This window comes from Pinus tabuliformis, chromosome 3_1 (genome assembly GCF_031772625.1).
Source record: "Pinus tabuliformis cultivar Carrire ecotype Pingquan chromosome 3_1, CPIR1, whole genome shotgun sequence".
Classification (NCBI taxonomy): Eukaryota; Viridiplantae; Streptophyta; class Pinopsida; order Pinales; family Pinaceae; genus Pinus; species Pinus tabuliformis.
Window position 1 is genome coordinate 969,039,625 of NC_142301.1, and position 72,089 is coordinate 969,111,713.

General features: G+C 38.8%; 1 protein-coding gene across 1 annotated transcript; it reads left to right on the top strand.

The window, feature by feature from the left end:
• Positions 1-28,983: 28,983 nt before the first annotated feature.
• On the top strand, positions 28,984-50,735 carry LOC149191057 (uncharacterized). The gene is made up of 12 exons (XM_089412328.1): positions 28,984-29,470; positions 30,708-31,546; positions 31,716-31,990; positions 32,637-32,774; positions 32,882-32,971; positions 44,322-44,405; positions 44,645-44,707; positions 46,894-46,929; positions 47,225-47,299; positions 47,403-47,480; positions 49,786-49,845; positions 49,941-50,735. The coding sequence occupies exons 2-12, from the start codon at positions 30,727-30,729 to the stop codon at positions 50,475-50,477; spliced, it is 2,256 nt and encodes a 751-aa protein (XP_089268454.1). The 5' UTR covers positions 28,984-29,470; positions 30,708-30,726; the 3' UTR covers positions 50,478-50,735.
• The last annotated feature ends 21,354 nt before the right edge of the window (positions 50,736-72,089 follow it).

A 72,089-nucleotide genomic window follows, 5' to 3' on the forward strand; every position in this document is an offset into this window, starting at 1 on the left:
ATCAATGAAGGTTCAAATAGTCTCAAATTTTCTGCATTAACTGCCGAATAGATGTGCATGTAAGATGGCAAATCAAGGCGAAAAGCATTCGCACCAATTTTCTTAAGTATCTTGAAAGGTCCATACCTTATTGGCTTCAACTTCTTATCTTCACCTTGCATTCTGTCTTTGCTGATATACAGCAAAACTTGATCACCAACTTGGAAACAATGCTCAATCTGATGCTTATCATGCCTCGTCTTGTACTTGTCTTAGCTCTTTTCCAGTTGTTCCTGTACTGCCTGGTGAATCTCTTGGATTTGTTCAATGAACTTGGCTGCCTTTTCCACATCATTGTGTCCATCAACCGCTATGTCTTTATGAAAGACAAAATCCAAGGGAGACCTTGGTGTGAAACCAAAATAGGTCTCAAAAGGAGATCTCTGTGTAGAAGAATGTTTAGCACGGTTGTAAGCATGTTGCACATAACATAAATGTTCATCCCAAAGCTTGGGATGCTTGCTACAATATCCTCTAAGCAACTGGATAACTGTCCTGTTGACCACTTCTGTTTGGCCATTTGTTTGTGGATGAAAGGCTATGCTCTTCTTCAGTCTGGTGTCCATCAATTCCCACAGACTCGACCAAAATTTCCCAACAAATCGGGAATCTTGATCAGATACAATGGAAGTGGGTAATCCAAAATGAACCCATACATGTTGAAAGAACAATTTTGTTGTTTGTTCAGCTATAATTTGTTTGTTACAGGGTAATAAAATACACATTTTGTTGAACCTATCCACAATAACATATAAATAGTCACGACCTTTTCTAGATTTAGGCAGTCCCCCAACAAAGTACATGGAAACACTTTCCCAAGGATGAGAAGGAACTGGTAATGGAGTGTACAAGCCTAGTTTTCTATTGCTGGGCTTGCTTTTAGCACACATGGTACACCCTCTTACATATCTAGAAACTGTTTCATTAATTTTTGGCCAATAACAAAATCTTTGCAACTGTGCAACTGTTTTACTTACACCAAAGTGACCTGATATTAGAGAAGTGTGTGCTTCTCGAATTATCTTTACTCTTTCAGTTTGAGGAATGCATAACTTTCCAAAATGATACAAGAGTTGGTCTTTAACATGATAATCCAATTCTTCTACTTGTTTGCCACGACTTAAAGTTGCATATACATCTTTAAAATCTATATCTTGAGCATATTGTTCAATGTAGCTTTCATGCAATACTGAGTTATGCTTAAGTATAGTAGATGCATTTATGATTGGTCTGGACAACATATCTGCAACTTTATTGTGTATGCCCTTTTATAGCTGGTGACAAGATGAATCTGTTGTAGAAAACCCATCCACCTATAGTGTCTTGATTACTACAACTTAGTTTGTGAGTGTAAATATTGAAGTGGTTGATGATCAATATGTATAACTATCTCTTTGCCCATTAAATAATGTTTCCACTTTTTCGCACTCTGTACTAATGCATACAATTCTTTATCATATGTGGGAGAATTAATTACTGCAGAATTAAATGTCTCAGAATGATAACATATGGGTCTACCGTGCTGCATCAACACTACTCCCATGGCATAGTCACTGGCATCTGTTTCAATCTCAAAGGGTCTTTGAAGATCGGGCAGTGCTAGTACTAGTGTTGTACTAATCTTTTCTTTTAAGGTGTCGAAGGCTTTCTGCTGTTTGCCTCCCCACTGAAACACCTTGTTCAATCATGTTAAAGCATGTAAGGGAGCTGCAATCAAGGAAAAGTTAGCAATAAACTTTCTCCAATACTGTGTTTCTCCTAAGAAGCTTCTAACTTCTGTAGCAGATTTGGGTTTAGGCCAGTTTACAATGACTGCAACCTTAGAGGGATCTATCTTCAATTCACAACCCCCTACAATATGACCCAAATAATTCAAAAATGTTTTGCCAAATTTACATTTTGAGAGCTTAACATAGAGATTTTTTCTTTTCAAAACATCTAGAGTCTGCTTTACATGCTTTAAATGTTCTTCCCATGTTTTACTAAATATAAGAATATCATCTAGATATACAATGACAAAATCATCAATAAAAGGCTTGAGTACATCATTCAGTACCTCATGAAAGTAGTAGGAGCATTAGTTAAGGCAAAAGGCATGACTAACCACTCATACAATCCCTGCTTTGTTTTGAAAGAAGTCTTCCATGCATCTTGTTCTGCAACTCTGACCTGATGGTAGCCACTATGCAAGTCCAACTTGGAAAAGTAAACAACTTCTTTCAACTGATCTAATAGATCATCTATGCGAGGAAGGGGATAACAATTTTCTATCGTTATATTATTCAGTGCTCGGTAATCAATGCACATTCTCCATGAGCCATCTTTCTTTCTCACCAAGAAAATTGGAGACCCACATGGTGATGTGCTAGGTCTTATGAACCCTTTCTCAAGTAGCTCCTGTACCTGCTTCTTGATTTCTACATTCTCTAAAGCGGACAACCTTTTATACCTGTGGCTGTGATTATTGTTTCATCTCCTGAGTCTGGCCCCAAATCTTTCTGAATAGCTGCAACAGTCTTCTTCTTTTTGCCATCAAACTTCTTGGGTCTTAGCTTCGGATGCAGAATCCAACAATGTTCATCCCCATCCTTCTTGCAGTGAGTGCATGAAGGTTTGGTCTTTTGTACAACATTTGTCTTCCTCTCTTTCCATTTCTGCTTTCTCTTTTCCTTGTTCTTGCTTGCAGTGGGTTTTGATGATCCCCCAACTTTTGGGTTCACATTCTTGCCTCTAGCTTCTAGATGTGTAGCCTGAACAGATACCTCATTTATGCTAGTGGGATTAAACATGAGAATGGTGTGCTTTAAATAGCTGTGTATACCACCTATATACTTCTGCAGAGTTTCAGGTGAGTCTAACGAAATTCCTAGAATCAAAGCTCTTTTTCTACATTCTTGGGTGTAACCTTGTACACTTTTCCCTTTTAATTGGCAAAGAGTTTGCCAACTCATCATAGCTTGCTACATATAAGCTAGTGGATAGAACTGTTTTTTAATTGCAGAAACAAATTCACTCCAGACAGAAAGTATTTTACCATGCTTCTTCATGTCAGCTTGTGTCCTGCCTTCCCACCATACCAAGGCATTGCCTCCAAGGCGTAGGCTAGCCAGCTGAATCATACTTTTGTCTAAATCAATGCTCTGCACCCTGCAATATACATCAATCTGTTTAATCCAGTTATCCAACTTCTCTGCATTCAAATCTCCATCATATACCGACAAGTCAAATTTAACATCTAATTTAATCAAAGATGTTTTCTTTTTATTTTCAAGGCTATTAGGAGGTGTGGGAAGCTTTTCTTCTTTCCCTTTGCCTTTAGAATGGTCATGGAGGAGAGATTCTTCTACTCCTTTATATTGTTTGGAGTTTGATGAATCTTCATCTCTACCTTTCTTAAATTCCCTATACATTTCTTCTACCATGGCTCTCATGGTCATGGAACTATCCATGAACTGGGAGTGTGATTCCAAGGGACTTTCTTCTACCATTTTCCTCTTAGGATAGACTCTTCCAATTTCTGGGTTAGCTTCAACCAATTCTCCTTCTCCTAATTTGAGCTTTGTCCTAGTTAGCATTCAACAACAAAATCCAGCACAAGCTTGTCTAACCTTAGCAACCTAGAGCTCTGATACCACTTGATCTGAAATTGATCTAAGACAATTAATAAGGTATTACAGACTCATGTGCATGGATGTTTCTATGTTATTTTATGCAACGGATCGATAAGATTGTGAAATACACAGACACTGAAGTAGTTAAAGAAAACACAACAGACAAACATAGAACACAACAAGTTTAATAAGGAGTTCACCCAATACTCCTGGGCTACGTCTCCTGGTCCAGCCTTCAGTGGTGGCCTCTCTATTATGTTTTCAAAGCAGAGTTTTTACAACAGTGAGCTCAATTTGAGTCTCACTCAACAGATACAATTCAACAAGACTGTACTTGGATCCCCCAAGTCTCTGGAGTACACAGACTCTCCTTACTGACTCTTGACCTCTACTGGTCACAATAGTATGAGTCCAATCTGAGACTCAATACATGACAGGCATATACAGAGGAGTTCGCTTGAATCTCTCAAGCCTTCTTTGGAGTACACAAACTCTCTGACTCTCTTTGTCTCTGTCTTGACTCTGGCTCGATGTTGCCTTTGCTTCTACAGGTCAGCTCAACTTCTTCTCTTTGTTCTCTGCTCTTAGCTTTCTGCTCTAACTTACTGCTTGCTTCTCTCTCTGTCAATTCGTGGCTTTAAAGCCAATCTGCTTCTTGACTGTTCGTTTCTGCTTCCCGGCTTTCTGGTTCCCCTACCTCTGTCTGTTTGAATCCCTCTATCATGCGTCATCAGTCACTGTAAAACGCCTCATATGGAGGTGGCCACCTATTCCGTAACGGATGAGTGTCAGTTCTCTTGGACATACTCGAAACATCTGTTTTTACCGTTAACTCCAAGAATGCCCATGAAACATGATCTTCTGCGAACTCATCGTCCATATCAGACTTCAAATCTTATACAACTCTGTTTGTTAACCTCGTCAAACCCGGTCATCTATTGGAACGCATCTTCGTCATTGATCTGGGGGCCCCAGATCCTACGGTCATCGTTCATATCGGGCGACTAAGCCGCATGACATTTACCTATTCGATGTGAGCAGTTTTCTCTCTCTCTCGCTGGACGCGTGGCAACCATTGTGTGGCATCGGGCGGGACTTGGTTGAAACCACTTACTACTCAAAGCCCTTCTAATATCCTACTGGTTTTTGTGGGACCCCGCTTCTGACGGAATCAGAATGATATCCATTACATTTTATGATTTTTCGAGTCTGGGTGCTTGCAGCCTTTCCTTCTTTGAGGGGTTTGCCCTGTGATATGCAATTAGTGACTTGTTGCTAATCGCATATCAAAAACTACCCCCGTTTCTCGAAATGGCTTCTACATTTTCTAATTTGCGGTAACGCGCGTTACCATGGGCCGACGGTCTGCGCACTTGACCGATGGTCCTCGTTGCTCCGCGCTGTCCACAAATTGAAACTGTTACAAGGATATTTCTGATAAGCTTGATCTTTATAAGACTTTGAAACTTTGGCATGATTTTTAAAGAGTTCATGAAAACTTAGAGAGTGTTCTAGGATCCAATTTGGATCAGCTAAGCTCTTCTTTGAACGAGTGTCAGTATACTTTGGGATCCCACAGTCCATTATCTCATATCGGGACAACAGGTTCCTAAGTACATTTTGGTCAACTCTCTGGTCGATGTTGATACCAAGCTCACTAAGTCCACGACTTTCCACCCCCAAATTGATGGCTAAACAAAGGTCATCAACAGGATGATCATACACATTCTAAGCATGTATAAATCGAAGCATACACACACATGGGATGAAATCCTCCCTTATGTCTAGCACAACTACAACAGAGCTCTCCATAGCTCAATTGGACACATCCCCTTTCAGGTGGGGTTGGGATTCCAACCATTATGTCCCATTGATGTGTCCATACCATGCAACTACTCAAGCAGATTCAACTCATGTCCAATCTGAAGCTGATAGGGCTAACAAATTCATTAAGCGCATTCAACACATCCGCTATAAGGTCCATGACATATTGGATAGAGCCAATGCTAAGTACAAGCAATGACATGATCAACATCGGGTGCCACACAAGTTCTAGGTGGGTGACAAAGTTTGGCTACATTTGCATAAGGAGCGCCTTGCTGGGCCCCACCGCAAGCTTTGCCCACTTTGATATGGGTCGTACACCATCATCAAGGATGTAGGGGAGAATTCCTTAGGGCCCAACATTCCACCGTTCCTTGGCCTACACCTAGTGTTCAATGTGGACCACCTTCGGCAATACTTTCCACCATTACTTGACACATTCGACATTGTAGAACAACTCACACCAATAGAGTTAAATCCAGACTGCATTGAATAAGCCACAACTAATGGATCATGGAAACATAGATCAAGAACACTCACCAACAGAGGATATATCTATATCGAGTTGTCAAAGCAGGCCAAATCCTTCAGGGCAAATGGTTCACCAAGGACCAGGTTCAACAAAAAATTCCTCCCCTCATGGAGGATATGCACGCGCACAATGGGGACCATTGCTTCCTAAGGATGGAGGATTGATCCAAGTGGATATTGGTGACCATCCACCTATTCCACCTAGATATCCAGTTAGTTTAATCAATTTACTTGTTTATAGCAACATTTACTATTTTTAGCAGTGTTTGGGGTCCTGAACTTCAGGAGAAGTTTTGACCCCTAAACGACATTTTTTTAAGGTTCACAACGAGCCCATAACGATAGGAAAGGGCTTGCAGTAAATCCTGTAGTACCTAGAGAGATATTTCCAACGAGGTATCATACGCGCCAAACAGAGATAATATGACCAAGTTACGACCTCGGGAAGTTGGCTGCCTAACTAACCCCAACGAGGCCCACAAACTCTTGGTGGTCCATCTCTTGGGGTTAAGGTTTTGGTTGTTTATAGTTTTCCCTCATTGTTCAATAATAAAAAGGCCCTTGAGCCTCATTGTAACACAATTCAGAGGCATATATCCACCACATCTCTTCTCAAGGATAAGCTACCATTGCCCAAGCTAGTTTATTTCCATTCTGTATGTAAGCATATTTCAGTTCTTTGATATCAACGAAATGAAGTGTTATTTTTGTTGCATCTTTGCATTTATGGTTATATCTGTATTGTGTTGCATTCCTATTTAAGTTCGGATCAATTTGTTGGTTACTTCTGGAAGGTTGAAGATTCTGTTGGATCGAAGTTTCTGTTGGGTCGAAGTTTTGTTGGGCTAACTGCTAGGTCAAAAATTTTGTTGGGCTACTGCTGGGTCAAAGTTTTGTTGTTGCATCTAGGTCAAAGTTGTTGTTGGAAGGTTATCATCTGCAGAAGAAGGGAAGGGTTGACTTGGTTGTTGGAGAAGTTTGAGTCTAGGTCAAGGAGTCTTGGATCATCTTGTGAGATTATTAATGAAGACTTATTGACTGGGTTTTTCCCTAGATAGGAGTTTTCCATGGCTGTCCACCTACATCTGGTGTCTGTGATTTTTGTGTTATGTTTTGGTAATTTCTTGATGAACTAAAGATAAAAGAAGAACATAAGAATATCACAAGTAATTATCAATATAAAGAAAATCTTTTTGCCTTTTTGATTTTCTAACAAGAGTCTTGGTGCGACATAAATTTTGGGCAACAACAATTCTCATTACAGGACAAATGAACCACGAAAGGTTGACCATCGAAATGAATGATGACTAATCTCACATACACTTGTATAGTTATAAATTGGTGCGATTGTTGTTTTGGAATAAAATTACTTGCAATGTGAAAGAATGCCAACAAAGTATTCCACAATCTGGGATTGAAGATTTGGGAGTGTTTTCCATCTAAGAATTTTAGGGAATTTTTGATGGGGATCACAATGCTTATAAGAAGATCTAGGGAAAATCGACAAATGTGAACTCTGAGTCTTTCCTCCTATTTGCAACACTTTTAGAATCTTTTGTCATTTGTCATTAACCCTTTGTAAATTACCAAATATCCCTTATATACAACCTATTGTTGAGTGCCATTTACCCTATCCACATGTCCTCTATGCTATCATTCACCTCAACCCCTATACTCTAATCCCATCCACCCATTCATCCTCCTCCAATGCCATTGTACATGTCAATACAATTACAACGAAGGCATGGGTTATGTTAGAGCCTAGTTAATGTTATTCTCATAAAAAGTGCAAAAACATTTCCCCATAAAACACTGAAATTTCCCCAAATATACATTAAATCTCGACAATTAAAAACCATTACAAATTTAAAGTAGTGGACTAGATAAACAATTAGAAAACCAATATTATAACTTTGTTACTTCATTCTTTCGGGTATTAATTAAACAATGTTAATGATATGGATGCATATACTATCCCAAACATGCACATTGATAGTTGTAGTAGCTTTAAACTCACAATTAGTCTTAATCCTGTCCAAGTGTCAAATAGTTGTAAATCAAATATTATATAGCACAATGGTGCTTCCTCATCATACTTCTTGCAAAATCATTGGATCATTTGGAACACTTGATCTATTCTCAATTGTGTTAAGGACACGAGCTTCTTAACACTAAAGAGCTTTGTGTTAGGTACACGCTTGATGATACACTAGTGAGATCTATACTAACCCCAAATGAATGAGAGCTTGTAATGGTAAATACACATACCTACTTGTATTATTGTCTCCCTATAGGGAGGTGCTCATAGGTCTTGAAAATTTCCTTTTTCCATGGTAATAGAGGAGAACACCACTATGTTTTTCATTTAGATGGAGAGAGACATGAGAGGGTTGTACTTGGTAGCATGTTGGAAGAGAGGTTCATTGGACTTGCTATCCAACTACGAAATATTTCCTATAATTGCTCATCCTATAGATCCATGAGGATGTTTTCAATATGTATTCCTCCATGAATCCTTGACAACTAATATCAATATGGAAGTGATCCCTATCACATAATACCATAATACACATCTAATATCCTTTGAAACTTTTTGCCAATGAGGCCAATGGGTAAATTTTCTGAATATAGAGAAATGCGAGATAAATTTCCAACTAAATGCTCCATAGAACCTAGATTTCAAGTTCTAGAATGCAACTCTCAACTTGAAATTCAACATTTATAACTGACAATGAAAAGAATTTTACCTTGGGAATGAGAGAAAAAATATGCCTAGTGACTTGCATCCTAAAATTAGATTTAGAATGTCACATGCTAGCAATATGATAATGTAATTTGTGCTAGAAGAAGGTGGCAGGTTCATGTTTCTTAGAGTGCCTCCACTAACTCCACCTCCTTTTACATGTGTTTCTTACATAGGGTAGGCCAATGGAAGGTAACGTGCACAAAGCCTAGAATCCCCTCGAGCCTCCTTCACTTACCCTATACATAATCCACCAATCGGTACTTTATGTGATCTAATCAACACGACCATTCCATGAGGTCAACCAAGTGATGTTTATAGGGCTTGACGCGTGTCCACATGTGGCATTTGACATTTCATTCCAAACCCCATGAAGGTTGTATAATTTATAATAACACACTCTCTCTTTATATATATATATATATGAATGAGAATATTAAACTATTTAATAGCATACAAAATATATATTACACATTATAAATAATTATGATAAATTCCTATTATCCATTTTTTATTGGGGCTTATCATTTAACAAAGTCTTGTAATTGTGAAAGAAAACTAGACGCATGGTAAGGTTTCATACTCCTAATTTATCAAAGTCAAGTTCTAGAAAAATATAGATTTTCATATTTAGAGACTTCCAAATTATAAATAAGCAGACTCCTCAATTTCCCACCCTTTGTTGGAAATTAGGTATATCCAATCTCATGCTTCCTCACTTTGACCAGCTAAACATTGTTTATTTGATATGATAAATCGATTATCGACATTTCATTACATTGCATTGGTTACTCATGAAGATGTCTCGAGACATCAAAATGATTCTTAATTTCTTACTATTCCAATGGTCCTTGAGAGATTCTCTTCACATGTCATTGCTTGCGAGTCCTTGCCACATCTTTTGTTTTTAGGATTTTTATTAGAATCTTGTACAACCTCAATTAGAAACCATGATTATCGTTGACTTGAGATTGAATTGGTGATGATTTTGTATCTCATACCCTTTTCCATCAAATTTTCCTACCATATCATTATCTTGCCCAAAACTCTTATTGACTATGGCGAAACGCATGACTACTAAGAGACATTAACTCCATTAGCTAATTATGTATAGTTAAAAAATTGTTCATCTTATCATTCACAATAATAATAACTGTTGGGCGTGTGATCCCCCCCAAGGCAAGTTTTGGGGCTTAAAGCCCAAGTTTTAACTAAGTCCATTGTAAAGACTCCGCGATTTGTGGACGCGGAGCGCGAAGATGGTAAATGAGTCAGAGGGTTGTCCACCCTCATTTTTGTAATGTAATGTCGGTTTGACAGAGTATAAATAGAGCGAGGCTATTATAAAACCAGCTCACAAAAGATAGAAAAGATAGATCAACGCCTTAGAATTCAGCCTCTTTGAGGGGGTAACCTCCTTTACATTACATAAATGAACAATTCTTGGATGATTCAAATGACAAAACCTCCTTTCTATATATAGGAGTCTAAGGAGTCACAATATAACCCAGCCGACCTAACAATAATAATATAAAGCCAAAAAAATAACAATAGAGGGATTCTATGGGGCACAATAATAACAATATGGGGACAATAGGGGCACAACAATATTAATAAGGGATACAACTACAATAGTAATGGGGTAATCACTAGTATTATAGGGACCTAACAGAGGCTCTAAGTGTTCTAAGGAATGGAAGGAAATCAATCCATGAAGTATTGAGATGAAGTGTAGAGTCTTGCCTTTGGGTCGTAGAGTAGGAAAAGGCTCTGTAGCTAAGTGCGCAGAGGCCTAGTAGTCCACAGTTGAGTGCACAGAGGCCTAGTAGTCCGCAGCTGAGTGCGTAGACCCCTGCAGTTGAGTGCACAGGATAGGTCGAGTCTGTAACCATTAGAAGCATTAATAAAGAGAAGTTTTACCATATTTCTGTGTATCTTTTCCTGTTTTATGCATTGAAATATATTGGGTATGAATTGTAAGTTTACTGTTTATTTACTGTGCGAACTTATATGAATGTGTTGAATAAGTAAATCTAATAGAAGGTATCTGTTTACGCGAAGATAACTAATTGTTATAAGAAGATAAGTAAGATCCATGGTGTGACTTGGGGAAATAGTGTAGATCACTACCCTAGCAGCGCAAAAGCCCCACAACCCTTGGTTAGGGTTGCGCGAAGGCGAATATAATAGGGTGCGAAGGCCTCATAGGTCAGGGAAGTGTGCGAAGTAACCTGCACAAGGGTATTCATAGTTAGACTAAACCAACCCCTCATGCATCTCAAGGGTGTGGAAACCTGGTTCCAGCATCCCCCCATACTGCTTCGGGTTAGACCTCAGTCCGCTCTCTGTGGACTGCTGCCAAAAGGGCCAGTAGTACAGGGATTTGTTTGGCTAATCAACTCTGAACCTGGGTCAGGCCCCAACAAGCCAACAAATGGTTCCGTTGTTGGGACCAGAATCTGCATAGAGATGTCTGATGTCATATCATTGGAATCCAGCTAAGAAAAAAATTGAAGATTGGTTGGATAGGAAAATTTATGAGTTCGCGGTGCAGGAGAACAGGAATCCGCGACTATCAAAGGAAAAGTGGTTAGACTGCTACCTGTACACGAAAATCCATGAAATTTTCTTCGCATCTTTCCCTACTGAGCTATACGAGTGGATCACGAAGCTAGCAGATAGCCAAGGGAGGTGAAAACTCGATAATTCTATTGTGTGGACTCTAGAGTTGGTGCACAGAGTGGAAGCATCGAAGGATAAGATCATGCACGCTGTTGATCACTGAATCAATCGGATTATAGGAGGATTCATTACTGAGTTCGCAGTAGACACTTCAGTCAGCTATAGCGAGGCAAAACGATTTTTTCTCAAAGGACCGTGAGGTAAGTACGTTAAGTCTATGAACACTTGGATTAAAATGCTATTGTGTGAAAAGCGGATTATGTGAATACATTGATGTTCATGGTTACATGAAGTGGGAGAATTTACAAAAACGAAGGTAGTACAAAACTAGAAACTAGCCCCTTAATTTCACCTCCGCGAGGGGATGAGGAAGAGCTCGCGAAGGTCTCACCAAGAAGTGTGATCAATTTGATAAGGCAGAGGATTCTGCACATACCACCCCCACCCACACCACCATCAATTTCACCACCTTCACCCCCATCTTTGCTCGTACGACCTCCACCACCACCGTGAGTCAATATGGCAAGCGCGATAAAGTTGTCGGTTTTCAAGGGAGTAGGAAATGAAGATTCAGACCGGTTTTGGTTCGTGATAAAAGCCCTATGGGAAGTGCAAGGAGTTACAGATGATAACATAAAGAAAGCAACGTTGGTCAGTGCTCTGCAAGATCACGCGTTGACCTGGTATATTAAGCATTCTAATGATAATCCAAATGCAGGGATCACATATATCCAAATTTTGTTGAACAAAGAATTTAGCACACCGAAGTCAGAGGCACAGTCGATCATTGGGTTCAAGGAGATCACAATGCTGCCAGGCAAGACTCCTTGGGAGTTGGATCAGAGACTGAAGTGCACAATTCGTGAAGCCAATATGACTTTGACGGATGGACAACACCGCGAATGGTTTGTAGCATCGCTAACGCCACATTTGAGGAACGCGCTGTCACAATAGAGGTTAACGACTCAGGCAGAGGCCTTGGAGATCGCGATGAGACTGCATGAGACCCCGATATAGGATCCTAACCTGGGAGTTCAACAGATCCACGCGCAGTTGAAAAACTTATGCCTTGAGATGCAGAGTCTGAAACAGGACAGGACAGCTCGCCCGGAAGTGTGTGAAGAAGTATGGTGCGTAAAGTGCAAGGGTCAAGGACATGACAAGGACCACTGCCTGGTGTTTGCGAATTACCTTGCGGGAGGAGGGTCGATGTCATTAAGACCAGAGACACAAGCAGGACCTAGCGCGGTGCCTGCTTTGTGGTGCACAATTTGTCAAATAGGAGGAAAGCATATTGCAGACAATTGTCATCTGTTGCAGAAGTACACGTAGAATTCGCATTAGCTGTTCTGTAATTTCTGTAGATCAGTGGGACATGATGAGCGTACCTGATCCGGATTTAAACCGAAATGCAACAAATTACACAGATAACCATAAACACAGAGATGCAGTGGAAATAATACTTCATTTCATTAATGTAAAATACTGAAATATGCTTACAAACAGGAATGGAAATAAACCAGCTAGGGCGATGGTAGCTTATCTCTGAGAAGAGATGTGGTGGCTACATGTCACTGAACTGCCTTACAATGAGGCTCAAGGGAATTTTTATTATTGAACAATAAGAGAAAACCCTAAACAACCAAAACCCTAACCCGAGGAGATGTAACATCAAGAATTTATGGGCCCCGTTAGGGTGAGTTGGATAGCCAACTTCCTGGGGTCGCGACTTGGTCATATTATCTCCGTTTGATGCGCATGATAGCCCGTTGGAAAGATATCTCCAAGGACTATGACGTAAAAGATGATTTTAGGGCCTCATAATGGCTCTGGAAGTTTAGGACATGAAAAACTGCTAAAAATAGTAAATTGTGCTACAATTAAGGAAACTGAAAAAGTGAAAGAAGCAATGGTGGGAGTCCAAGTGGAATTGGCAGGTGGACATCAACATCCACCTGGATCATTCCTCCCCCCTTAGGAAGCAATGGTCCCCATTGCGTTGAGTTCCTCCATGAGATGAGGGAACTTTTGCTGAACTTGGTCCCTAGTGAGCCACTTGCGCTGGTGAAGGAGTTGGCCTACTTTGACAACTCGATACAATTTGATATTATGCTGGTGAGTGTGATTGATCTCTGTGTCCATGATCCGATCAGTTGCAACTTGTTCCATGCAATCTGGATTTAACTCTGTGGATGTGAGCTGTTTTGCAATGTTAGATGTATCTAGTAATGGTGGAAAGTATGGCCGAAGGCGGTCCACATTGAACACTGGGTGCAGGACAAGGAATGGGGGAATGTTGATCTCAAATGAATTCTCCCATAGCCTTGGTAATGGTGTAACGACCATATCGGAGTGGTCTGAGTTTCTAATAGGCTCCGGTAAGGTGTTCCTTTTGCAAATGAAACCAGACTTTGTCACCCACATGAAACTTGTGTGGCACCTGATGTTGATCATGTCGCTGCTTGTACTTGGCATTTGATTTCTCCAGAATGTCATGGACTTGCTAGCGAATATGTTGGATGTGCTCAATGAATATGTTTTCCTTATCTGTTTCGGACTAGACATGAGCCGAATCTGCATGAGTAGCTACAAATGGCATGGCCACATCAATGGGACATAGTGGTTGGAATCCCAAGCCCACCTAAAAAGGGTTGTGGCCAGTCGAGATGTGAAGAGCCCAGTTGTAGCTGTGCTGAACATAGGGGAGGCTCTCGTCCCATGTGCGTGGATTCTTTGAGTTGTACATGCGCAGAATGTGTACGATCATCCTGTTGACAACCTCTATCTGGCCATCAGTTTAAGGATGGAAGGCTGTGGACTTAGTGAGTTTGGTGTCCAGTATCAACCAGAGACTGGACCAAAATGTACTGAGGAACCTGCTGTCCCGATTTGAGATGATAGACTGTGGGATCCCAAAGTGTACCCACACTCGTTCAAAGAAGAGTTTAATAGTGGCTTCTGTTGTGATATTCTTCTTGCAGGCTGCCATAGTGGCCATCTTCGAGAACTTGTCGACGACCACAAAAACACAGTCATTTCCATGTTTAGTGGAAGGAAGGCTTGACATGTAATCCATGGAGATGGATTCCCAAGGTCGACTAGGGGTAGGCAACGGGGTATAGAGGCCTTGCTTCTTGATGGTCAGTTTGGTAATGGCACGGGTAGTGCATGATCTGATGTACTTCCCGACATCTTGTCGAAGATTCGGCCAATAGAAATACTTTTGTAGTACTGCTACCATTTTCTCGACCACAAAATGCGTAGCAGCCCAACTGTAGTGGCTTCCCAAATCATCTTGGCACGCTCGCTTGAAGGAACACAAAGGTGACCCAGGTGGCATAACAGAGCATCCTGGAGGTGAAAATCTGGAACATGTTGACCCTCCAAGAGTGTCTGGTATATGTGGCCGAATTCTGGGTCACTTTTGTAGAGAAGTGGCCAATCAAAAGTCTCATGCCCACAAGAGTTGAGCACTATGGTTAACGCCATGATCGGTGGTCGACTGAGGCAATCTGCAACATTATTGGTGCTGCCCTTCTTATAGTTGATATTCAAATGGAACTGTTGCAGGTATGTGGACCACTTCTGATGGCGATCATTCTGCAATTTCCCTTGGGTCTGTATGAACTGTAGGGGTCGGTGGTTTGTGTGGATGACCGTTTCCTTCCCCAAAATCTAATGCTTCCATTGTCGGCAGACCTGCACAATGGAATACATGTCTTTGTCATAAGTGGAATACTTCCGGACTATGTCTGAAAGTGTCTCACTGTGATATGCCACTGGATGCCCATGTTGAGTAAGGACTGCCCCAATAGCATAATCAAAGGCATCTGTCTCGACCTCAAATGGTTGTTGCAAGTCTGGTAATGCGAGCACTGGTGCCGAGCAGAGGCGATCTTTCAACTCTATGAATGACTTCTATTGAGATTCAAACCAAAAGAATTTTGCTTTCGCTCCTCCCTTGGTGACTTGACTCAAGGGCCAAGTGATATGAGAAAATCCCAACACGAACCTGTGGTAGAAGTTGGCAAGACCTAGAAAGCTGCGAAGCTCTGTCAGAGTGGTTGGAGATGGCCAATCCCGAATGACTTGGATCTTGGCTGGATCCACATGCACCCCCTGTTCATCAATAATGTATCCCAGATATTGAACCTGGGTCATGCCAAAAGTGCATTTCTCCAAATTGGCACATAACTTGTGTTGCCGCAGTGTTTGGAGAACTTGTCGGATGTGGTGGAGGTGCTCTTCCCAACTCTAGCTGAAGATCAGGATGTCATCCAAGTATACCACTACAAATGAGTTGGTGAATGGCCGCAAGATGTCATCCATTAGCCTCATGAAGGTTGCAGGAGCATTCGTCAATCTGAAAGGCATAACCAACCATTCGAAAAGGCCCTCCTTGGCTTTGAAGGCAGTCTTCCACACATCGGAGGGTTCAATTGGTACCTGGTGATATCCTGACTTCAAATCGATCTTGCTGAAATATTTTTCCCCCTTCAGTTGGTCCAGGAGGTCATCAATCCGTGGGATCGGGTACCTATTACGAACAGTGATCTTTTTTAGCTCCTGATAGTCAATACAAAGTCTCCAAGTCCCATCCTTCTTCTGTACCAACACGATCGGGCTCCCACAGGGTGATGAACTCGGATGGATGTGACCTTTTTGCAGCAGCTCCTGAATCTGCCTCTTGATTTCATCGTTCTCCAGAACGGAGCACCGATAGATTGGTCTGTTGGGTAGCGGCGCACCTGGGGTCAGATCGATGGAGTGCTTGACCTGACAGTGTAGAGGAACCCCTGGGGGGGAAGTGGAGATGTCCTCGTACTCCTCCATGACCTTGTCCATCTGTAGTTGTTGTGCAGAGGGGCCTTGTATGGAGGTCGTGGCCACCGTCTTCTTCTTTCCTTGAGGGCGTATCATTAGGAAAACAAATTTCCTGGTTTTGGAAATGAGCTTACTGCATTGTTTTGCAGTAACCAAAGAGATGGCGGTAGGCGGTGCTACCTCTGGTATCCTGTACAACTTATTTCCCAAAGTAACAATAACAACACGGGGCCTTGTTTCATACATAGCAGGTCGCTTCCACAAGTATGGTTGTCCTAATAATACATCACAAACTTCAAGGGGAGCAATGTCACACAATACCTCATCCATGAAGGGCTTGATGTTGTATGGAAGGCGACACTGCTAGCTCATGCGAAGATCCCGTCCTTGGTGAAGCCACCAATGGTGTACTGTTGTGGATGTGTTGTGGTTGGTAAGCCTAGCTGCTTCACGACCTCTGTTGAAATGAGGTTCTTTAAGCTCTCGCTGTCGACAATGAACTGTAGCAGGGAGCCCTTTACCTACATTTGGGAGTGGAAGAGACGTTCCTCCTCCTCTGGATCTTCGAGTTCCTCCTTCTGGATCTTCGTGGTGGCAACAGTGGCATTGGGCTCCGCATCAATAATTTGCTTCCCTTTGTCATTCCCCTTGTCGGGTTCTGACTCAGAGTCAGAACATGCATGTGATTCTGAAACCTTTAGCTTGGCCACCAGTGACAGCTTGGCCCGACACTCACTTGTGTTGTGAGTGGAGCTCTTATGGAACTCACACCACTTTCCCGTGTCCTTTTTCGGCTTTGCGACACTATTCTTTGCTTGCAGCTTTGGCGGGTTGTCTTGGACCGCTCCGCCTTGGCTTTGTCCTTTGTTTTGCGGTTTGGGGGCACCTTTCCCTTGCTTCGGATTCGCAGATTCAAAGTATCGCTTCTTCTATTTAAACTTTTGCTCAACCTTGATGGCATATCGGTATGCCGTGTCGAGCAAGGAGATGTTCAGGAATTCTATTTCTTCCAGGATGTACTTGTGCAGGCAGCTGCGGTATTTGAGTACCAAATGATGCTCAATATCCTTGATACCCAACTTTGTGCGAAGAGTATGGAAAATATTGGTAAACTTTGGCACATCTTAGTCTCTTCCCTGCTACAGCGTGGTCCACTTTATGTATGGATCCTCATAGCTTCTGACAGGGTAGTACTGCTCCTTGATGGCATCCCGGAATGAATTCCAAGTGGGTGCGGCTGAAAAAGTGAGCCTATACTTTCATCCTTCTGCTCTCAGTAGGTTTCCCACCAATCCTTGACATGGGGGGATGCTTTGAGAAGAGAGAAAATAATCTTTTCTCGACTAGAAAAATTAGGAACAGAAAAATAACCCTCTAGCAGATTGAACCATTTATCGACGACATCTGTGTCTATTTGACCCTCGAATATGGGGATTTCAAAATTAACTTGTACCTTAAACAGTGTGGCGTTTCCAGAGTAGCTGTTGGAAGCCGATGCGTCGCCCCTGGGTAGTCGCTAAAGGATATGGGCAAAGTTGTCCATCATCGCGTTCCTTTGTCGCTCGAGGGCTACTTCGAGCAAGATTTTGATAGGATCTCCTGCCCCCTCGTCTTTCTTTTCATCCGCCATGGGAGGTCATCGGGATTTGCGAGGCTAGTCTTGCAAAGGTTCGACCAGTTCAAGCCCTAACTCCTTATATCCTGACCTCATTGGGGACATGCAAAGAAAAACAGAGAAAAAAAAACAGACCGCTCTGATACCACTGATCCGGATTTAAACAGAAACGCAACAAATTACACAGAGATGTAGTGGAAATAATACTTCATTCATTAATGTAAAATATTGAAATATGCTTACAAACATGAATGGAAGTAAACCAGCTAGGGTGATGGTAGCTTATCTCTGAGAAGAGATGTCACGACTACATGCCTTTGAACTGCCTTACAATGAGGCTCAAGGGCCTTTTTATTATTGAACAATAAGAGCAAACCCTAAACAACCAAAACCCTAACCCAAGGAGATGTAACACCAAGAGTTTATGGGCCCCGTTGGGGTGAGTTGGACAACCAACTTCCCGAGGTCGCGACTTGGTCATATTATCTCCGTTTGACGCGCATGAAAACCTGTTGGAAAGATATCTTCGAGGACTATGATGGAAAAGATGATTTTAGGGCCTCAAAATGACTCCGGAAGTTTAGGACCCGAAAAAATGCTAAAAATTGCAAACTGTGCTATAATTAAGGAAACTGAAAAACTGAAAGAAGCAATGGTGGGAGTCCAAGTGGAATTGGTGGGTGGCCACCAATATCCACCTGGATCAGTACCTGTAGAAGCTATGAGATAATGATGTATAGGACTCCCACCTACAGAGTTCAGATCGAAACACAACCCCTTGACCAGAATGCACAAATGGCGCGGATCGGATTTCAGGGGCACGAACGAGGTCGAGGTGGAGGAGGACCTGGAAGAGGTCGCAGACAGCTGATTTGTTACAATTGCGAGTGGCCAGGACATTGTGCCTGTGATTGTATGAATCTAACACGTCCATCATGTCTGTATTGTACGTTATTTGATCATGAGACAAAGGATTATCCCACATTGATAGCTAGGCTGCGCGACAAGGGAGCGCTCCAACCTCCCCCGACTCAGAACCTATAGATGATGAGGTATGAGTCGTGTGAGGAAGACCCCAACATGAACATCGTGCTCCGAAGTGGAATTACGACATGAGATGATAAAGGCAAGCAACCTGAAGATAGTTCTTGGGTTCGCAAGGCTCCGATAAAGGAACCAAAGTTTGATTTGGAGCGCGCTAAGGAAACCTTCATGGAAGCTAGGAAGAGCTTCGCTGATGTCTCCACTTCAGGAAGCAAAGACAAACCAGAGCCAGAAGTGAACCCATCAATTTTCACGACGTTCCTAGAAACATGCATGAAGCTACTGCGTGACAGTAAGGCTGTAAAGGGGTTGCAAGAACTCATTAATAGATGTGTTGGGACCGCGCCAGGAGAATTGCGCGTAGTCCAGAAGATTGGAAAGCATGTGACGAGGACAGGAAGAGAAATGAGGTTGACCGCACAGTTTGGAGAATATGAGATGGACCAAGTGATTCTGGACCTAGGATCAAACACAAACGTTTTGCCGAAGCAGACATGGGAGCGCATGGGAAGGCCTACGCTGCAATGGTCTCCTATCTAGCTGCGAATGGCGAACCAACAAAAGATCATACCCATGGGAAGATTGCAGGGAATCACTGTGGATATTGAAGGGGAAAGTGCGCTAGCAGACTTTGAAGTGATAGAGATTGTTGATGATAGCAATCCCTACCCCACGCTCTTAGGAATCGATTGGGCCACTGACATGAACGGGGTGATAAACCTGAAGAAGCGCAAAATGATTTTTGAGAAAAAGTCTCTGTGTGTAGTCGTACCTTTGGACCCTGCTGAGGGATCGCGCTACACGGAGCCGGTGCGCGACTATGAAAGCGACGATGACTTGGACTGCATCTACAAGATAATCGTGCGAGAGCAAGACTAGGTAAATCCCACTGCGGATGGACGAATCTCATGGGAGTGTGAAAGCTCTTGTACATTGGATTCGGATGAGGAAATAGAGCGATGGAAGAACCGGTTACATGAGGTAACCATGTTGAACTGTAACATGATGACGAGCTCATTGCGCTGCGTATCAACAGAGGTAAGTGATCTGCCTACTTATGATGGGTTACTGAGGTAGATTCTTTCTTGAATAGATTTGAAAGAGAGGTGCCAGAACAACAAAGTTTTGAGGCTTTAAAATGGGTACTGCGTGCTATGCCCGCGAGGTGGTGGGGCACGCACCAAGGAAGCTTTGAGGACTAGAATGAATGCATGAGAATGATGCGCATGCGTTTTGGAAGCCTTAGATGCGATTAACAGACATGAATGCTGGACGGAACGATCCACACGCGCACCTGTCCAGGTGGGTACAGGCACATGTTAAACAACCTGCGTGGAAGCACACGGACTTCGTGTTAGGGGACAAGTTCAATAAGCAGGTGTGGGCGAGGCAATTACGTGAACGACCCCTCCAGTTGGGACAATGGACTATGGAAAGAATGAGTGTGCAGAAGGTTATCCATGCAGAAGCCTTTAATGAAGTGTGCGAAGCACTAAACAAGGTATATGATGCTGGCGGAGTGATTGGGACCTGCACGTACCAGCAGTTCTATGGGCTTATGGGACAACGTGCAAGAGACTGACGAGGCAGACACCTTTGAGGCTGGCCTATGGAGCAAATGTTGTAGTCCCAATAGAGTATAATATGCCTAGTCCGCACATAGCAGCGCCAGTGGATATGATGGCTCGTAGAGTTTTGGAAGAAGGAATAACACAATTGAACGAAGGAGAACGCTTGGACTTGAAGAAGAAATCCGATAGGGTGATCTTAGGCTCCAAAAACTCATGAAAGAAAGAGTGCGATTATGGGAGAAAAGCGCTCTGGTAGAAACATAATTCAAGAAGCTTGAGGAAGAAATAAATAAGGATTTTCTTGATAAGAAAATCAGGGTGATAAAACAGGGTGCGCACGACTACGGTGACTATTGCTGAGAGTTGATAAGCTTGATGCCTTGGATTGGAACATATATTACTAAAGGGATCACCCATGATGGCGCGATGCAGATGGTGAAGAGCATGACACAGACAGTAAAACCAAAAGATGGATTTGTTCCAGGAAAAGTGATGGATGACCAGTTGGAACCTTATACAACTGGCATGGCCACCTGACTAGTTGTGGGAAGTATAGTCTTAGCGCTCCAGGCAGTTGAAAGGAGGCGCGGGACTATAAACTACTATGCTCGGGAGTTGCGAGGTGTCAGGGCTGCGCGCAGGAGCAAAGTGTCACAAGGTCTGCGACTGCACAAGGGGGGCTGCGCTGCTGCGTGGGTTGGCTAGAAAGTGACCGTTGTAGTCACTATTCATGATGTGATGCTTGACTTGAGACCAAATGGAGTGGCGACATGCATTTAAGACGAGCTTTATGGGCAAGATTTGGGAAAATCTACCGCCAAGGAAGCACTAATGGACCGGATTTGGGGGGAACGGTTGGATTCAAATTCAAAAGGCGTTATAAATTACAAAGGGCTGCCCAACAAACAACACTTGGTCATTTTCGAATTGAGATGTCGAGCGCCCTGAGTATTCCGAATCGAGACCTGTTTGTCCTGTGGAGAGCGTTGGTTGAGCACCTGAGTGAACGGTTGAGAGCTTTCTGGATGAACAAGATGGCAGTGTCTGAAGAAGCTAGGGAAATTGCCGAGATGACCACCAAAGAAGCCACGCAGGCCATGACCATAGAAGATGCCCTTGAGGGCATTGGGATTGTTGCGGAAATCCCTAAATCACCGTGTACACCGAGACCAAAGAAAGATAAACAATCAATGATTCTGGTGCATGTGTCCGCTCGAAATCGGCTACGAACCAAATTAACAATGGAGGAAAAAGGGAAAGCAGTTAACCTGGAAACCGATAAGGAGGAAGAAGACCTTGAGGATCTCATAATTGAAGAGACGAGGACGAGGGCATGGAGGAAGAAATCGAGGCTGCGCACCCTCCAACAAAGCTGCCTGCGTATGTCCCCCCATGGAAGGGGAAGGCAAAGGTGCCCAAGGACCTCGATGAGAGCAAGAGCTCTCTACAGACTCCGCTCCTCCCAGACGATATCATTTTTGAAGGAACGCACCTGGGACGGGTGCTAAATTGAAGTTCGAAGATTGGGATCTCGCCAACCCTGAGAAATTCCCTTACTTGGCGATCGCAGAGCTCATGAAGTCGAAGCAAAACATCACGACAGGAGTTATGGAATTGGAGCCGCGCAAGTGGTTACGCGAAGTCGAAAAGGAAGGGTTGTTGAACCTGCTTTGGGTACCGCATTACCATCGTGCCCTAGTGACTATCTTCGTCATGAGGCAACTTCTCTACCTAGTGCATGGTGGGTGTTTATGGCTGGAGGAACCCATCCCCATCACAGACCACCTAATCCATCGAATTACCCGGCTCCCGTGTAAACGAGAGGACCCCGCAGACATTTATGAGGGCAAGAGCAGTGATATGGCCATCGCGGAGGCCATGAAAAATAAATACAAGCTGGAGAAGAAAAAGAGGGGCTACACAATCTCCAATATCAACAACAAAGCAGTCAGAGTTGCGACTCAGATACTGGCAGGTAAGCTCATGCAAAAGTGCCACGCAGATGAGGTGCCTGCGCCGGTGGTTGCACTTGCTGAACAGTGCGTAGAAGGGGTCCAGTTTAACTAGTCTGAATTTTTGTGCAAGGAGTTCCTGGAAAATTGCCACGAGGCACAGGAACAAGGAAAAACCTTCCACTATGCATGGCTTCTACTATCCATAGTGCTGGTGGCTGGGGAATTGCCTGAAGACAACCAGTTCCCCACAATTGCAAGGGATCTCCTAGAGGCCACGAAGTACGCTTCGTTGTGGGCCACTAAAGACGCGAACCGGATCCACGACAGTAAAATATTCTAGGTGTTCATGGAGATGAACATCAGAATGGGGATTAACCGCAAGCTGCGGTTATCACCCACTGTCTACAACAGCCTACAAAGTTTCGCAGAGTTTAAAGCGGACTTTCATCACATCTACCTCAGGGCGTGCAAGGACCCTGCAAAGAAGTGGAACGAGCTACCATATATGGCCACAGATGATGTGATCTTCGACGTACTGGAGATGTGGCCGCCGGAGTGGCGCGCTCCAGACATCTCTGCGCTGGAAAAATCTGCTGCGCAGAAGAAGAAGGAGGAGGCCAAACTGCATGTGGCACAGTTGGCGGAAAAGAGAAGGAAAGAAGCAGCAGCAGCAAAGGCGCAAGACGCACGGGACGTCGCGCAGACAGAAGCAAAACAACAAAAGGCCGCAGTAGCAACACAGAAGGCAACAAAGAAGGTGCGTGAGGGCCAGAAGTCACCTTCACCGGAGCAGGAGCAAGAGATGAAAACATAGGTAGAGGAATGCGGTGTGGACCCACAGACAGTGTCGACACTATTAAAGCACTAGCGCCCGAGCAAGCAGATGGGGTCACGCAAGAAGGTAAAAACATCAAAGCTATCTATTGACCCATCACCTTTACTGAGGGGGATCTGCACGATATAGGAGAGACGGTGCGCGACGTCACCACAGAGGCCCTCCAGAACTTTGTGGAGGAGAATCAGATTGTATTGGGGGTAGTCCGAGCGCAAATTCAGGAGTTGCAGGTGTGCACTCCTCAAGCAGGCTGGTACTCTCTCGACTAGCCTCACAGTAGGGACAACCGCAGTCGAGGAAATGTTACGCGCTCGTATGAACAACATAATAGTGTTGCCAAAAGGGGCACTGGTTACAACAAATGATGCCGATAGGCCTACGGTCAGTACATTGAAAGGTATAGGGATCAACATGGCTGTGCACCCGCGGGAGACGCTTTATGTTCTGTGAGATGGGATTGCTGCAGAACTGCGGGCTAGGGAGAGCTGTGCGTTGTAGGTGCTAAGTGAGTAGAAGATCAACATGAAGTAGTTGAGCTTGCAGCGCGACGAGGTCGTGTCTCAAAACAGGCAGATGGTGCAGGTACTTAAAGAAGCCTGCAAGATGGTCCCTGAGTTGGGCATCCTAATAGAAGCACCAGTAGAGGCATGCATCCAGATATTAGCAGCAAGGGTGCGCGAGGCGTGAGAAGAAATGGCCAAGGTTCAGCTGGAGTTGAACCTTCAGATAGTAGAGCTGCGGTTGAAGGCGTACCCTTCAACTCCTCCAGAGGTAAGGGAACAACGCGTTAGTGCCATTACATCGGGGATGGGGGAGATCAACTGTGCAATGAGGGACTGCACCAGAATGCTGGAAGAATCATTCAATGTCCTCACCAATCTGTAGGAGGACCCGAACATACAACGCTTGGAAACAGAGGTGCGTGAGCTACAACAACAGTATGACAACGTCAAAGGGACTGCACATACTGTGGTCCTCACACAGAGGCTCGCGCGAATGCAATAGACAAAAGCGCTTAAGGAGCAAGGAGACGCAACGCGACATAGAGAAGCAGTTTTGAAGGCACGCGTTCAACCTTGGATTGACGAGGCCTTCGTAACCATCGCAACAATTGAAGGCAAGCTCGTGCATATGCAGGGGATGCATGAACAAATACAGGGGAGCAGTTCTGACACCGCGGTCTCGGAACAACGCATACAAGAGATACATCAGGAAGCCGCTGAGTGCGTTGCCGACCTTGCATCCGTTCGAGTAGAGTTGGGAGGTCTTCACGCGAAGATCTCCGCACCGATAGAGTGACTCAAGGGCGAGTCACAATGTTTGTGTTGGGGGCCTGTTGGGCGTGGGATCCCCCCCAAGGCTAGTTTTGGGGCTTAAAGCCCAAGTTTAAACTAAGTCCATTGTAAAGACTCCGCGATTTGTGGGTGCGGAGCGCAAAGATGGTAAATGAGTCAGAGGGTTGTTCGCCCTCATTTTTGTAATGTAATGTCGGTTTGAGAGATATACCTATGGTCCGCGGACCATGGGATTGTATAAATAAAGTGAGTCTCTAAGTGTAAAGAGACATCTAAGGAATGGAAGGAAATCAATCCATGAAGTATTGAGTTGAAGTGTAGAGTCGTGTCTTTGGGTCGTAGAGTAGGAGAAGGCTCTACAGCTAAGTGCGCAGAGGCCTAGTAGTCCGCAGTTGAGTGCGCAGAGGCCTAGTAGTCCGCAGCTGAGTGCGCGGACCCCTGCAGCTGAGTGCGCAAGGTAGGTCGAGTCTGTAACCATTGGAAGCATTAATAAAGAGAAGTTTTACCATATTTCTGTGTATCTTTTCCTGTTTTATGCATTGAAATATATTGGGTATGAATTGTAAGTTTACTGTTTATTTACTGCGCGAACTTATATGAATGTGCTGAATAAGTAAATCTAATAGAAGGTATCTGTTTACGTGAAGATAACTAATTGTTATAAGAATATAAGTAAGATCCACGGTGTGACTTGGGGAAATAGTGTAGATCACTACCCTAGCAGTGCGAAAGCCCCACAACCCCTGGTTAGGGTTGCGCAAAGGCGAATATAACAGGGTGCGAAGGCCTCACAGGTCAGGGAAGTGTGCGAAGTAACCTGCGCAAGGGTATTCATAGTTGGACTAAATCAACCCCTCAGACATCTCAAGGGTGCGGAAACCTGGTTCCAGCATCCCCCCATACTGCTTCGGGTGAGACCTCAGTCCGCGCTCCACGGATTGTTGCCGAAAGGGCCAATAGTACAGGGATTTGTTTGGCTAATCAACTCTGAACCTAGTTCAAGCCCCAACAAGTCAACAATAACTAGCACAACCATATGCATTAAATGAATGGTAAATTTCGATAGACATCAATCCATGATAAGTATGAAAACACTTACTACATATTACATCTCACATTGCTAAAATTAAAAAATCATAAAAATTAACTAAATTATAACTTTATCTTAAATTATTATAATTAATAATTATAAAAAATATTAATATATAAGTTAAACATATATATATTTAAAAAAACATGTAACAAGATATTTAACATTGGAAATGCACCCCCACTTTACCTTGGGGATTCTCAAACAATAAATAAATTTTGTTACAATACCATGGGCCAATGCTATAATTCATCAATACCACATGCCCAAAAAACTCATGTGACATTTTTTCAATTAATGAATTAAAAGGGAAAAAAAAACATAACTACTTTGAAGATAAATTTCAACTGTACTACTAAGAATATACTAGAATATTTCATGGAGGTTATATCCATACCATCCACTCCCCTCCACAAGATGATTTGATTGCAAAAATCTATGAAGGTGTGTAGCTAAAGTTTATAAAGATATGCATACTAAAATTTATAGAGGTATAAGCCCCCAAGGGTGCGGCTTGTTGGCCAGTGAACGTACTGGAAAGGCGTTCATGCCATTGTGTAGGTAACAGGTTCAAACCTCGTCTTACTCGTTGACTGTGCTTGGGGGTGGTGCAATTGCACCTGGAGGTTATAGTGATAGCCATCGGGGATTGACCTTGTGTCACCCGAGTAAGAGAGCTGACGCGTTACCAATTCCACTAGTCACAAATAAAGAAAAAGAAGAAAAAGAAGAAAAAGAAAAGAAAAGAAAAGAAAAAGAAAAAATAAAAGAAAAGAAATAGAAGAAGATGTTTATAGAGGTGTACATCCTTTACCCCTCTCTAGATTTGAACTTGTGACATGAGGAAATGTATGTTCTTAATCACCAAACTCACTCAAACTATGCCATTTTATTATCCCCACTTCAAAATTAATTAGATAATAAAAAATGAATAATCAAAAATATTTTTTATGGAGTTGTCTAAACATGGTATGTTTTGGAGTTTTGGCTGGAACTATTTTTTTGGGTCAAATCTTAATTTTTGTTGTTTAAAATGATTTTTTCACTGCATACAAGGATTCAACACCTTGAAAACCCCGAGACACTCATATTGTGGAGAGTTTACAACTAAACTTGTGATTCCAAGAAATCTTTACCAGATTCTAAACAATTTAAACTAGAAAACTTTCCAAAAGATAAAATAAATAAACTATTACATTTTATTATTATTATTTTTTTGTAGAAATTTTGAATAATATAACACTTATTCATAGAGATTATCCTGATTATACACTATTTGCGGAATGCATGCATAATACATAACCTCCTCTACGTTGATCATCAATTTGCGGAATAAAAAACAATCGCATGCGCTCATTGAAACATCAATAACACATATCAACACAATATGTACTGGGGAAAGCATACAGCTGAAAACCCCCAACTATCTGTATATTATAATGATAGAGAACATGTAACAATACATAGTACAATACTCCTCACAAGTACTCAGTACTATCTCCACCTGTTACACACAAACTAGCTCAGATCCGAACAAGTCACTGGTTCAAATCTCCTCCGCTGTTTGCCTGCCTCTACTGCGCAATCCAAAGTGAGAATGATTACTTTCCAAGCTCGTTTTCCCTTGGCTTGTACTGCGCAATCCTCATTGGCAATCTCAATCATTGATTGTGCAAATCTCATGCACAGCTATAGTCACAACTGATAGTAGTCTCCACCTCTAACACCTATCTCCACTGAACTGTCCATGCACTGAGTCAACTGATGTATTCTTTAGTTGCTTTATGAGTTAATAATTAGTGAATTAATTAATAATTAATTCACATCACTCATCACTAGTGTATTCTGCAGTTAGACTAAATACAACTAGTTCAACTAAGTCAAACTGAACACAACTCCATCAACTCCTCAATCAACTCCACCAAACTCAACCACTTGAGTTCTAACTGAAGTCCATCATGCAATAGCTCAACCGACCCATAAGAAAAGTGTATTTCCTTCTGGCAGTTGCATGTGCCACATCCGTAGCTTGAACTGAAGTGCTCCAAGAGGATAAGATAATGTTTATAGTCCAAATATTATTAAGAGCTAATAATATTCGACTGTTCTATTTTTAGACTGGCAGTCTAAAAATAGACTCCGCCCATATGTCTAAAAATAGAAGTCTATCTTTTTTTACCAACATGACCAATCATTCATAAACAACATCCTGCAACTCATAGACCATGATCCATATGTCTAAAAATAGTTGGCTTGCAGGCCCACTTAGTAAAGGCGACTTATTTTCACTAAGCTCCATCATCTTGTTGCATTTTCAACATTTTTTACTAACAAATAAAAATAAATAAGTTATTGATTCATATATAAATATTTGTTATAATTAATATAAATAAAAAACTCATAACACCAAAATTCCACAAATTAGTTATTGACTTCTTCCTCCAAATGAACCATTTATGACACTTTCCCCCAAAATTGACCACCAATACTTATTATGCATTTCAAATATTCTATAAACATTTTGACTAAATCAAAATAAAATAAAATAAATAATTAATAATTATAATTATTAGTAAAATATTTCGATTAAATCAAATTATATAAAAATAAAAAAATTAATAATTATAATTAATTACAATTAATAATTAAATGATTCTAGATTATTTTAATACATGATCTGTACCCAAAAAATAAAAATAAAAATCCATCACAATAAATCTAGTTTTATTTAGGTTTTATAGTGAATTAAAACAATCAACCAAAATCCTTAGGTAATAAACACATATTTTAAATCTTTTTCCATAAAAATGATCACGATGAACTTTTAAATTAAAAAATAATGGTTTATAATGATCCTTTAAAATACTTTTAATAAAATTTGTGGATATCTAATTTTAATTTTATATTTATATATGAAACTAAATATTAAGTTTATTATAATTTAATATCTTACTCATAATATTCGGATATTAAAAAAATAAACTTCTTACTCGTGATATAAAAAATATTTTTCCATGAAGTGATAACATGCATACAGCCGGCCTAAAATACCGTATCTTAATTGTGAAAAGATTCCTTTATTTAATCACAACTTTTTTTTTAATGAATTAGAACACCATGCCGATGGTGGTTCTAACGTTAACTAGAGATTAGAGGAAGATAACATAAGCTAAATGGGAAAAAATTTATTCCTTTCTTTAGTATTTTACTTTTTTAATGAAAAAGAACACCATGCGGATGGTGGTTCTAAATTTGACACAGGGATCACCAAGGGGCGCAGTTAGATGCTAACCAGGGTTAGAATGTTATTAAGCTGCAATGCGTTGCCTTACAAGATTGAAAGCTTACCAGAGATGCAGAAACAGAAAATTCAAATCCCCTCTTGAGCACACTACCTCACGATTTCCCTCATATCGATCGATGGGAATACTCTTGCACTGATCGAGCCCCGCCCTTAAATATGGTGGAGGCACCCAATATGGTTCCGCGAGCGCACAATCTGCTGAAAATTGGGACTAGTCCATTGCAGAAATCTTTGCTTCTTGGCATCCTCATGGCTTCATGAATTGGACGGAATAAGGGAACGAAGATATATATCCATCTTCGAAACGAAGTCACCTGAACTTCTTGAGTTCGATTTCGAGTGACTTCGTTTTATTACTCATATGCCCGTATTTAAGAGTCCACTATTTCTTGAGCCGAAGGATTGTTTTCTGACAGTTGTTTTCACTGTTCTGTCCGGTTCCAAGCGGAATTAGAGCAAATTACAGAAGAAATCTTAAGTTAGGGCTCATTATTACAGGAATTTCAGGTATATGCCCTCAGTTTTCATGCATTTGATATGTGTACTTAATTAAGCTCTTCTTCAACGAAATTGATCTCAATAAATAGGTTGGCTTACTGGTTTAGAAATCTAATTTTGCTGGGAAGATTTGAAAAGGCGACTCAAGAGTCTTCTTCAGGGTTCTTTTATGTAAAATTTAGCTATATTCTATCGGGGGATTATCAGTTTGAGCAACCATGCTCTGTTAAAGAAAGTAATTTTGCTTTGAACTTCAGTGCATGTTTAGGTGATTTTAATTTTCGAATTTTGGACATGCAGTCCTTCATAACATTCCTGCGTGGTGCAGGGTTTGGAATCTATGTTTTTTTGAAGAAATTGGCACCTATATTACTGGAAGGGGGAAGCAAATAACTTCCCTTTAGTTTCCTATCATCGTTTGGACTTTGGACCATAAGTGAATTTAATGGGAAGACTTGAATTCATATTGCTTCTTGGTGCATTCTGTGGTGAAGCCAGTTTAGGCATTTTTAGTGGATTCTCTAAGGTTTGATTCGCTGTTGTTCAATCGGGTTGGAATCATTCCTATTTGGGGTTTTGTTCGAGCTGTATATCGCATTTCCAAGGGATTTGAGGTTGCAGTGGTGATATTCATATTGCTTCTTTTGTGCATTCTGTGGCGAAACCATTTTGGTCATTTTATCAGTTTGCATCCGATTATCCAAAGCAAGTTCTGCAGTTGTTCAATAGGGTTGGAATAACTATTGTTTGAGGTTTTGTCGACTTGTATATCGCACTTTTGAGGGATGTGAGCTCAGAGTAGTGATATTTATATTCCTACTTTAAGATGACAGTAGTGTTACCTCGATCTGTTTTTTTGTGTGGTTTTTTTTGTTTTTTGTTTTTTGCTTTTTATATTTTATTTTGGGTTGAAGATATTTATGCAGCCTTGAAAGGACATCTCTATTTTTTTCTTGAAATTTTAAGAGCCTTTTGTTAACTGTTTGGAATATTTCATAGGTATCAGTTAGATTTAATGTTGTTGGACACCCTTTTGCGATGGAAGAATTCAAGAGGACACTTTGTTTTCCCAAATTAAGTGCAGCTCTTTTACTGCAATGCATTCTAGTTGCCTGAAATGAGTGCAAAGGACTGGGGATTTCATTGTTCCCATGCCCGATTTTGTCAAAAGAAGCATTGGTTCTAATTTTCATTCTTAGTTCTTATTTTCTTTTAGATTTTAAAAGCCACTTTGAATGACTTGCAGGCCTTTTTCATTCGACAAAATGTCTATTTCTGTATGTTCGTCATCTTCAGACTATGCCTCCAATTCTGCCGATGGCAAAATTGTTATTTTGGATTCCTCAGATGATGAAGGACCTTCAGAAGTAATGAGTGTTCGAAGGAGGAATGTACAAGCAGAAAGTTCTTCCATGGGACGGTTTAATAATTCCCAAAAGGATAAGGGAATATGGGCTCTGAATGGAGCAGGTGAGTTTCATAAAACAAGTGGTGGAAATGTTGTGACTCCTAAGAATTTAGAAGCAGAAAGCTCTCAGATGGCAGGGATCAACAATCTCCAATTCACGATGAGTCGTCGAGAATTGACTGAAGCACAAGGACCTGAAATGGATGAGATGATAGCGAAACTTCTGGTTGTGTTTCCATGGCTTTCTCCTGAACAAGCACAGTCCCAACTTTTGAAGACCTGGGGACAACTGCCAGGGGAAATGGTATTGCAGTCTGCCATTGACCATTTTTTGCAACATGGAAGCTCTGAACTTGTAAAGGATGAAGGGCAGGCTGAAGTTGGTGTGGAAGGAACAGACCTTTTAGTTCAAGTGCAAATGGACAATACAAAGATTAACTTGAGTGAAGCTGGTCCATCTTTTAATTTAGAAGAAGACAATGATCCTGCACTCTCACGGTCATATCTTTATCAAGAATGGTGCATGTATAGATTGTCAGAAGAGTTTCCTCTTGTGAAGATGTCAGTCTTAAGACATGCTTTTAACGCTCACAATAAAAACTTCACTTGTACATATAAAGCTGTTCAACAGGCTTGTAAAGACATGCAAGATTCATTAAAGCGTCCTGCCAAGGAAGGTCAGTAATCTTGCTTTGGTGTTTTAACCTTCTGCCTCACTGCCCTCTTAAATCTTCAATAATTTTCAATGGTTTCTATGTCGTCTGGTATATCATGTAAGTGTATGGATTCATTTATTTTAGTGTTTGGTTCTCATGGATATTTGCACTATGTTCATGAATTTGGCAGTGGTAGGTTCAAGCGCTGTTTTCCAGAATGTGAATTGGATTCCTGTAGGTGGGTTGAAATTCATGAAAACCCCAAGGCCCATGAGAAATAAACCAGACATCATTTGCTCCAGATTTGAAAAGGAATGGGCTGCATTGCAGAAAGATTTCTCGAAACATTTAAAAGGCTCTGATGAAGTAGCAACAGAAGGTACAAACCAGGAAGGCCAACCCATAGTAAGGGATATCGAATGTGGGTGTTGCTATTGTGAATTTTCATTTGAAGAGATGGTACAGGTATGTGTTTTAATATATTAGTATTTATGACACTTGCATGAATGTTTGTTTGGTAGTCTTGTTATTAAATTGCTTTTCCATTGTTTCAAGCACTTTGCTTCTTTTTATCAAAATAGATGGCACTTTGAGTTTATGTAACATTGGTAGGTCATTTAATATCTTATACAATTTTGAATTTTTTTATTTATTTTTTAATATGGTTTATGTTATGCAATAAATCTAGTTGTTAGTTGTCACATGGAAAGTGGTCTCCTGAATTTGATAACACCAGAAATTAAAAATGATGCCATATTAATCCAGCTTGATGCCTTGATTGCCTAGTTGAGAATGGGCTAGTTAGTCATAAACTATAATTTTTTTGAATCATTCTTTTATGTGCTGCAGCTAGTAGAGGTGGTTAGATAGATCTCCATTACAAGTGTTAGAAATTTAAACGACCATTATATGGTTGTTGCTTTTGTTACCTCTCGCAAACTAGAAGTTTTTCAATTAAAATAAGTCACTTGCTTATGGAAAATAGCTCATGGTTGAATAGGCTATTGTTCTTTCGTGCCCTTTTCTCTTTCCTTTGTTGTAATATTTGCCTTCTAGGTGGCATTTTATGTTTACTCCTAATATAAAAATTTATAAATTCAATCTTCTACAGTGTGCAGATGGGCATCTATTTTGTTCTCGTTGTTTACAGAAGCATGTAGAAGAAATCACATTCGGAGGCTTCAAATCACATGCCTTTATACCTTGCATGGATACTGGTGGCTGCAATGAGTCAATTCCTTTGTCAGAGGTTTGCATTTATGAAGAAATACACTGATTTGTTGTTGATGATACATGGGGAAAATGAGAGATAGAGAATGGAGTAATTGAACAAGATATTTTTTTTTCATTTTGTAGGTTCGGAGAGCTCTTCCGAGTGATATCATTGAGAGATATGAACAGCGCCAAGCTCAAGAAGCTATAGTACAAGCCAAACTTGAAGACTTGGTGAGTGCCAGTGATTTTGCCAAATTGTGGCCTTGTGCAAGAGTCTGTACTCTTTGTCAGCTTCGTTTGCTTTATTAGTGTTTTAGATGTCTCTTTTACATGTTTATTTTATATCTTATATTATCAAAATTTTGAAGGTTTTTAGAAGGTTTCTTTGAGCTTTAATAGGCATGCTTATATAAAGGAAATATAGAATTAAAGGATTTTTGTATGAGCACATAATGGAAGAGTTGGAGATAGAGATGTATTGCTGTGTGTGTATATGTGTGTCTTACCAGAAACATCCCCTGAGGGGATGCACCACATATCATGGATCTCCTTTGGTTTAGATGCCATGACTGAGGGCTATCTATTCCACCAAATTCATTGAGTACTTGCACTCAGTCTTCTCCCCTTTTAACGTGCTATTTGGGTGGAGCAGAACACAATGAGAGTGGAACCTTGGTGGACAGCTCAATATTTTGTTAGCTTCACCAGTGAATCAAGGCTATAATACATATTTCTAATATATATGTTTCAACTTGCAAAATTGTGGATAAAGGTAAGCCCAATACAAAAGGTAAAGCCTTGAATATATAGCTTGTCCTCAACTCCTAAAGTAAACGTAATGTCCTAATATAATATTTTTAACACAGGGATGCTAAAAGTAATTTGTCTAAAAATGTACAATTATTTATAAAAGTAATGGCCAAAAATAGACTGGACCTATGTCTCATCAAGCTTACCCTAAACAGCTAATGCAGATGTTGATCTAAAGCTAAATGGCTAATAGGAAAAATATGCAGCCTCTCGTTAATAAGGTATCGAATTGCATCAAAGGAATTAGTCATATGCCATCATCCTAAAGTACCTATGAGGGTAATGTGGGGTACCTAGGGAGATACCTAAGGGGAATAATAGTAGAGCCAATGTAAGTGCTGATGTTGATTCCCCTTTGAAGATACCCAAACTCAATAGTTGGCTGAAAATGGTGCTCCAAATGCCTATCCTGATCACGTGGATCCAAATATATAGATCCGTTCATATTTGAGAACTTGTTCACATAACAGATTACAATGGGGGAATAAGCAAGCTGAAAACATGCAGCCATGACCAACTGTTGTTGTCCATCTATTTGGATAGCTGTCATTCCCAAAAATGACAGCTATCCAAATATCAATCATTACAAGCATCCTTGAGATCACGCCAAGAATATCTTTCTTGATTATATTCTTCCTTGATGTAAGGGTATGTGAACCCTATAATAGTTATCTCTTGACATTTAGTGATTGACTTTTCATATCTTTGATTGCCTCAGATCCTTGACGATAATGCCATTTTCCACTTCATGAGGGTTAGGGGGTGAAACTTGCAATGGTTGTAATGTACTCATTACTCATATATCAAATTGAATGGATGAAATATCCTTTGCAGTGGTGCTAGTCTGATGGTAACAGAGGTCTCTGTCAAAAGATATGAGCTCTGCAGTCTGTGCGGCCATCATGAAAAAACCTTGAAATTGCTGATTTAAAATTAGTGATATCTTGACCTCCTGAACTTCAATTGAGATGTGTTTTTTTTTTTTTTTTTAAATCTGGGTATTTATTGTGAGGATTTCAGATCTGCAATCTACTGCAAATTCAGTCCATAAAGCTACAGAAATTCATTTAAATGTCATGGCCCTGGTTTTTTTTTCTCCCATAAAAAAATCCATGAAAAAGAAAAAAACTCCTACTTTGGCTTAGGAAAGGGCTCTAATATGAAATGTTAAATACCAAAAATCTGAATATAAAATAATATGCAAAATATTAAGAACACTTAACGCTTAATGATACGAAAACTTGAGGTAGGGCAACACCTTACAAATGATCCTTTTACAAAAGGAATCGACTCCTTACATCCCGTAAGGAGTTCTCTAATTTGTAATTATCAAGAGAACTCTAGAAAAATCTAATCACAACAAGCTCCTAACCTGTAAGGATTATGGTGTTGGATATGAATTGCCACGAGGAGAGTCCAAGGGGCCTTGGAATATGAATCCAATGTTCACAAGAAATTGTATTTATATGTTGATCTTTTTAATGAAATGCATTCATGCTTATTCTTTCATCTTTGTTCTACAACCCAACAATGGTATTAGAAGTTGCAGAAATGTGCCTTTCCACTTAGAAAAGAGAGTTAGGAGCTAGTGGATGTGCGTGTGTGTGTTCGCCAAATATAATGCTTTATAGTTGCCATAATGGTTGTTCCCTCATGCCCTTGCTCTCATGCTCTTGAGTTGCTGCAGAGCTCGTGCCCTCGTGCCATTGCATTCTCATCTTGGTTTCTCCTCTTGTTCACAGCTACTCGATGTCGAGCCAACTTGACCTTGGCTACTTCCCTCCCCCCAACTTGTCATTTTTTGAGGGATAACCTCCTAGTGAGCTAATGCTCCAATTACAATAATCTTCCACACACATCCCATAAGGAATTCCTCAATTATTAATTTGTAATTATGAAGAGAACTCTAGAAAAATCTAATCACAACAAACTCCTTGTTAGACACATAATTTGTAAGGAATATGGCGTGGAATATGAATAGTCATGAGGAGAGTCCAAGTGGCCTTGGAATATGAATCCAATGGTCACAAGGAATTCTATTTATATGTAGATCTCTTTAATGAAACGCATTCATGCTTGTTCTTTCATCTTTAGTTTAGAAGTGTAGAACCCAACAATGGTATCAGAGCCAGTGGAAATGCGTCTTTCCACTCAGATCAAAGCATAAACCACAAGTAGATCCACTTGAAAAGAGAGTTAGGAGCTAGTGGATGTGTGTGTGCGCCAAATATAATGATCTATGGTTGTCATAATAGTCATGCCCTCATGCCCTTGCTCTCGTGCTCTTGAGCTATTGCAGAGCTTGTGCCTTTGTGCCCTTGCATTCTTGTGTTTTCACTGTCGAATTTTTGTCGAACTTCAAGGTCGTCAAATTCGAATTCAAATTGGAACTAGGTGACATAGTGTTGGACCACCCTTTTCTTTAATAAGGGTGATCTTCACATCTTTGCTTCCCTTATTCGATAGAGGCTCCCACTTGAATCCTCCTTCTCACGCCTTGATTTGGTCAATGCCAACTATACTTATCTTTCTTTTGCCTTTTGGGAAGTTGCTTTTCAATATCATCCCCATCACCCCAAATCCTCCCTGCGCCCCTTAAAAGCTAGATCTTGTCCTATGAACAAATGTTATGACAACAATTGTAAAGTACTCCATGGCCAACTTTGTCATGTCTTTTCCCATACCCACCCGTCCTATCCTCATCTCAAAGCTTCCTATTGTTGTTTGCTTTGACATGAAAAACACCTCTTCATCTTCTAACAAAGGCGTGAATTGAGGGCTTTTGTTATTGGCTCCCCAAAATTTTTTGGTGTACCTTCTTCCCTCCCCACTCTCCTCTCCCTCCTGATCCTCAATCCATGTTTAACCATACTTCCTCCTTGTATGTTCTTAGATAGCTCATCATCCAAGTTCCTCAAGTCAACAAAGGATATGGTTCCCTTGCTCTTCTTGAGAGACTATTTCCAGAACTACTTCCAGGACATATCGTCCAAGATGCCACTCTTAAGTACTCTAGTTTGGCCTACTGTCCTATATGGCTCTAAGGTGTGGGGTCATATATGACTAGAGTTAGATTGGTCTTCAATAGAGAGTACATATCACCCTTCTTCATCGCATCATCAAGTGCAAGTAGTTAGCCCCCCCACCCATCATTTTTGCAGAGTTTGGAGCTTATCCCTTTCGACTCAAGACAATGTTTGGCCTTGTCTCACTCTTGCACCACATTGGAGCTTAGCCAATATTGCAAAGGGACGAGACTGGTAACCATACTTGGCCTATTGCTCCTTGGAATCCATTGCATCCATTAGTTTGCAAGCTTGTTCTCCATGTTGCTATGCTAGTGTCTTAGATCTTCTAGCATCCATTGGTATTATGATGGATCACCTCCTCCCTTTTAGATACTCCTTCGATGCACATGGTCACCTTCTATCTACACGACAAGAGCTGAACATGATCATCAAAGAGGACATTTATAGGCAGTTTATGAGGGTAACTTCGATCAACCGAAGGGGGTTATGCCCAAAGATGGCCTTCTTGGTTGAACACTACATGGTCATGAGAGATGGACTTACTATCCGAGCTCCTTGTACATCCAGCCATTGGATGCATGCTCTTTGGATATCCTTGGGCTAGTTTAGAGTTGGGTCTTATGGATTACGGATTGAGACTAACATCTCGATTAGCTGTGTAGACAAGATTTGCTAGTTGTGCCATCTCCAAGAGGTAGAGACTAAGGAGCACTTCATCTTTCATTGTCCAATTTATTACGAGATCCGAGGGTGGCTCCACTATCTTTTTTTGTGAGATAAAGACATTGGATCAATTCTTTAGATACTCCGATTAGAGATGTTTGGCCTTATATATGTAGGAGTTTCTTTGTTTCTGTGCTTGCATCCTTCATCCACATCCACTCCAGGAGTCTAGAGATCATCTTCTACTCGATAGGTTGCCTCCTCCCAATGTAGGGCATCAAGTGGTGGATGGAGATGGGTGATTCTAGATTAGTGATGACATGGGGTTTTATTCTTGTGTCTGTGAGATCTGAGAGGCTCCCCTAGACTAACCTTATTCCATCAGTTAGTTTAGTCGCACGTTGAGATTCTCTAGACCTTAGCAATTGGACCCTCCATTTGGCCTTATATATGTAGGAGTTTCTTTGTTTTTGTGCTTGCATCCTTCATCCACATCCACTCCAGGAGTTTAGAGATCATCTTCTACTTGATAGATTGCCTCCTCCCAATGTAGGGCACCAAGTGGTGGATGGAGATGGGTGATTCTAGATTAGTGAAGACATGGGGTTTAATTCTTGTGTCTGTGAGATCTGAGAGGCTCCCATAGACCAACCTTATTCCAACAGTTAGTTTAGTCACACGTTGAGATTCTCTAGACCTCAGCAATTGGACCCTCCTTGCAAATAGTCGCACAATATTCGCTTAAGCCCCCTAGCCATTATTCTTCAAGACATGCATCTATGCTGAGTTTTCTCCATTTGGCCTTGAATGTTTGGAGACAGTGCTCTAGTGATCCAGGATCACCTCTTACGATTTGTACCATAGGCCAATTAGCCACTCATCTTGTACATCCTTCTCCTAAATTGCCTCTTTATTCTTTGGAGTTGGCTGTCTAGGGTTTTAGATTAGTATGCTCTTGTACTTCCTGTTCTTTTTCTCTTATAGGATCCACTTTAGCTCTCTCGCTTTGTATCGACATCATTGTACCTAACACAATTCCATTGACTTACTTTTGTGGTCATTGGTTGTACATTAATACATTTATCTTTATCTTATTACTTGTCGTGTGCCGGATTTTGTCTACTCTGCTTAATAGAGATTCTCAATTGTTTCTTTGTTTATGCATCCATTTTGTGGTATTAGAGGGTTTTTTCAAGCATTTCATCTCCTATCTTTTGTAGAGAATCCTTTCTTCTTAGTTTTAGTTTTTTTGTTTGCATTGTGATTGTCAATTGAGAATCTGAAAATTGTCATTGATCATAGAAAAGTCCCATGAAAAACTCATGTCATCCATTTCAATTAGAGTGGTCATGGATTTCAATGAAATGAAGCCAACAATGACAATGCACAATAGCCATCCCTGAGTTATGTATTTGGGCTCTATATTCCTCCTGTGCAACTTGTAGATTTGCATAGAATATTGAGTAGCCTTGAAGGGAACATTTCTGTTAAAATTGACAACTAGGGCCAAAATCCATGTGGGTCATCTTATTAATGGCAACTGATATTTTTCTTGGATCCCTCTCATCGAGAGGTGTAGGATTGATCTAAAGATCATCTGATTCTAATAAGTATTCATGGAGATAGGAATTTATTAGTGTTATGGGACAATTCGTTAAGGTCATCCAACAACCATATAAACCCCAATTGTGCTCAATGTTTTAGTATAAATAGAGGTGGCCTTCAAATCATTTCTACACACACTTGGGATCTCTTCCTCTCTACTTGTCTTTGGGTTTTAGTAGGAGAAGAGATCCTAACGGATAACGTTGCCCTAATGGAGAAGCCCTAACGTAGTTAATCAAAGAAGGCTCTACGCAGTCAAAAGGAGACCCTCACCGCTACTCCCTCGCTGTCCTATAAGGGTTTACTATATGCCCTAAACTGCTATGCGTTCAAGCCGTAGCCCTAGCCGCAGGTCTAAAGGGAGATCTCTGTTTTGAGGCCACAACATGGGAGGGTAGGGCAGCATGGGTTGGAGGACTGTTTCATGGGTTGAACAAAGTCCGAAGTTTGTTGTAGGAAGCCGTGATGCTTGTTGTGCTAGGCCGAGGCCTAGGCCTTGGGAGTTGAACGCTAGCTTGTTTAAAGGCTAACAGATGGTTTGTATCATTGTTGGAGGGTGTTGTGAGCAGTCGTAGTGTTGTGTGGTAGGCCACATGCCATACCACTACAACAAACCTAGTGTGGGTAGTTTTGAGGGCTGTCTTGAGCCCTTACCTTTAGCGTGGAGGAGGAGCATCTCTCCTTGCCTAGTCCGTAGTTTTTGAAGGGATGTTCGAGGACTGTTGAGAGGAACTTAGGGCTGCAGCAGTATGGCCAAGTGCCCTAAACAGAACAGTCAGGAACAATAAAGTGTCAAGCAGATTTGAAGCAGTGTTAGAGGTGCATTGGGTCAAGAATATTGACTAGATTTGGATCAGACTTGGAACATCCTGTGGGAGCCACATGTCGGGTCAACATGGAGTGTTATATACCCCAAAGGAGTGCAGCCTGATGTGACGAATGCTGTGACATAGACAACATAGTATATGACAGTTGTATACATAGTACAAAATAGTGCTATCAACATACAATGATGGGTAGCAATGCAACATAATGTAAAAAGTGTGCAGCATGGTATGATGCATAGTACAACACTATGTATGATGCAACTACATGGTTGGATGTTACATGTCTTCATGCAACAGTTAAATACATCGAACTTATACATGGGACAACTGCAATGACACTAGGACAGCTGCAAGCTTGGTGACACATGGGACAACTGCAAGCATGGAGAATCATGGACATCAGCAGCATGGTAAAGCATGGACAGTAGCAAGTATAGTGCAACAAGTACATTGGAACATTGGTCAACATGGTGCAGTAGTGGCACTATGTACAACAGTGCTAAACACTGGGACAACAACAACATGAGGTCCAACATTGTGATGATGGGTGCAGCATGGTGCAGCATGATGATGAGATGCAACAATATGATAGGTGAAGGAGTCACCTTGGAGAATCAGTTGAAGCAACATGTCTTCAATTGATCTCATGTATCATCATCTATGTTACACAGGAACCGCTCCCGAGAGGTGGGAAACTTGTTCCAATGGTTCCGATGTTCCCGGGAACTTTGGAACTATATGGGAACGTTACCTTTTCAACGAGAGCTTCAATGGGAGCTTGGGAAAGTTTTGGGAGCTTTGAAGACTGTTTTTTTTGGAGTTCCGGTGTTCGCTAGGGTTGGGGAATGCAAAGCCTATAGAGAAATATGCTGAACTGCCCAAAAAACATGAGCCTATGTTGAAACATTCGCAGGAAGAAAGGCCAAAGACATCTTTAACATCGAGATCCTTAATTGAGAAATTGGAGCAATCTCTTGATGGGTTAAGGAAGCGTGTGGCACCTCGACGTAAGGGCGATATTTGGGATGTCAAGCTGATGAGTATTTCTTTTGTTGTTTATGTATATATATCGCAGAAGATTGTGTGTGCATATTGTATGTGGCAGTCAATGCTTAAACATTAGAGTTGTTTTTTCTCGTAAGAATAACTAGAGAAACATGTCAGAGAACTGATAATGAACTTGACATTTTATATATATAAAAGGGAGAGACTCAAGGAGAGAGACACCCAGAGAATATATTTATATATAAAAGAGATTATATATTTATTATTTATATATTTAAATTGATTTTAATATTTGAGTATTTTGAATCAATATTAATTTTGATTATTATATAAATTATATAATTAAAAAAAATTTTTAAATTTTTTTATTATATAATATAATATTACCGCTCCCAATTATCCGTTTCCTGTAAATTTTGGGGAAACCTCTCGCCATTCCAAAAACCCATACCCAAGTTCCCAACATTCCCACGTTCCAAAAACTCATGCAACATAGATCATCATCCTAGGAGATGATCTATGCCCTTATCTAGATAAGTCAAAGTGTTGACTTCTGTTGTAAATTTACTATCTCTATCTCTCTCTCTCTACTGAACTATTGAAGATCATATAAGAAGAATTGACGAAGGGTTTCCCCACATTGGGGTTTGTCCCTGGCTAGCGCCACACCTTGTGTCATGATCGTCTTGTCTTGGCTTGTCTTCTGTGATTTATATTTATGTTCTATCTGCAGTTTACTTCAGTGTTGCACTAATTGCGATTATATCGTAAATTCGCGAGTCTTTGAAATCGGCGATATTATCAGCCGATAAATACATGTATTTTTTTCGGCTATTTTTATGAAAAAATCGAGAAAAAATAAAATAAAATAAAATAATAATAATAATAATAATAATAATAATAATAATTATTATTATTATTATTATTTTTATGAGGAGGAGAAGGTGGCACAACCTACCCAAGCTACCCCTGTCACCAGTAGAGGACGTGGTCTACCTCCTATAGCTCCTAGTTCTTCAGCTTCTAGAGCACAGCAGAATCCACTGCCAACTCCACTGACATCTACATCTAGAGGGGCAAAGGAAATCAGTAGTATTAGACTTTAGTTATTTGGTTCATTTCATTGTATATGACATTATGACTCATGATATGATATACATTATTATATTTTTTGTTGATATTTTGAGGCTGAGTTGGGAGTCATGAGTCAGGACTTACTATTCAGGACATGATTCACTGTTATGTGTGATGTGGCACTAGAAATGATATTAAACATCTTATATATTAGTTCTTTTATCATATTTATGTGTCAATGTATTTATTTTATGTTGTAGATGCTTTAGATATTAAAAAAATTGAAAAAAATGAATATTTTTGTATGTTACAATTTTTTCTGAATTTTTTCCCCGCGCCGATTTAATCCCGATAACGTTAATGCAACATTGGTTTACTTTAATGCTGATGTGATTGCTAATCTGGAAAAGATATTGAGCTAACTGTGAAAATTGAAATAAATTGCTCTAGCATAGAACATATCTAAATTTAACAATTTCTGTTGCACAAGATACAAGGCCAATTTTAGGAGATATTCTGAAGCTTGAATTAGTTCTGCCATATCTAGAACAGTTCTTTCTGGAAGAACAACTTGCACCCTATTTGCTAGAGGGTACATGGACTCGTGAAACTTTCTTGGAACTACTGGAAATCCCTCAGTTCCATTAACAAGTGAAAGCTTTTAGTTATGTTCTCTGATAGGCCAAGTTGACTTGTCCCAGTTTGGGATTGATCCTAGCAAGTATAATTTCACTGTGGCATCATTTTTGTAGGCCTTAGATGATATAGTTGTAAAGAACCTATAAACAAGTGACAACTGGCTTGGAAAGAAACATAAAGTGGTGGCCATATAAGGATGAGCTTCTTCATGTGATTCTCCAATTGTTTGATGAGCAATATTTGGTCTGTTCATGTGAACATGGTTGGCAGATTCTATTTGTATTCATTACAGTGAAAATTTGTTTCTTGTATTATCCTTGCTAGACCCAGTAGCATTTTCTTATGTAAAGAAACATATCACTTATACTGGAATGGTGTGGCTCTAGGGGAATCTGGCATTGTTTGTATATTCATGTCCAAAGATCAATTCACATTTAAAATCAAGAATATTGGTAACTTATAAATAGTTTTTTTGTAAGTTTATTAGTTAAATTGCATTGTTAATGGGTGCATTTTCGATAGAAGCCAACACCTTCATCAAGTTTGCCACATGGAAGATCATAGTTTTTTCGATCTTTATCCTTGTGAGCATTGTAGAAAGATTTTTGTCCTTTCACAGTGAGGCTTCTAATTTTGAAGCCCTATCAGTAGTATGTACAAATGAGCCTAAGCCATAGCTAGAACCAAAGCCTCAAGCCTGAGCCACAGTTAGAGTTGTAATTAGAATCAAAACCATAAGCGTGATTCAGTTTGTGGTCATTTTCAAATCCACATCAGTTTGTGGTCATCTTCAAATTGCCATTTGTGAGCACTTATAGTTAGCATAAGACATCAGCTTCTAGCTAAATCAGTAAATGTTTTGGGAATTGGTGAGCCTTAGAGCCAAGTTCCAATAGTTTGCAGTCGTCTTCAAATCACCATTTGTGAGCACTTCTAGTCAGCAGAAGAAATCAACTTCTAGCCAAATTTGAAAATGTTCTGGGAATTGCTGAGCATTAGAGCCAAGTTCTAGAGTTGGTGGTTAGCCTAAACCACCATTTAGTTGAAGACTTCAGCTTCTGATACCCATTTGGTTTATGGTCTTCCTTAAACCACCAAATTCAGAGAACACATTTAGCCATTATCAGCTTTCCTCATCTCTCTACTTGGACTCACATACACCCCTTCAAATTGTTGGTTTGGGGGGATGTTAGACACCTAATCTGTAAGTGTTATGGTGTGGAATATGAACTGTCATGAGGAGTCCAAGGGACCTTGGAATATGAATCCAATGATCACAAGAAATTGTATTTATACATATCTAATTCACACTTATTCTTTCGTCTCTTCTCTGCAGGCCAACTCTCCTAACTACCTAGCGGACCTTCTTTAATCAAGTCCAATACATTTATTCAATATTAACTACCATAGTGTGCCTTATTTAATAATATAGTGGACCTAGTCCACCTTACATTGAATGGCATTCACTATTATTATTCTACTACTATTTCCCTTGGGTACCTCCCTAGTCACTTCATATTACCCCCTTAGGCACACTACATTCCACCCCTCTTATTAAAGGGTTCCATATTAATAAAGTGAGAAGAATTTCCATTTTATTCTTGGATGTTTCTTATTTGATTCGATGTTCAGATATGGTACTTAACATGAAGAAACCTGGTACTTGTTTTAGTAATACACTTTTTCCATAGTAGGGTTTTTGGAATAGAAATGATGCTCCATGTAATTGCATGTAGGGGAAAATTGATTAGATTTCAATATTGAGTGTTTGGTGGTTTTCTTTTATTAGATCCGAGGAATTTCTTCCTTTATAACATCATGATGCTTTATATGAGCGTTAATACTTATTCATTAATGGAAAACAACTTCTTAATTGTCATTTTTTCATTTCTAAATGACTTATAAAACTAACTTCTATAATTATGACAGGTTTATTGCCCTTTTTGTAACTTCCCATGTGAAGTGGACAAGGGTGTACATGTTTTGGAATGTCCAAACCCAAAATGTTTAAAGGTATGTTAACTCATCTTCTTCTAGTTATGGAAGAGGGATCTCTCTTTGTTTATCATATATATGTAGTTTGATATTTACATCCTTTGAAAATGGTTGGAACTTGATTGTGAAGTTCTTGGTTATTGGTTCACTAACCACCTTTTTCTTTTCCAAAAATGTTCTATGACTAAGGAGAAAGCATATGCATTGCATATGATTTATGCTCTTACATTTCTGTATCTATGCTTGTATGCTTTTAGGATTCATGTACCCAATGCAAGGAGGCAAGTCACATACCATTACGCTGTGAAGAGGTTGAGAAGGTATGGCACTTGTTTTCTTTTGAATATTTGTTTATATTTAATTGAGTAACATAAGGATTTTTCTTCAGTTATGCCTGCCAAATAAACCTTTAATAATTAAAGGTAACCCATTATTCAACTGCAATAGCCATTGCCTTATTAAGCAACCATTTTATTTTTATTATTTTATTAAAAATGACATTTTTATTAGTTGGGAAAAGTATCAGTAAGCATTCTTAGGTTTTCTCCCTATTTTCCAAGGGGTCCAATAGGATAAGCACACACCGGTAAAAGCCATGGAATGAGAACAACTGCGGTTCCTCAACTCCTTTGAATCTTGACATCCTTCACTAGTTCCCTACTATTTTTTTTTTCCTTCCAATCTGTTTATCATATCTAATTTATTTTCCTCTTTTTGCTGGATTTCCTCTTGAAATCTCTCGTGCTAATGCCTTCCCCATTGCCTCTTCTTAATGTATAATAATATAACTCGTGCCCTGGGTTATCCCAATTCATCCATTCAAGTGAAGAAGAGTTCATATTGACAAATATAGCAAGATTAATGATACATAAAATATAACAAAGAAGCCAAGATAGTTTAGGGCACATGGATCCGAGGTTACTGAAATAATTGTAAATCATATTGCTCTGAATTTTGAAGCGGAATATTTGAACTTGGACACAATATATCCTAAAGAATATTTATAACAACTTTGTTGAAAACTGTAGAAAGTAGTTACCACAAAAGCTTTGATTTTTTTTTTTAATAATAAAAACATGCTTCAATGATTCCCCTCTATTATAGAGGATGAAAATGGGGCTGGACCAATTTATCTGGTACTAATGAAGATCATTGATTTGCCATGGAGAAATACTCAGTCTAAGTCCATAATGCGAGTAGGGAACATGCGATTTCCTTGAAGTGTTTTAGAAACAGCATGATCTTACAATCAAATCGTCTCCATAATAAATTAACAGTGCAATATTCATTTGTCTGATGTAAGTAGTACTAGTTCATGGCAAATGATTTCCATGAGCTGGTTTTTTTAATGAACTTGAAACTCACAATTACAGTTTGGATGTAATAATATATATGGTTGCAACTCGACTGCAGTTTATAAAGCTCAGTTTCTTTTAGGTTTTGGTGAGGGAGTTGTTGTCAGAACCAAAATATGGATATTGTAAACAGTAAAATAATCAAACTAACAATAACAGTAACTGCATGCACATTTCAACCCAATAACAGATCTGAACGTTTTGTAGAAGACAATAGCGGGAGAGTGAATGTCTAAGCTATTACGCCATGCACATACATAAAATTAATAATGACAGCGTATACAAAGAACAGAACTTTCATTAAAAATGTTGAACACCAACAGAGTCACAGCACAAGGTGTGCTTCTAAATCACTAACTCTACTCCAGACTGTTTTCAGGACTCTTGCCTCTAAGAAATTTTAATGTGTGGTACATGTGTTTATACGTTATCTTTGCTCTTCTCTTATTCAATAGCCATGTTTAACAACCATATTTCAGTGCATAACTGTTACCAGAGTAGTTTGTATTTGTGAGATTAAGGAACCCTTTCCTCACATGAGATCTATAAATAGCTACGAAGGTATGGTGGTTGCAGATAAACATCTTCACATCCCTAGTAATGCAAACCATTGTTGAGATATAGTTGATTTGACCATTGTCTCTTAATGCCTTGTAATATGTATACTACATACCAAATACATGGGGTTCAATAAATTGATTTGCACTGCTTAGTACTTACAATCTAATTAATTGACAAACGTGAGTTTACTATTTTGTGTCTAATGTATCTGGGCCGTAGTTGGAAGGGCAATGTGTACTTTCAGAGTTTTTTGTAAATGCAGATTTTTTAAGGATAAATGTTGGCTTACTCTTTAGCTATGGAGGTCTCTCCTATCACTAGAGATTTAAACATCTTGTCAAGCTGTAGCATCCTTGACAATAGTTAAAGGCTGTTTACTGTTCATGCCTAATAACCCAGGGCCCCAGTTAAAACTGTGATGCATAGCAGATCAATGGAAACTAGTAATGGAGGTTGCAGAGGCTAATACATAACAAATTTAGTATTTGAAATCCATATTGATAAATTAAGAAGGAAATTCAATTACACCATTTTAAAATTCATTTATAAATTACTGTACTAAAGCATTTGGCGTAATGCATGACATGCAGGTATCTGATACCGCACTTCGGAGAAAAGTTGAAGAGGTAGCACTATGCATTGATTACTGGTTAAATATTTCAATTTGTGCCAGTATCTTACTCGCTGAAATGCGTTTCTTAGCTGTCACTCTATATTATTGTTGTTTCATTCTGTAGGTGATTCGCATTTTCTAGATTAAAATATGCACATAATTGCATTGTAATGCTGCACTTCCTGAATATTAATTTGCATCTAGTTTATTTGATGTCCCATGAAGGTGATTTTTCCTCTGTCAATGGTATCTGACTGTTGTTTGTGTTTCTTTTTTTCTAATTACATTATAATTTTCTTTTGAGACAGATGATGTCAAAAGCCGTGATAAGAGAATGTAACTCTTGCAAGGCCGAGCTAGTCAAGACAGATGGCTGCAATAAAGTGTGTTTGGCCAAAAAACTGTTTTCTCTTGAGATCTATTGGATTAGGTTCTAATGCTGCCATAAATTTTTCTTGTTAATGATTGATTGTTTATGCATTACAGGTGACCTGTAGGTGTGGAAGCACAATGTGTTATGTTTGTCGACAGACCATTCCACGCAATTATTCACATTTTTGTCAGGTACATTCCTTCATTAAATGAAGTCATCACATTGTCTCATGTGAGCTAAATTTCTATGAACGTTTTGAATTACAAAGAAAATGATTAACGTGATATTGTGCAAACACTCGTCATAGGCATATTCCAACCCCCCTTAGCTATCCTTTGTTTCTAGGCTTGACAGGCCCACGGTCTTAACTACCTTTTGAAGGATAACAAGCTCTTGATATGGTACTTTCCAACTTTCTGTACAACTTACTCAACAAAATGCTTAGTGATGATATTTTAATTTCCAAGGAAAACCTTGCGGTGAAAATCAAGGGCTGTTTTTCCAGCTTTGTGCATAGCTTCCCTTGTAAACCTGTTGGCATAGATTAGTGTGCCTTACATCTGTATTTGAACTGGGTACTTGCTGGCAGGGAACTAGCCAGATGCCCAGCAACGTTGGTGACAACTGGTTGGACTAACCTACTGGGCATAATGTTTCAGTCTTCAGAAACACCTTTTCTACCTTCAAGCACTTGAGCGAGAGTGAAAATGCTGGTAGCTTGTCAGCTCCAATTGGCCCACGAGGGGCAAACACATCATGAGCAGGATTTGAAGCTGCATGGGGAGGATAACAACTTCTCATCCTAACTGCCCAAGCTAGACATACAAGAACACAATAACACAGGTCTATAAAATTTTAAGATCAACAATAAGAATTTGAATTTTGAATACATGCCAAATTAAAATATAGTAATGAAAGGGTTCATATCTGCATGTCTTCAGGATCCTATACTAGAATAGTGGACTGTACATCCCCTCTTTGCCCACAAAACTAGACCTGTATCTCCTAGCTCCACTTAGTGATCCCTTGTATGGTTCTTTCAGGATATACAAACTTTTTTCAGTTTCTGAAAGGGTGCCCCATTTAATTTGGCGGTAGGAAAAAGAGGTACCAACAATTTCTGCAAAAGAATTGGCAGCAAAAGAAGAGTGCGTTTGCTGTAAAGAAGGTTAACCCTAGAAAGAGTTGCTGCCCTTAAATCAGCGTCTGAATTGAGTGAGGTTGACCTTTGCTTTGATATCAGGTTGTGATTCAGAAGTGATAGCAAGAGAATCATATGGAACCAAAATGATCCAAATGCTGTGATGAAGAAAGAAATAAACAACACTAGGTCAGCGAAGAGAGGTGCAGCCATAGAGAGAGAAATAACCCGAGCACAAGATATATCAAACCAAGAATGAGAGAGTTCAATGTTTTATGGTGCTTTTAGGGTTAAATGACTTTTATAAGAAAGAATAAGTGATCACAGTGTGTGAAAATACAAATAAGAGTTGTGTATTTAATTTTTTTTACATGACTTAAGAGGTGGGGTGCTTTCCCAATAGGGGTTATTGAGCCTGCATTGAGTTGACTAGATTGTCCTTACCCAAACCTAGGAATATGATAAAATTACAAATAATTTTGATGCAGCCAAATGTGAAGATTACACCGTTAATTTCAACAGTGTTAGGTTTGACTTTTTTAGCTAACCATCTCTCAGCACTATCAATATATTGCACACCTAGTTTGATTAACGTGGTTAATCCCTATAACCCCTAACCTAACTTTATAATGTAACATTGGTCATACCCATTGATAAAGTGATTTTACATAACACATTATCTTTATGTTTTTGTGTTATATTTGAACAAGAATATTGTTATGAACCCTGGAAACGCAGTAACTGTTTTTTCTGTCAAAGCAAAAATTATAGTTAAATGTGATTTTGACCGAGTATCCAATAAAAATGTGGTTCATGGAAATACATTAAATACCTTTTCTTCAACTAAAATTACAGCTTAATTTCAATTGGACAAAGGAGTATATACTTCAAAGGTTGCCTTTCTCAAATAATTTAATTAATTATTAAATAAGGCTTCAGGCTTTATATATTCACAGTATTGGCTTTTTTTTTTCATAATTGTATGTAAAAATGATTGTCCGTATGGCATAAGAATATTTTGCGAAGTTTGTCTAAAGATGTTCTCTGCTGTGTTTTTTAAACAAGGTAATGATGTAACCCCATCCTCGTGAAGCTTTTAGAACTTTAGTTCCCGTGTAATGCCTCTTTTTGTTAGTGTTCTGTTAATGGTTTTCATAGAAGTGTTTGATTGTGAGTTTGCCCTAGTATTAAGTGGTATTTTTTTCATAATGAAATATTTCAGGATTTGCTAATTTTTTGCTTTGGACGTGACCAATGTTGCAACATGGCATTTCAGATAATACTCAAAATTGCATGTGCATTTCAGAACTATCATTACCCTTTGTGTTATTAACCTTGTTTTCGTTGATGAATAGCATACTCGAGAACCAGGGAAACCCTGTCAAACATGCAACCTGTGTAGTTTGTGGGAGAAGGTATTTGCTAGATTAGAACATGTTTAAGATTTTGTCATTGACTTACCTACACTATTTTTGTTTCATATAACACGTGATTATTGATTTTGTTTCAGGAGGTAGAAGATAATGTGGCTCTGGCTGCTAAGGAGGAAGCATTAAAAAAATTGACAGAGAAAGAGCCAAAGTTGCTCGATCGGAAAATTGGTCCTCCTCTCAAAAAGCAAAGACAACCCACAGAAGGCCATATTCAACCTGGAAATGTTCCAGCTGTGCAGATGTTCCATGCGCATATGCAACCTTTTCCACCTATTATCGGAAGGGGTGGTTTAGATAGGGATGCACCTAATCTACTTTTGCGATTAGCCCAACCTGAAATCGTACATCCTGCGTATAATCAAGGGATGTTTCAACGTGTACTACATAATAATTTACAGCCACGGCAAGGAAATGTAGTCAGGGCTGTACCTCCACCACAATTCTTTGAACTTGAGCAGTTTGGGAACGTAGCTGTACCTCCACCTGATTTTTTAAGATTTGATCAGTTTGCAAACAGGCATTTACAAAATATACAACAAATAAATGCAAACAGGGCTGTACGTCCACCACAGTTATTCGGATTTGGAGATCAGTTTGCAAATGAGAGGAATTGACAATTGGCATATTAAATTTATGAGCCCAGCATTCCTCACTAGTACACCATTTCTTAGAGGGGCTCGGCATGATTCTTGGAGTAACATCTTTTTTCTAAAGCATTATTTTAGTATTTCAAATATGAGAAATATACAGATCATAAACCATAGTTATATAGAGTTTTTTACCTGTAAATTGAGGCTGCATTTTTTGGTGAACTTGTCTATACACAAAACTGGTGCTTTATTCTCAAATCAAAGACGTAAAGAAATTATCCAGTCTTGTGAAATGTTTTGTTTATTTTGCTTCCAAGAATTGTTATATTGGTCTCAAATCTTTGGCATACAGATGTATATTTTCCAGCGGAAGTAATTTTAATATAGATTAATGTTGTCTGCTCAATTGCTGACATTATTTGTTGTTCGATTCCTTGTTGAACTTTATGAGGCAATGGATGTTGCACACTAATTGTAAAAATAGAAGTAATAAGGCTAAAAGGAAATAGGTTCTTCATTATGAGCAATAAAATTCTACGCCTACCTGCCGATGAAGTTGGATCATCAACATTAGCAGAGGTCATTTAGAGACAAAAATATTTAAGGAGAGCCCTTTGCCACCACTGTAGTTTGTTTGACATGATAATGGAAACTGCAGTTTTACCATTTTATCTTCTAACCAAAATGACTATCTACAGAATTTTGCATCAGTGATGCCACCCTATATGTTTTTCTGCTTGCCCACTGTGGATTGTGACCATGCCTCTGCAATTTCACCTATTTTTGCCTATTGTTTTGCCCATACGGGCTGCTATTGCTTTTGGTCAATTTCTGTGTCTTGTTTACCACATCCTTTCATCCGTGTTTTCTTGGAAAGGGAACACACAGTATGGGTGAAGGGATTAATGCGCTCTACATATTTTTGATAGATGGAGTATTGTAGTCCTACGAATGCCTATCTTCTATTCTTGTTGATGATTAGGTGTGTTGAGATGAGATATTTCTGGGTTCTTTCAGCACCTTTGGTGACCACAATTTGTATGAAAACCCTGAAGAAGGCATCAAAGCTGAAGTTATCTGGGGCTCCAACGATAGTACAATGTAACTGTTCTAAGAAAAGATAGATACGAGAAGGCATCTATAAGACAGGCTGGAAATCTGAGAGCTTTTCTAATTGATAAAATTAAATTGAAACAGCTAGCATCTCTACGCTAACAGTCAATAGTAAGCTGGAAAGGATAAAAATATTGGTAAAGTTGACCGTGAAAATAATAACAGCAGTTGGTGAAAAGAAAATAGTGACAAGGGGTTTTTGTTTATATTTTCGAAAAGGTTTTTGTTTTCTGGTTTTTAGCAAATGGTAACTAAGGGAATGTGATGGAAAGCACTGGAGAAGTACTCTGTTGTCATCATGATGGCACGTTCTGTGGCTTTGCTATTATGAGCCCACGTGAATCCAAACGAATACAAGGGTTCTTGATTCTGTTGTTATAGGGGTGTCATTCTTGGGTTTTATAATGAGCTGTATTTGGTTTAGTAAAGAATGCATTCATGGTTTGCTTGAAACAGCACAAGTCAGAATGGCCAGAGATTAACATGTAACGAATACGAACAGAGAAAACACGCAACAAGTGGTGATGGATGATGTGCTGAATGACGAAAGAATGATGTAACAAATCGAAAACAGAGAACAGTCAATTACAAAGAAAAAGAAACTCAACAAACTGGCATGGAATATAGTCGAATAATTGTAACATCCCCATTTTATTTTTCTATTTAAATTGTAATTAATCATGTTTGATGCTGTTTTATATTAAAAGCATTGTCTATACCTGTTTGTAGATTCCTGTGATTGGTGTTGGTAAAATTTTGATCCAGATGATAACCTACGGTTTCCATCATTTTAGTGATCGACATTTAGAATCTAAATCAAGACAAATCATCAGGATCAGTTGTGGAATGAAAAGCTGCAAAGGTGAGCCTATATCTCCAGATTGAGTGCAGAGGTAACACTTTGGAAAGGGAACATCATTTTAGTGATCGACATTTAGAATCTAAATGAAGACTCATTATCGGGATCAGTTGTGGAATGAAAAGCTGCAAAGGTGAGCCTATATCTCCAGATTGAGTGCAGAGGTAACACTTTGGAAAGGGAACATCATTTTAGTGATCGACATTTAGAATATAAATGAAGACTCATTATCAGGATCAGTTGTGGAATGAAAAGCTGCAAAGGTGAGCCTATATCTCGAGGGAACGCTTAAAAATACATTGCTAAGGAAAAAAATGAAGAGAAAAAAACCCCAAAGGAGAAACCCTAGAGAATTAAGGATATAATAATACAAAAATAGAATATAAAAGTTCTATTCTTAAACTAAATAGAAGTTAATACGATTATTTGAGTAATAGTATTAATTACACTATTAATTAATAAAATTATATATAGTTATTATTTTCACATATAATTTATTTATCTTATCAAAGTAATATCAATATAATAAAATGTCAAGTTTTGGATATGTTCTATGCTAGAGTAATTTATTTAAATTTTCACAGTTAGCAATCACATCAGCGTTATGATAAACTGCAGATAGAACATAAATATAAAATGTAGAAGACAAGCCAAGACAAGAGGACACAAGATGTGGCGCAAGCCAGGGACAAACCCCACAATGTGTGGGGAAACCCTTTGATCAAATCTTCTTTTATCTTCAAAGTTCAGCAGAGAAGGAGAGAGAGAGAGATTAATACATTTACAACAGAAGTCAACACTTTGACTTATTTGGATCTGAGCATAGATCATTTCCTATAATGATGAGATCAGTTGAAGATATTCTGCTTCAATTGAATCTCCTAGGTGACGACTTCACCTATCCATTTCGTTCATTTGCTGCACCTTACCGTGTAGCACCATCATGCTGCATCATGCATCTTCATGCTTCATGCTGCCCATGCATCATCGTTATCATGCTGCCTGTGCATACACTGCCCTTGCTAGTATGAATCATAGTCATCATGCTGCCTGTGCATCATCATGCTACAACACTATAATACTGTTATCAGCCTTAGCTGCATCTTTACTTCATTCGTTTCGCTGAGATCATCATGTTGCACATTCATATTAGAGTCATCGAGATCATATTCCTTATATACTTATTGATCACCAAGTATAAGTAATATCCCTACAGATGCAGTGATCTTCTATGCTATAATAGTTATGCAGAGAACGTAGTCCTTCTGCTTCAAACCCTAACCACTGCTGCCTTGCAGGTTCCATACATGACTGTGTTCTTCATATATGACCTGCGTTCCACATATAAAATGCAGGCTTCATGTATTATCAACGTTCCATATATAATTCAGCGGCGAGCTTCATGTATTACCTGCGTTCCATATATAAATTGCAGGCTTATATAATTCAGCTGTGGGCTCCATGTATTACTTGCGTTCCATATATAAACTGCAGGCTTCATGTATTATCAGCGTTCCATATATAATTGAAACTGCAAGCTTCATGTAACTACTGCGGTTTTCATTCGTTAATATTGTGCAGCGTATATGTTAGTGCTATGACTGTGTATACATACATATTATATCAATCTCTCTGCGGCTACATAATAGCGTGTATGTAAATGCCATGACTGTGTAAGATATCAGACTTTGTGTATACATAACAACATATTCATAACATCGTTGAGTTTCCATGAGAGCGTTGAACTGCGTGTAACTATGGCTATGACTTGCGTTCCATTACAGCGTATGTATCTCTGATTGAACAGCGTATGACCAGCAAGTATATATATGTGCCATCGCTTGCGGATATATGCATTGCTACGTTTTAACCTGCATATATAAATATATTGTTGCGGATAGGTCACAGCATATCACTGTCAGCATACATTGTTCTTTGATCAGCATCGACCAGCATATACATACATCGTATCACCCCAGCACATGAACTCACGTATTGCATATAAGAGTTGTGCTGCCAGATCCACTATAGATTAGGGCCTGCGTGCCTCGTATCCGACTCTGTTTGCTGCTCATCCTCATGTGCCTGCGGTTTCCTGCGGTTTGGGCATCACCCTTGGGCCAACATATCTTTTGGTTCTCTCCTTCCAAAAACCCAGACGTGGAGAGGAGATCACTTTAAGAATATGTGTACCAATTGACATCAAAGCTCTTCTATTTATACTAAAGCGAGGATGATGAATAGACACGTCGGTGGGCTTCTAGAGCCTACATAATAGTTGGTCGGCTTGATAATAACAAAATAAATTTGTATCTCCATAAATACTTATTGGAATCGGATGATCTTTGGATCAATCCTACACCTCTCGACGAGAGGGATCCAATAAAAATATTAGCTGCCATAAATAAGCTGACCCACATGGAGTTTGGCCCTAGTTGCCAATTTAACATAAAATAAATTAAAAACATCGTAGAAGGACAACATTATATGCAAGAGATTATATATTATATAAGTTTAAGCATTAAATATATGATTATGTTAAGAATGATATTAATATATATTCTATAAGGAAATGCATGATTATGGAACCTAAATAACGCCAAAAATTCACTTACAAAAGTATTAAATTATAGATCAAAAATTGAAAATAACAGCTAGTCAAATATAAAGGCACACCAAACAATAGGAACAAGGAGATCCAAACTTAATGCATAACAAACAATAGTAACAAGGAGATCCAAACATAATGCACAGTGAGAAAGGTGAAGGGAGAAAAATGTAAACAATATGCAATATGTGGGAGAGAATAAAAAATAAACATACAAGGGAGGAGGGCATGTATGTATATTCATAAGAACAAGTTAAGAAGAACGCTGTAGAGAGAGGAAAAAAGAATAGAGGGGAAAAAGGAAGGGCAAGAGAGGAACATCTTGAGAGAGGGAGAAAGAAGAGGGGAGGGAGAAGTAAAAGAAGCAAAAAAAAGAAGAAAAGAGAAAGGGAGGAAGAAGAGGGGAAGGAGAAGTAAAAGAAGAAAGAAAAAGAAGAAAAGAGAATCACATAAAGGGGAAAAACAACATAAGGAATCATATAATATAAAAGACCTAAAATATAGTAGGAATATCATAAGGAATCATATATTATAAAAAAATAAAAAACAAAGAACATAACAAGAACAAGGCTAACCTAACCAACAAGACAAAGCAAGAACACAACAAGAACAAAGGCATACCAATCCAAGGAACAAGTGGACCCAAACAAAGCCTATATAGGGAAGGTTAAATTAAAATATGGTAAAGACAAAGTAATAAGGAAGATAGAGCGGGGTCAAAAACAATAAGACAAGGAAGGGTTTCAAAGTGATTGAATATATATATAGGAACAAGAAGAGTGATAAAAAGAAGGGTGAAGAAAAGGAAGAGGAGTAGGGGGAAGAGGAGGAACATGAGGAAAGGGAGTGAAAAAGGGGGGAAAATGAAGAAAAGAGAAGAAACGAGGAACAATTTTGGGGACAAAGAAGAGGGAACTCAGGGTGGGGAAGGACATATCAAAGCATAAAGTCACGAGGTTTCCTGAGTAAGGGGAGCTAGTTGCTACTAACCTCTAGACCACCACGAGGTTTGTGAATATTTTATCCCATGAGCTGAGCAAGATTAAATTAAGGTCTTGAACAAATGCCTCATCTTTGCAATGGAACCCATAAACATCCCATTAGAAAACATTATATGTTGTGTTGAGGATGGGTTTATAAGCTTACGATGATAAGGAGCAAGGAAATACCTTGCTTACATTCTTAGGACAACAAAACCACCCAAGTGCAACTTGAATACTAAACAACTTGGAGCAATAAAGAATCTAAGAAACAATGATAACACTGTAATCTTAAAAGATGACAAAGGTGGAGTCGCTGTAATTATGGACAAGGAAGAATACGTCTTAAACAGGAACACCTCAACAATAGCGGAAGTTACAAAAAAGCTAAAAGAAAACCCTATCTCCAAGATGATTAAAGAGTTTAAGAAAGCCATCAAAGAATCCAACTATGATGAAGCACTAAAGAAAAGGCTTCTTCCTAGTTGAGATATTACACCAAGAATCTAAGGCATCCTTGAAATTCAAAAAGGTGTCCCACTAAGACCAATAGTTAACACCATTAGATCCCCCATATATGGTCTAGCATAGTATGTGGCTACCATTCTTGGTCATTTACTTGAGAACACAAACTCTTATATTAAGGACTCCAACCACTTTGTCAATCTCATCAAAGAAGAGATCACTAATTCCAAGGACATGGTAGTTAGCTTAGACGTGGTCTCTCTTTTTACTAAGATCCCTCTAAGTGAGGCCATCCAAATTGTTTTACTAAGATCCCTTTAAGTGAGGCCATCCAAATCATCAAAAAGGTTACTGACCTTGAGAAAACATGACTTGCTAAAGTTTGTTTAAGGTCTACATTCTTCAGCTTCCAAGAAGACCTTTTCGAGTAAACCACTAGTATCGCCATGGGGTCTCTGCTCTCATCCATTATGGCTAACCTATTCATGGAAATGTTCGAAAGGAAAGAATTAAACTCATATCCCTTAAAAAAATAGGTGGAAAAGATACATTGACTACACTAATGTAAAATGCCACATGGGAGTTACGAGATACACAGGGTCTTGAACACCTTAATAATATCTCAAAAGACATAAAGTTTACTCTGAAAACTTTAGACAATAGCATCATCTAGTTCTTGGATCTGCTTCTTGCTAGAAATGAAGATGGAACCTCAGGACACCAAGTATATATACAAGAAGAAGATACACACTAAAAGCTATATGCATGCAAATTTTCATCATCACTTGGCACAAAATATGGGGGACCCTTGTAACCAAGGCCTTAAGAATTTTCGACAAAACATTTGCAACAAAATTTTGATTACTTATCCCAAATTTTCCAAGGTGTTATCTATGATAACCCTAAATAATTTTTTTAGTTTGATTGGTCATTATAGATAGGGTTTTTATGTTTAGGTTCATATGACACCTGTTATAGGATTCATTCAATGTTTAATAGGGTCATCATAACGAGAAAAGGTCACAATTCCATCCATTTTGAGGTCATCATTTCATATTAGATTGGTCTGACAATTTTACAAACTTTCGCAGCAAATGCAGTTAAGCAAACCCAGAATTCGCTACAAAAGTCCCTGACAGTTCCGTAGCAAAACGGTCCACTCCGACACTTGTCTCGCTACGAAAGTTTGTTGTTGTATAACGGTTTTATTGTAAATGATTGTTAGTGATGCCGAATGTACTGAGTCGTTATACATCTTGATTCCTGTGTCCTCCACTCCTTTTCATTCACCTTTACCTCTCCCTTTTCCCTTTATACCATCTGCTCCTATCAAAAAGGTTCACAAGTGTTGTCATGGAATAGGGTTTGCGTTGTCAAAACAAGCTTAGTCGTGGTTTAAGTGAGGTCTAGGTGTTCTAAATTTGGTTTGCAGGTGAAGAGGAAGCAACTCACAAGCAACTCTCGATGTGTTAACAAGCATGGCCACCATAAAACACTACAAAGGAGGGGTTGTAGTACGTTATGAGCCCACATACATGAAACTTCTTGAATAAGACCCAACTTTTACACAGTCATTTGCCAGTGTGGGATGTATTCGATTTTGTCAAAATTGCAGGGTTTTCATGCGCAAATCACTAAGGAATTCACCCTCAATTTCACAGGGATTGGCACGAAAGTCGGCATCCTAAGTTTGAATGTCTCTCTAGACACCATTGCTCATGCTACTGAAATCCCAAGGTCAGGGGAAACATGGTTTAAAGTTCAGAAGTTCTAGCTGCAGAATTGTGATGAATTCTTGAAGGAAGAATATCAAGGGATTGATATGACAATGGGCATCCCTAGAACTTGCCTTAAAGAAAATTATTCCAAATTGCTGATGGTTATTCAAAAGTATTTTACATGTGAAGGAAGTTCCATATGGTCTACCAATACCACTTTAGGTCGTTGCTTCACTTCAAAGGTAAAAAATCCTTAGATATCCCTTTCTATCTCTTTAGAAGTTTAAGAAAAATCGCTGACAAGGTTCAAGCTTAACCAAATGCAAGTAGTACCTCTATTTTTCATTATTGTCTTATCAAATTGTTAGTAGTTGAGGAGTTAAATAGATTGAACAATAATTGGGTTACCTTTTTGTTCCTAAGTGGATATGAACTAGATGTTGCTACCCCCTCTAGAAAAACTCCAAAATCCAAATCTACAACCCCTAGAGTAGAGCAACAACCTAGAGCATAGCAACAGTCAATAACAGAGCAAACTATAATTGATTCTTTTACAAGTACTAAGAGGAGAATGACCAGAAGACAGAAGAGAGAACATGAACATAGTACAAAGAAAGGCAGATTGACTGACATTCTAGAAGTTATAGACATTGAAGAAAGCCTAGTTGAGCAACTTGTAGAAGTGACCCCAACTGAAACCAAGAAGAAAAGCAAGAGAGCAAATAAATTAGATTTTACTCAAGGAGAATAGGGTTTCATTTTTAGGTCAAGGAAATATGTCACAAGATCAATGCAACAAGTTGAGAAGATACCTGATGAAAAAAACATAGCTATCAAAGAAACCATCAAAACAAAAGAAAGGCAAGGACGTTTTTCAAGAAAAAAGTGAAATAGAAGTCCTACAAGAACAATTAAGGGAGGCCAGACAAGAAGTGATCAAGACCAAGCTAGAATTTAATGAATACCAAAATGAAGTGTTAAAGAAAATAGATTTTTATGATGAAATTGCAGAGAAGTCTAAGAAGGTGATAAAAAGGACTCTGCCTTTACATAAAACGCTGGAACATATGTATAAAAGAAATAGCTGGTTACAGGCATATAAGAAAAGCCTACAAGACAAGTTACAACACTAGAAAGTCAAATTGTAATGATCCAGGCTAAACTCAAGAAGCGAAACCTCAAGATTGTTGCTGAAGTAAGTGCTACTCCATGATATGGCAAATTTTTCAATTTTGTCTTCATTATACCTAATTTGGTCAACTCAGCCATATGTATACTAAATATGATATTAGGAGTCATAAGGAGGCATTAAAATCATGGAAATTAGAAAAACTCGAAGTTTAGGAACTTTCGTAGCAACTGCCCATAGTGGAGCTGAGAATTTGCTACGAAACCGCTGTAGCTTTCCATGGAGGTTAAGGTTGGTTTACAGTTCAAAAAAAGTCATTCTAAAGGCCTATGTTTAGCTCATAAACATCCAAAAAGACCTCAGAACCAACAGACGGAGAAAAAGGGTAGCATAAGAGTGTTTTTTGGATTTGCTACCAAAGTTTGCTACGAAACTGTTGAAAACACTGTTTTTGCTACGAAATCATAAAAAACTCTGTTTTTGCTACGAAATCATAAAAACTATGTTTTTATGCCTTTATGAATATTTTTGATATCAGACATCCAAGCTCCAGGTGGATTTCAGATGATAAAGGGTCTCCACTTCATCATGATAAAATCCTATTTTTCAGCATGCCAAGTCAGCACATGGGCCAAATCTACAAAATAGCCATCTCATCAAGACAGTCATCAAAAAGGGAAATTAAATTGATGCCTATCAACATGTAGAAGATGTAATGACACTCTAGTGAATCTAGCATGCAGTTGGCTTTAGTCATCTACGCAAAAAAAAAATGGTTATGGTTTTAAATCTAGTAGAGTCCTGGTTGAATTTTAACTATTGTAAAACAGAAAATCCCTATGAGGACTCTGTTAGTTAGAAGAAAAGTAGGAATAGGTCTCTAGAATAGTGGATCGAATTTGGCCCAGGTGGGAAGAGGAGTAAAGAGATATTTTCTCTATAAATAAGTAGGTTTTCGACTTTGAGAAAGTTTGATGAAGAATGTGAAGCACTGACCTTTTGTAATTTTTTAATCCTTTAATAGAAAATTTGCAGCAACTCTGTTCATGTACCTGAGATTCATGTCATGGATTTTATGGGTTTTTATCATGTTGTTTTAAGTTTTACATGTTATCTTGATTACTTAGGAATCTTATCAAATTACTCCAATTTCATTCATTTACTATGTATGACTGTAGATGTTCATTTGTGTCAGTTTAAAAGCTATGGATGCATCAACTTCCATTAAACACTGTTGTTGACCATAATTTTTTTAATTTGATTCCATGCCCAATGGTAGCAGTCATCATATTTTTCTTCACCTATAAAATCATAAAAAGAGATCAGAGTTAGTCATCTCACCGTTTTAATTGTTTCAAGAAGATTTGATAAACATTTGAGAGAGCCCTCTCAGATTGGAAGGGCTAAGTTCCAGTTCAAGTGGTCTGAAACAGTTACACTAGGTTAAAGGTTGAAACAACCCAATTCTTTCTAGCCCACTGATAACACAAAGCATTGGCTACAAGAAGAAGGACATGTGTAGAAGCACAAAGAAGAAGACATTCCTCCTCTCTCAACTTGCAACCTTGCAAAGGAAAAACATTCTTGCCTATATAAGAGATGTCACTGAGAAAATTGCTAGAGTCCTAAGAAGGAAAGACTTTGTATCCTCTTTCAAACCTCTTAATACCATTCAACAAAATATGAGATCAGTCAAAGATACAACGGCCACCTCCAACTCAAAGGGGTTTATAAGGTGGTCTTCTCATGTGGGAAATGTTACATTGGAGAGATAGGTAGGTCATTCAGAGTCATGATGAAAGAGAATGGAGCATATATAAGGAATGGAAGAGTTAGATCCTCATCCTTGGTTAGAAATTCGTCTAAACTAAATATCATATATGCTTGGAAAACAAGGAAATCATGGACAAATAATGCCAATAGTACAAAATCCGATAAATGGAAGCTTTGGAAATAATGAAACACCCATACAATCTCAACAAGGATGGTGGTATGGAGGTCAATAACCACTGACTCCCCTTCTTCACTCAACAACCCTCTTGACTTTATGCTTTGATATGTCCTTACCCACTTTGGATTCCCTCTTCTTTGTCCCCAAAATTGTTCCTCATTTTCCTTATTCTTTTTCCCATCCCTTTCCTTGTGTTCCTCTTCTTCCCTCTACTCCTCTTCCTTATTTTCTTCACCCTTCTTTTTATCACTCTTATTGTTCCTATAATTTTGTATTCTCTGACTTGATGTTTTTATGTAATTAATTGTGTATATGCATGTTTCCTTTTTGAATGTTTAAGTCTAAAACACGTGTGAAGAATTTAATTATTAGTAATTTATCACTGATGATGAGTGATTATCAATTTGCAATTATGATGTTTTATTTTTTATAAATAAAGAAATCTGAAAAATTAATTTTGGAGTACATGTGGCCGAAAGAGATGAGGTTGCAAAACTTTTGGTGAATATTAATTACACATCAATAAGCCCTAGACATCTAATCTGGATGATTAAATTTATTGAAAAGTATTGGAATTGGCTAATTAATTGCTTCCCTAAAAGACATGATGCTATTTTTGGGAATGAGAAACAAAATCTCATTAATGAGCTAGTAATTACTTGCCACCTATTGGTGAGGTGGAGGTAGTCATCAACCACCAAAAAAGTGGTAGATGGGAAATAGAAAAAATATCTTTTTGTCTTCTTGTTGAAGATGCTCAAGTGGTCTAGGAGAAAAAATGTGAGAACAAAAAGTGAAGAGAATAAGCAAAGATAATTTGCAAGCCTGTTATGCTCGGGGGATACTAGTTGGATTCAATATCAAGGTTGGGAGGAGAAAAGTACTCAACTACTAATTTTCCAAACATATTGTTCAAGCTGGTACCCTAGATTTTTATCTGCGTTTAAATATAATGTAGTTGGAGAATTGCTTTAATTTTTGTTCTTTTTATTGGAAATACGGAAAAGAAAACTAAATTATGAATATTTGAAAGCTTTATAGAAGTAAAGATGATCTCTTATTTTTGTATTTACAGTAAGTTGAATAAGAATGGTACATAAAAAAATGCCGATGGTACATTAATATTATAATACTAAGTATAGGAAAAGAGAAAGTGATATTCTATATAATACAAAAATGTTGACAAATGAAACACATGTTTTATTTAAGGAGCGCAATAATTCTATATATGTGATTCAATGCCAAAAGACAGGATTGGTAAGGTAAAAGTAATACTAGAACTTTAGAATCAATTTCCATGAGAGCATCTAAATAATTGTTATCGATTATCTTTGGAGATCTAATGACTCATAGAAATGTTGATGGATAGAATTAAAGTGAAGGGTGTCATTTACCATAAAACCAAAATAAAGTATATTATAAAGGTAACCATTTAAAGGGATTTAAACAAAACCAAGAGTAGAAGTTTATGAATAGAATACAAATGTAAGAAATTACAAATGAAATGTTGATGGATAGAATTAAAGTGAAGGGTATCATTTACCATAAAACCAAAATAAGTATATTATAAAGGTAACAACTTAAAGGGGTTTAAACAAAAGCAAGAGTAGAAGTTTATGAATAGAATACCAATGCAAGAAATTACAAATGAAAAAGAGATATTATAATTGTGGTGACCACTTCATCATACTAAATATTTTTTCTAGGTATGAATGTATATTTATATATTAAAAAAAATCAATTGTTAGAATAGGCATATTACAAATTTTAATCCTCTTAGACCCCTTCCTTGTTTTGTTGTTTTTGATCATGCTCTATCTTCCTTATTACTTTGTCTTTACCTTTTTCTTTTAACCTTCCTTGTATATGATTTTTTTGGGTCTCCTTTCTCCTTGGATTGGTATTCCTTTTTTCTTGTTGTGTTCTTGCTTTGTGTTGTTGGTTAGGTTTTCCTTGTTCTCGTTATGTTTTTATCTTGTTTTTTTAAGGTTTCATAGTATATGATTCCTTATGATACATTTTTACTTTATTTTAGGTCTTTTATATTATATGATTCTTTATGATACCCCCCTACCCTCACCCTTATCTGATCTTCTTTTCTTCTTTTTCCTACTTCTCCTTCCCCTCTTCTTCCCCCACCTCTCTCAAGGTGTTCCTCTGTTCCCCCTCCTTTCCCCCACATATTTTCTTTTCTCCCCTTATTTGTAGCATTCTTCTTGACTTGTTCTCTCTCTCTCTCTCTCTCTCACACACACACACATTCAATCCCCACCCTCTTTCCCCAGTCTTCTTGTTTTTAGTTCTCTCCCACACACTGAATATTTATTTACATTTTTCTCCCTCCACCTTTCTCACTATGGGTTATGTTTAGATCTCCTTTTCCTATTGTTTGGTGTGCATTTGTTTTTGAATGGTTCTTATTTTGAATTTTTGGTCATTAATTTAATGCTTCTATTGATGAGTTCTTGGCTTATTTAGGTTACACATTCCATTACATTTCTTATTTTTATAGAATATATGTCAATGCCATTCTTGACATAAGCATATATTTAATTCTTAAACTTATATAATCTCTCACATATATGGTTGTCCTTTCATGATATTTTAATTTATTATATTGTATTAATATTACTTTGATAAGATAAACAAATTATACATAAAAGTAATAATTATATGTAATTATAGTAATTAATAGAATATAATTATTACTATTACTCTATTTATAATCTTATTAACTTCTATTTGATTTTAGATTACAACTTTTGAACTCTATCTTGTATTATCACATCCTTAATTCTCTAAGGTTTCTCCCTTAGGGTTTCCCTTCCCTTTTTCCTTAACTGATGTATTTTTAAGTGTTCCCTCTCCACTCAACCTATAGATATAGGTTCACACTTGCAACTTTTAACTCCACAATTAGTTGTGATGATGAATCTTGATTTAGATTTGAAACGTTGATGATCATTAAAATGATGGAAACTGTGGGTTATCATCTAGATGAAATTCTATCACCATTGTTAATGTTTTCTATTTTAATTAATGAAGACACCGAATTACTGATTGAGGCATGAGTACCTACAAGGAATATGATACCATAAGCAGAGAGTAGTGAGGGGGTTTTAGAGGTTCAACTTGTAAACAATTTCAAGTCATCATTGTTACACTGTAAGGAGGAGTTGCCTAAGGGTTTGTGAAGTTGCAAAGGGGAGCTCGCTTTTGTGTGGTACTAAGCTAGTAAGAGAGGTGCCTATAGTTATTGAAGTATTGAGAACCAACAAGGAGATTCCCTATGAATTTTATCCTTGAAGAAGTTATCCAATTTCCCATAATTACTAAGAATTTTTCAAATTTTCCCTTGTGGTATCACACTCTGATTAGGGTGTGGCCAATGGTAGAAATTCAAGGTGAAAATGAGCCTACTATTGGGTGTGAAATTTCCCATTTTAATTCAATGGGTTGGATTGGAATCCATTTAAGATAAGTGTTAAATCTTGCCTTTTGTCATATATGTTTTTATGTCAAGTGAATTCATGAATGTATGCATGGGCTAAATTGTATGTGTCTTTGATTTTGATATTTCATGGAAGAATAAATGTGCATGCAAAGTTATTGTATGGAAATACACTTCTTAATTAGAAACAAATCATCCTTAAAATCATGTTGCAATGTTTAATTAATGTAAACCTTGAATCATGAAGACCTAAGATTTGCACTGGATATAGGTTGTAATATAATCACTACAACATTGGATGAATCTAGATGAAGTGGTAACTTCGTGACTGTTAAATTAAAAATAAATATTTAGGCTATGTTTTGACCTATTAATAATCAATGGTAAGCTAGAACCAATATTTGTTTGAATTTTTAATGCCTAGGAAATTACCACTGGATATAAGATGTAACATAATCACAACATTGGATGAATTTAGATGAATTGGTATCTTTGTGGCTATTGCATTAATCATAACTTTGTAGGTATGTTTTGACCTATTAAATAATCAATAGTAAGCTACAACCAAGATTCATTTGATTTTTAAATGTCTAGGAAATTACCTTTAATATGATTGCCATGTGCATTTCCTTTTTAGTCCATATGCCAACAATGAATGTAGGATGCCATTTCTTGGGTTAGTAATGAAAGGTTGTATGAGTGACGAGATATTTTGGTCTAAGTTTAAATCTTGAAAAGGGAGATGTGTCGAAATTGAACGAAGTATTTACTTGCCATGAGGATCCCTATGTTAACCAAAAGTCACTTTGTGAACCTTGCTTTTGAATTATAGGTAATTGTAGGAGATCCATACTTTCTAGAATTTTCCCATTTGAAGTGAGAAAGATAAATTGAGGGGAAAGTTGAGGTAATCCATCCTCAAACTCTCCACCTCCTTTTATCTTGGAAATAAAAGAGTTATTGTGGTGAGTTAAGGTGATTTTTTTACAGATTCTAAGTTAGAAAAACGTTGAAATTGGGTATATTCCAGTGAGGCATAAAGTTCCTCAAGTTGAAAGGGCAACTTGGGTATCAAAATTAATGTAAATTTTGTTGAGAAAGTTCAAGCTCTAAGGGAAATTTTTAGGGTCCTTATACCCTTTGGCTTTTAGGCTAGTTTTTGAAGGCTATCTACATTTACAATTATAATAATAAATCCTTGGAATATGACCATTCTTCTTGAATGCAAGCCTCTTATGCATAATCTTATCATTTTACTCTTAAGTTTGAGTCAGAATATATCTAAGGCTTGGAGCTCCTTTGATGCCTTTTAAAATATGAAAGAGAGCCTCAAGGGAGTATTTTGAGCTGTAGGGAGCACTTATATTTTTTTCGTATTTTTCTTATTGAAATTTCATAGTTTTGGGTGTATCACATGAATTTATTTTTCATGTGATACAATCCCAGTGACATGCCGTCAAATCCAAAGGCACGACCTTGTTTTTTCGCCAAGCCTCAATGTATTTGATGTATGACACCAAATTATTTTTCATGTGATACACCCCATATTGCATGAAAAATAACTTTGTGCAATACATTGGAGACCTTGAGGCTTGGCGTGAAATCCAAGACTAGGAGTTGGATTTGATGACATGTTGCAAGAGAACGTCACACCCTTGAACATTTTTTGGCATTTAAGATGAGGATAGGGTTCAAAAGGTTGAATTTTCCATGGAGGAAATCTTCAAGGGTGCGACATATCATGCCACAATTTTTTGGGCATGATATGATATAGGCCCAAGCATTTACAAGGATGTGATAAATGTAAGGGAGAAATAGAGATAAAGAGAAGAAAAGGGAAGAGGGAAGGGAAGGGAGAGGAAACCATGAAAGAGGAGAAAGTTGTTGTGATAAATGAAACATTTGTGCAACATGATGTATTGCACAAAGATAAACTTCATGCAATACACTACATCCTTGAATTTTTTCAAAATGTGATATGGTGGGGCTGAAGAGCAATGGTTGGCATGTCGTATGAAAGATTTCTTTTAGGGTGCGATATATAGTGTCGATTTTTTTTTTCAATGCAATTTTTTGCATGGTTATTAAACTTTGAAGTTGCAATAGAGAGAAAGACGAATGATAGAAGAGGAGAAAAAGTGAAGGAGAATGTTGCATTAGGAGAAATTATGTAGATATGATGACAAAAATGCTTTTTGTCAACATGATATCATTAGGGAGAAAATATTCTAAGTTTTGATGCATCACACGGAATAAAATTTTGGGGCATGATAATAAACTTCTTGCAGATATGCAATGACACATGAAATAATATTTTCTGAGTTGCAACAAGCCAATTGAGATAGAAATGCCTCGGTAGCTTTGAAACTTAGATGATACCGACAAAAAAGTGACTCGAGACTATACATTGTTGATGTGTCCCTTGTATGGATGATGATGTGCTAGGAGAGAGAAAGACATTAAGCAAACTTTAAAGAGCCATAACTTTGTGCAAAGATCTTAAAATCTTCTCAACACCATATATTAAAGTTTAAGAGGAAAAAACAAATCAAATATCGCACCTCCTTAATGCTACTTAGGGGATCGGGTCTGTTACAAATGGAGTAGTGCAATTAATTCAAAATAGAGGGGAAAAATAAAATAGTGATGGATGATATAGATGAATGAAAAAGGAATAATAAAAGTCACAATGACAAATTTTGTGGTTGATATAATGCATAATGAAATGTGATTTTTCTAAGCTTTGTGAGATACATTTTGCAAGTTAAAATTATTTTCATTTGCTATGAACTTCTGTTTGTCTAAAGTCGTACAAGGTTGCTTGTAACATGATAAAATAAAAGTACTCTTATAATGGTGAATTTTATAACATATAGAAACAATATATTGCAAATCAAATATAAAGAAATATCTAAAACTAATCTCCTTCACATTCTTATAATCAAATGCCAAATGAAGCTCATAGATTTGAATTTTGTGTATGGTTATGCAGTGAATGGAACAATCACAACTTGGTGTGAAAATATTGGACGACAAGTCCTTACATGGGCTGAATAGGAGTTTGTCACACACATAACAAGTAAAAAATTGGCCATGGAAAGTGCAAGTCCAGGTTGTTGCTTAGTTAATTGAAAGATTGGAGTTCATTTTTAAGTCAAAAAGTTTTTATTTAATATGTCTCGGGGACCCATCCCTCCCTCCCCTTGCAAGAAAAAACCATGTACCCATTGTTTAGGTGTTTTAGGGACTTGGAACCTTAGGAAACATCCCCATACTGTTGTGCCCCACCGCCCTCAATAAAAAAAACCATGTACCCATTGTTTCAATGTTTTAGGGACTGAGTCTTAGGAAATGTCCCCATATTGTTGGGGGTTTTAATGGGGACTTAGGGTGATCCAAAATGGATCTTGGATAAACCTCTAAGTCTAAAAGACTTCATAAAAGTGGTAAAGGGTGCTAAATGGCGCAAATCACATATAATCCGAGTCAGATAAAGAAAAGGGTCAAAGGCGGAGTTATATATAAATATCGCATCGGAAGGGTTCAAAGGGAGGACTTAACCGCAAGCCTTAAGAATCCCCAATTGAAATCTTCGACATATCACATTGGAGGTAGGCTGCCATGCGATATCGGAACTGGGCGATCCGATAGAGCGAGTGCGATCAGCGGCAAGCAGCGATCGACGATTAGTGATGTATATCGCATCGACACTATCCATTGGCAGAGGAACAAACCTCGGTCTGTTGCGACTTGCGATATGCGATGTGCCGATAGCACGATCGGTGATTGGGATCGCGACAATACAAAGGGCCAATGCGCATGCGATGGATCGATAGTGATACGCCGATGCGATCGGCGATTGACGACCACAACAAAATCCCTTATGTCAATGCAACTTGTGATATGCGCGGACCTAGCAGGTTTATAGATGCGGCTGCATAAAATTTGAGTTCCGATATACGTCATTTTGTCGGGATTTCTATGTATTCCTTGGTATTTTCGTTATGAACAAAATATGCGTTATTTCACAGATTTTGTTCTGGAAAAAGGCCGCTGGTTCATTTCCATTGGAAATGATCCATCGTACCTGTGCCATGCTATAAGCGAGCGTTTATGTAGCAGGAATGCGTTATGAAGCACGTAGAACCAAAGGGCCGGATGTAGAGCCAGAGAGCTAGAGAGCCAGAGGGCCAGACGCAGAGCCATAGAGGAATGATTCCTCATGATTGCACATAGAGGAACAGATGGAAGCTACAAAGTCGGAGGATTCCTCAAAATCCAGAGAGCCAAGCGAGAGAGCAGACTCTCTCCCTTCGAAGAGCTCTTAGAAGGGCTCAGAAACAAGAGCGAGAGCTAAGAGCTGAGAACCAAGGGCCGAGAGCCAGAGCTGAGAGCTAAGAGCCGAGAGTTAGAGCTGAGAGTTAGAGCCGAGAGCCAAGAGCTGAGAGCCAGAGCCGAGATCCAAGAGCCAGATCCGAGAGCCAAGAGATGAGAGCCAGAGCCGAGATCCAAGAGCCGAGAGCCAGAGCCGAGAGCCAAGAGTAGAGAGCCAGAGCCGAGAACCAAGAGCCAAGAGCCAAGAGCCAAGAGCCGAGAGCGAGAGCTAAGAGCCAGAGTTGAGAGCTAGAGCCGAGAGTCGAGAGCTGAGAGCTGAGAGCCAGAGTCGAGAGCCGAGAGCCAGAGAACAACAAATAGATCAAATGATTAAGCTATTGCTGATGTCTGATGTGTGCTAAAGATAGAAGAAGGAGTTCCAGAGACAATTAACAGAATTCTGAGGGAGTTGGTGCAAGCCAGGAGCTCAAGATAACCCGGAGCACTGATTGAAGGAATCTAGTCCAGAGAAGCCTAGATCTATCTGCAGAGTATGGACAACCAATGAGATAAGATGGTATTCTAAACCCATAGGTTCAGTTGTAAACCAATGGAGTTGAGTGTGGAACTTGTAAAAGAATTTAAGCCATAATCCCAAAGAGCCTAGTTGAGTTGACTAGAGCTCATGGAGACGTAGCCCAAGAGATTTGGGTGAACTCATAATTATATTGTTGTTATGTGTATGATGTTTATTTGCTGCATTATTTCACTGTTATATGCTGCATCTCAGTTTAAGAAAATAAACTTAAGGCATTTGGTCAGTTAAAGGCAAACTAAAAGCATACACCTATTTCAAGTTCTTTTAATTCCGTAATTTATCAATCATAAACATAGATCTTGGGAATATATAAGCTTTAGAGTGGGAGAGGTTCTTGTAAGCATGACAAGAAGCATTTAGTGCCCCATTTCAGATCAGGTGGTATTGTAGCTTCAGGTTGATTAACACCACCTTCAAAGAAGGTGGTATCAGAGCTGGTTATATCATAGTAAGTTATACTAGAGCAGGTTGTATCATGAAGCAGGTTGTATCATGATGCAAGTGGTATCAGATCAGAATGCTTGATTGACAGAGCAATCTATATGCTTGTTTGACTTGAAAGGTGTTTAAATAGTCAAATTTAGACTGTTTGATTGTTTGTACACTGGCCGTTGTTTGAGTTGCAAAGGTTTAGGGAAAGCTATTGAGAAGCTAAGTCCAGGAGAGGACAAGAAGGAAGAAGGGCTGAATGCATTCTCCTTATCCTGAAGGACCTCAAGAAAATCATTGAAGCATATGAGGTTTGTTGCAAAAGGATGCTTGTCTTTTGATTTATTGCATTTCTTTGCTAATGAGATGCAAGTTGTAGGATGGAAAAAGTTGAGTAGGCAGATTCACTTTATTGCTGCAAACATTATGTTCATTTCAACTTCGAAAGTATAGTGTACTTAAGTGAAAGTTGAAGGATGAAACATTATATTTCATTTCAGCTTCGAAAGTACAATGTGCTTAAGCGAAAGTTGAAGGATGAAATGCAATGCATGAGAATGATGTGTATGAACACATGGATGCTGATGATTTCCTTGTATTTGAACATGTATGTTTGATTAACTTGAAGGGTTGATTAATTTGTTTTTAAACATGCATGTAATATAATGTCGACTTGGAAAAGTTGATATGGTCTCCAAGATGGAGATAATGATGAAGTGTTTCACCTTTGAAAAAGAATCCTAAAGTTCTTTTTCTACATGCTTGACTTGAAGGGTCAATTGTTTTAAAAGCATGTTTTATTGGCTTGTTATCTAGTCAATCATTTGTATGCAAATGTAAAGACATGGAGGTGTTCACAAGATGTGAAATCTGTTTATTTTGTTGAAGCAAGAGTTTAGGCCATCCAATTGTTTTCTGTAATTCTGTTGTTGTTAACAGTTGTTGTTGACAATATGTCAAATAGATACAGATGAAAATTTTTGTGAAGAAGATGTAACTTCACATTTGTTTGAGCCACCTTGGATCAATGATCGAGGAAGAGAAGTTCAAACTACCTTCTGTAACCTTCTCAGCAAGAGTTCTGCATGAAGTCAAGGAGGAAAACAGTTCTTCCCAAGAGGACAAGCACATCCAGGAAGGAAAGTGTTCAAAGGCTTTGGTTCAGAGGCACTATGCAAGGAAAGTGCATGAAGGCTGAAAGAAGAGGGTGCTCTTACTCTCATCTACTGTTTAGATCAGTATATCAGACTTTTGGAGACCAAAAGCTTTTTAGTGGGGAGGTGTGATCCAAAATGGATCTTGGATAAACCTCTAAGTTTAAAAGACTTCATAAAAGTGGTAAAAGGTGCTAAATGACGCAAATAACATATAATCTGAGTTGGATAAAGAAAAGGGTAAAAAATGGAGTTATATATAAATATCGCATCGGAAGGGTTCAAAGGGAGGACTTAATCGAAGGCTTTAAGAATCTCCAATTGCGATCTCCGACATATCGCATCGGAGGTAGGCTGCCATGTGTATCGGAACCGGGCGATCCGATAGAGCGATTGCGATCGGCGGCAAGCAACGATCGACGATTGGCGATGTATATCGCATCGAAGCCATCCATTGGCAGAGAAATAGATCCCGGGCCATTGCGACTTGCTATATGCGATGCACTGATATCGCGATCGACAATAGGCGTTCGACGATCTGGATCACGACAATATAAAGGGCCAATGCACATGCGATGGAGCGATAGCGATACGCCGATGAGAACAGTGATCGATGATCAGAACAGAAGCCCTTATGCCAATGCGACTTGCGATATGCGCATACCCGACAGGTTTATAGATGCAACTGCATAAAATTTGAGTTTCGATATAAGGCGTTTTGTCAGGATTTCTATGTATTCCTATGTATTCCTTGGTATTTCTGTTACGAACGAAATATGCGTTATTTCGCGGATTTTGTTATGGAAAAAGGTCGTCGGTTCATTTCCATTGGAAATGATCCATCACATCTGTGCCACGCTATAACCG

What these genes read in the sequence shown, in the direction of transcription:
- LOC149191057 (XM_089412328.1), top strand. Translation starts at nt 30,727, where the DNA reads ATGTCTATTTCTGTATGTTCGTCATCTTCAGACTATGCCTCCAATTCT. An exon ending in ATTATTCACATTTTTGTCAG is followed by an intron (nt 47,481 to 49,785) that starts GTACATTCCTTC and finishes GTTGATGAATAG; the next exon opens with CATACTCGAGAACCAGGGAA. An exon ending in TGTGTAGTTTGTGGGAGAAG is followed by an intron (nt 49,846 to 49,940) that starts GTATTTGCTAGA and finishes ATTTTGTTTCAG; the next exon opens with GAGGTAGAAGATAATGTGGC.